The sequence below is a fragment of the Sceloporus occidentalis genome, unplaced genomic scaffold (genome assembly GCF_023333645.1).
Source record: "Sceloporus occidentalis isolate IW3139 unplaced genomic scaffold, rSceOcc1.0.p SCAF_13, whole genome shotgun sequence".
Classification (NCBI taxonomy): Eukaryota; Metazoa; Chordata; class Lepidosauria; order Squamata; family Phrynosomatidae; genus Sceloporus; species Sceloporus occidentalis.
The window spans coordinates 8,553,915-8,615,015 of NW_028316993.1; the positions used below are offsets into that span (position 1 = coordinate 8,553,915).

At 42.0% G+C, this 61,101-nt stretch overlaps 4 protein-coding genes across 5 annotated transcripts; all 4 read left to right on the forward strand.

Moving 5' to 3' along the window:
• Nucleotides 1–8,375: 8,375 nt before the first annotated feature.
• On the forward strand, nt 8,376–12,431 carry LOC149304839 (trafficking regulator of GLUT4 1-like). Its single transcript, XM_089479127.1, has 2 exons — nt 8,376–8,985; nt 10,544–12,431. Exons 1-2 carry the CDS (start codon nt 8,680–8,682, stop codon nt 10,715–10,717), a joined length of 480 nt encoding a protein of 159 aa, XP_089335253.1. The 5' UTR covers nt 8,376–8,679; the 3' UTR covers nt 10,718–12,431.
• A 1,147-nt stretch (nt 12,432–13,578) lies between these two features.
• On the forward strand, nt 13,579–16,625 carry LOC149304840 (uncharacterized). Its single transcript, XM_089479432.1, has 2 exons — nt 13,579–14,220; nt 16,491–16,625. Exons 1-2 carry the CDS (start codon nt 13,882–13,884, stop codon nt 16,623–16,625), a joined length of 474 nt encoding a protein of 157 aa, XP_089335558.1. The 5' UTR covers nt 13,579–13,881.
• A 5,616-nt stretch (nt 16,626–22,241) lies between these two features.
• LOC149304841 (proline-rich transmembrane protein 1-like) lies at nt 22,242–26,632 on the forward strand. Its single transcript, XM_089478572.1, has 2 exons — nt 22,242–22,930; nt 25,868–26,632. The coding sequence occupies exons 1-2, from the start codon at nt 22,580–22,582 to the stop codon at nt 26,015–26,017; spliced, it is 501 nt and encodes a 166-aa protein (XP_089334698.1). The 5' UTR covers nt 22,242–22,579; the 3' UTR covers nt 26,018–26,632.
• Nucleotides 26,633–31,985: 5,353 nt separating this feature from the next.
• LOC149304842 (interferon-induced transmembrane protein 1-like) lies at nt 31,986–42,572 on the forward strand. 2 transcript variants are annotated; one of them, XM_089479101.1, is made up of 2 exons: nt 31,986–32,484; nt 41,529–42,572. In XM_089479101.1, exons 1-2 carry the CDS (start codon nt 32,134–32,136, stop codon nt 41,703–41,705), a joined length of 528 nt encoding a protein of 175 aa, XP_089335227.1. In that variant the 5' UTR covers nt 31,986–32,133; the 3' UTR covers nt 41,706–42,572. The 2 variants fall into 2 exon arrangements, with proteins under 2 accessions (XP_089335227.1, XP_089335228.1); XM_089479102.1 differs by lacking the exon at nt 31,986–32,484 and adding an exon at nt 38,880–39,502.
• The last annotated feature ends 18,529 nt before the right edge of the window (nt 42,573–61,101 follow it).

Sequence of the window (61,101 nt, forward strand, 5' to 3'; positions counted from 1 at the left end):
GAACCAATGTCTCTTAGTCCAAGAGCCACTCCATCACAGAAAGGATACATCCAGTATCAGTCAATTCATCTGAGGTTTCGTTCCTGAATTCCTTATTCCACCTGAGTCATTCCTCTGAGCTTTGAGGCACAGGGATGCCATCCTGTCCAAAATCAAGAGCAATAAATAATACTCCCTTAAGTCCAGAAGAAGACTGGAGTGACCTGCACTGTAAAGCAAATATCTAGATAAATGGAGATTCAGCACACAGAGGAATGCACCAGGGAAGGAAGAAGGTAGCAAAGGGTGGGGAAAGGAGAGAGAGCAGAACATCCAGCAGCTAATCGGGTTTATTGATTGCCTGCTTCCAAATTCTACCCAGTCATTTTCCCTCTGATGTAATGCACAGTAGTTTTGTCCATGAGCCAAAGGAATACTTAACCGCCTCCGTTCTGCAGAGAAGCAGAACAGAATAGCCTGGTTTGCAAGGGAAGCTCTGAACCAAAAGAAGATTCTGAGTGAACCTCTGGGGAGCCCAGTAAGAGGAAAGCAAAGGCGGGGGAAAGGACTGAGAGTATGAAATAGAAGAAAGGCAGCCCACAAGGAGGACATGAAGAAGTGAGAAAGGAGAAGAGCACTGCACTTGCAAAGAGGGAGAGAAAAAGACTGGAGGACAACAGATCTACATGATGAGTCACCCAAACAACAATAAGATTGAAGATGATCCACCTCCCTACTCGGAATATCAGCTCCATGAAGAACCTGATCCATTGAAACCTCCTATGGGGCCACCATCCCCTATGGGCTATGGGGCAGTCCCCCCTCTGCCAGGCCAGTACCAACCTTATTACAGTTCACCAGGGGTAATAGGACCCAATCCGGGTGCAGTCTTTCATCCACCGCAGGCTGTCTTCATCACTCCAGTCCAGCCCACTGATGTACCTGATTACCTGTTCTACTCCATCTTTACTATGTTTTGCTGCTGCATTCCCCTGGGCATTGTTGCCTTTGTTTACTCTATGCTGGTAAGTGTGTGTGTGTGTGTGTGTGTGTGTGTGTGTGAGAGAGAGAGAGAGAGAGAGTGATGCAGTGCTAGTGTAAACAGAATGAAAAGAGAATGTCCCTCTTTTTCCTTTTGTGATAACTTAGGTAAATAGAGAGTAGATTAATTTATTTGCATCAGCCACAAGCCATTGCAGTAGAAACTATTGGTGGTGACCTACTTTTTCCCAACTTTGGTTTGGAAAATGATTTAGTTAAAATTGTAGTGGATGTTGGCAGGATTTTTGGATTTCATTTTAAAGGCCTCCTCCCTTCTCAGCCCAGAACTAGAGAGATGCGCAGAGGATTGCTGCAGGAAGTGCTCCAGTAGCATGGAAAGAACAAGAGCGCACAAAGTGAGTGGGTGGCACAGAAAATGTAGGGCAGGGCTCTGGCTAAGTGTGTGAGTCTGCAGGGCGAACTGTGTGAGTCTGTCGCAACAAATACAAGCAAGAGCCTCACGGCATCTTAGAAGTGCTTATTGTAGATATCAGGGACACCCAATGGGTTTCTGGAGCCCAGGGCAAATGTAAAGTTGGAGGCTGTAGGAGGAAATCCCCTGTTGGTTTTGTATGCTTTGGTAACTTGTAAGTTACTCTTGCATATGCACAGTTTGTATTTTTGTAAAATGACTTGGCTGTTAGGAGAAAGCTATAAACATACACAGTGGTCCCTTGGTATCCACAGAGTTTGGTTCCAGGATCCCCTGTGGATATCAATGGATTCTCAAGTCTTATTATATATAGTAAGGTAGTAAAATGATGTCCCTTATATAAAATGGCAAAATCAACTTTTGCTTTCTGGAATGTGTATGTGTGTGAATATTGTCAAGCCATGGATGACTGAATCTGTGGGTGTAGAATCTGTGGATATGGAAGGCCAACTGTATGGGCCTTTAGCTCAGGGTTCCCATTTTCTGTTGGCTAGCAAGCTTTCTGACAAGGTGTAAGTGTGAAAAGCATTTCATAATATACCAGTAACTGATTCTTTGACTCACCAGCTGGGCAGCAGGGAACGTTCCCCTACAAGGCCTTGTTACTACATCCTACTAGGACCCTTGCAACAGAGTGGAAGATGTTCTGATGAGCAGGATGGCTGGGTCAGGGCAGGGGTCAGTGATAACATGCATAAACTGAGGACACCATCACAAAAATGCATCCTATCCTTCCAAGCATGTATCACCGACCCCTGCCCTGTCTCAGCCCTGGTGATAGCCATTAACATGGACCAAAACTGCTTTCAGTGTTTTAGCAGAGCTACAACAGGCAACTCAGAAACCTTCATTAGACTGAGTCAACACATTGATCCATGTAACTCAGAACTGTCAAGTTTAACTGGCAATGACTCCTTGTGGTTTCAAGCAGGATTTCTTCCCTAGAGCTACATGGAAATCCCTAGTTTTTTCAGGTGGTTCACCATTCAAGTACTTATCAGGCCATTTTTGGACAATGCACAAATCTGGGGTAAATAACAGAATTGCATGCCAGTTTGGTATGGAGAGATCTCAGCGAGCATCAGAGCTGTGTCTGTAAGAGAACATCCCAGACAGTTCAAAAGCCCCTGAGACCAAATGGTTCTCTGCCTGGAACCTTGTCAGTTAGCATTGTAAGTCAACATATAGGTAAATCCATTAGACTCAGTCACCCTACTCTTAGAACAAAAAATAAGATTTAGGCTTTGATTAGCGCACACAAGGGATCGCCATCTTCTGTATGGCAGAAATGTTCTCCAGTTGCTGTTTTTCATTCATTCATCAATCTCCTCTTCCTTTCCAGACCCGTGCTGCCAACTACGCTGGGGATAGCACATCTGCACAAAGAAACTCCAGGCGGGCACTCCTGTTTGCCAACTCAGCCCTTGTGTTGGGGATCGCAGCTTTGATTGTGGTTAGCCTCTTGAGAGTGAATGCTTCTAGACAGACAGTCTACCAGCTCCCCCACGACCCCTGAGGATGTGATATTTAACATTCATATCCAAATGATCTCTCCACCAATGCAAAGTCAGAGTGATGATGGTTTGACACCATGTTCTTGGAATTGTACAATGAAGGGGCATGTAGTGGGCTGCTCCACATAAGTTATACCCATCAGGAGACTTAAGGACTGAAAACAGGACATGTATCTTATAAAACACTGCACTTGACTACACAGGATGATCTGAAAGTTCTTGTGACAAAATTGTAATGCCCTATCCATGTCAAATAATGAACACTGGATGTCTTATATCTCAAGCCAAAAGAATATAACAAGCATAGGCAAATCAACTAGCACCAAATACTGGCACATTTGATGAGTGAGCAGCATGTCTATTAATTTCCGTACCATTGCCAATGAAATGGTCCCTCTGCTTAAACCTGCAAAGCCTGAGAATGTTCTTTTTCACCATAATTCCCAAAGTCCCCCACTTTTCAGTCCTTTTGGAAGTCCTAATGAGTAACTATTCAGAATTATGTGAAATTATAAAATATGTTTAGATACAACCCCTTCTGGGTACACCTCTTTTCTCTGTCCAGAGAAGCTTCCTATTCTAGGTTCCTTCTACCAGCCATCTCCTCCTCTTGTTCCTTGGAACTGCTCCTTTCTCTGTCATTTCTACCTAAGCCTCCAGAGTTCCTTTAGTCTCTCTTACACAGAGAGAGAGAGAAGCATGTCACAGATGAAAATAGGAATCATATTCTAATGAATCAGTGCCAAGGTCCACCATCCACCTCTATTACATCTTTCCATATGCTCTGGCTAGAAGCCTGTTGTTTACATACATACACGTAACTTGAGGTTGTGCATAAATGTGTCCTTATTTTTTAAGTTGCAGAGGAGATTCAATACCTCCTGGTGAAAAGTCCACCAACACTAACCTAGCAGTTTTCAAACTTTGGAGCACACTGGCACAGCCATTTTATTGGCTGTGAGTTGGAGGTGCCTAGACAGCACCTAGCCACAGTTCTGGAGCCAAAAGGGAAAGGCGGCATAGCAGTCCTAAATCTCCGGACAAAATCTGGGAGGGTGACATCAATTTTGTTTTCACCAAAGCCAAATTCCAATCAATTGGTGCCTGGGCAGCTCCCACCCTTTCTTCCCTGTGACAGTACACTCCAGTACTCAGAAACTGACTTCTGGATGAGGAAGGGGCAGAGAACTGCATAGGTAAAGTGTTACACTCCAGCCACACAATGTAGGATTCTGGCTTTTAGCTGTAACAGAATCATAGAACTGGAAGAAACCAAAAGGATCATTCAATCCAACCCCCTGCCATGCAGGAATGCACAATCAAAACACTGGACAGATGGGAGTGTCCATTCTTATATGCTGAATATCAAGAAGATGATTGTATTAGGAAGGGAGGGAAGGGAGGGAGGGAAGGAAGGAAGGAAGGAAGGAAGGAAGGAAGGAAGGAAGGAAGGAATACTACACTGGGAGATTATATATTAATATTTTTTTTCATGGAGAAAACCTCAAAAGAATATGATAACCACGTATATCACAAAGACAGTTTCTTAGGTTTGATGTTATACTGTATGACACCTGCATGCCCTTGCCCCAGGCAATTAACCATTCCAAGAAGGCAATTGAGAACAAGAAAATGATTCTGGGAGTGGAAGATTAACTTTCTTCTCCAACTCCAAATCTGAATCAGGACCCCCCCCCCCCCAGTTGCTATTAAAGTTTTATCCGGTTTCACTTTGGTTAAGCAAAAGACTTAGATCATAGATCTCTCACAGTCATGTCTGTGAATTTGGCCTCAAAAGTTGGTATGAAAAGGTAGTGTAGAAAGATCAGGTATTTAAAATGAGAGTTGCACAGTTGTTAGCAGAGAGCTGTAGGAATGCCTTTCTTCTTTAACTCCGTTTAGGCTCTTGATTTCTTTCTCTTTTAATGATTTTGGCATTTCTTATCTCTTTGATGCATCTTCTTTCACCTTCACTCCCACCCAGTCACCCATATAACCTGCTTACATTTCTCTTATTCCTTAATTATTCTCCTTCCCCCTTTCTCCCACTCTCCTGGCTAGATATCTTTTCCTTTCTTTCCTTTTCCCTCTCTCCACTCCATCCCATAACTCCAAGCAAAATGCCTTCTTTTTATACTTCATCTTTCTTTCTATTTATCTCCTATCAATACATTTGGATGAATTCATCTTTTCTCCCCTCCACCACCTTTGTGCCTTTCTCTTTCATCCTTTTTTCCTTGTCTTCCTCTACGTCTCCTAGCTACATCCATCATATTCTGTTTCCTACCCTTCTTGCCTATCTCACCACTTGTTTCTCCTCTCCCACTTACATCCCAGGAGAAAACCTTGGAAACATTATTGGAATATGTTAGGTTCCCAGCCTTTTATAGTTGTAAACTCCATTAATTTTAATGGTGCTTGCTTCTAAATATGTATGCATTGCCCTTTTAATCTCCATTTAGGCTTATCATCTAGGCCCACAGTTATTGTCACCTCTGGAGCAAATCATTAAAAGCAGAGCTTGAAAACTTTTGCTTGGAAACGTTGCCTATTATTATTATTATTATTATTGTCATGTGTTATCACTATGTGTTGTCATCAGTGTTTAGAAATGTGTTAAGAATAAAGCTTGAATAAGTTTGGGTCCTTTTCTGTGCTTGGCAAAGTGTTAAGAAAAGAACTGGGAAATTTGGAGTTTATCTGTTCCAAGCAGAGCTTAGAAAACTTCCTTTGGCGCCACATTTCCAATGTTTTCTACAAAGAAGTGCTTTCAAATGTGTTAAAAACGGAGTTGGGAAACGTTGACTCTTTATTTAATGCAATGCTTAGAAACCTGAATTATTTTACCAGAGAAATATTTAATCATTTGTTAGACTTTGTTTTTATTTCCATGGCGTACGCTGAGCAGGTGTTGTTGGTGTTTAATGTATCGTGTTCAATGACATCAACAGGGCCTGCCCTTTGTGACATTAACAGGGGCCATCCCAAAGTCTCAGGTTTTGACTTGGGAAGCTCCTGACTTGGCAGATCTGGGGGTGAGGAAAGAGAGTACCTTTTGGACAAATCCTTATCATCTGGTAGCATCACTCCTCTATTCCAGGAAATTGTGACTGGTGGAAAAAAACATTTTAAAAATGCAAGTTGCATCAGTCTTTGACCCTGAGTTTGGGGGGGGGAGCATATTTTGTAACAGCAATGATAAGAGCAGACCTTTCGAATCAGAGCAGAGGCTTCCCAGACCAGCATTTCCTTTCCAAATATTTCCAGTCAGAAACTTCCAGAGTTTTACAAGCAGATTCCAAACTCTTGGCCAGAACCCTGCTCCAAAAAGCAGCCAGTCAGATTGCTCCAGGAAACTCATGAGCAAGGAGATGGTTTGGTGTTGCTGTTGTTGTTGTTGTGTGCCTTCAAGTCAAGTCATTTGACTTATGGTGACTCTAAGGCAAACCTATGATGGGGTTTTCTTGGCATGGATGGCAATGGCAAACCCCCTCTGAAGATGAGAGTGGGTTTCCATGGCCAAGCCAGGGTTCGAATTGTGGTCTCCCAGTGTCCCAGTCCAATGCTCAAACCACCACATTATGTTGGCTCCTCAAGAGATGGTATGCTGCCTCTAAAACAGGAAGGATGCATTTAGTCATTGCAGTTCATTGCATTTGATGGGCTGCAGGAGACTAGAAACAACATCTCCCTCAGCTCCTGCTGAAACACAGGATACCAATACTGTTCCTTTGGGATGCCAACGCTATTTGAGAGCCCAGAGAGTGTAGCTTATCTTTGGCTTTCAAATAAAGTTTCCAATGCTCTGATAACTTCCTGCCTGGATTGTTGCAATGTGCTCTATGTGGTAATCCCCTTCAACATGAGACCATGTGAGCGCAGAATGCATGAGTTGTAGAAGGTTGAAATCTCTGCACTACCTGCTATTCAACTGCCAAACCCAATTCAAGGTGTTAGCGCTACCATACAAAGCCCCATACGGTTGAAAGCAGAAGTCCCTGAACTGTCACCATCATGGGCACCTGTACCTGAAGATAGCGCTGAGGCTGCCAGAACTGTTTTCATCTCTGAACATTTGTTACTATCAACTGGTGATGCAAGTACACTGGTGCAATGGAGCCCAGTCTTGCATAGCGGGGACTTACCAGAGGAAATGATATGTCATCACCTGTCACCTCTCTCAGGATTTTCTGATTCCTTTAAGTTTAGCGGCAATCCTCACAAGATTACTGGAAGTAACAGAATTGAAAAGGATCTGAAGCCAAAGCCAATTAAATAGCCTAGACTAGAGTCTAATCTATCAAGTTCAAAGCAAGAAATGAGCAGGGAGATTCCAGACAACAAAGCTGAACATGTCACAAGGTCATACAAGGTCAGCTTAATCACAACTAGGTTTGAAGGTAGAAATACTGGCATACTGGACAGCATTGTACCCACCCTTGAATTGATCTCATTCCCCAGCACTGACCAATTCAGGAATCTTGTTGTTGTTGTTGTTGTTGTTGTTGTGTGCCATCAAGTTGTGTTTCTGACTTAAAGTGACCCTATCCCAGGGTTTTCTGCCTGCCTTCCCTGGAAGAGAAGAGAGAAAGAAGATTTAGGAAAATATACAGTTGTCCCTCCATATCCATAGATTCAACTAGCCACAATTTGAAAATATCTAAAAAAAGTCCAATAAGCAAACCTTGATCTTGCTGTTTTATATAAAGGATGTCATTTCACTATGCCAATGTATTTAATGGGATTTGACCATCCACAGTTAAAGGCACAACCGCCCAGGCTAATGAACAAGATGTCACCTCTCAATAGCGGTAGCAGATAACCTTGCAAAGGTTTTCAATAATGAAAACAGAGGTCAAAAATAGAGACACTGAAAGTACACATTGCCTCCATATTTTTCTGTTTTTCACTTTTGAAGCAAGTATGATGCAGTATAGTCTGACAGCCACTATGTCTCTAAATGCTGCCCATCCATGTGCATGAGCACCAATGCATCATGGAGTATGGAGAAAGTCTACCATTTCACACTTCTCATATTGCTAAGTGACCATTTTCAAGAGGTGATGTAGCAGAAAAATGGTGTACATGTATGGGGGTTATTTGTTTTGTTTTGTTTTTAGTATATCCTTAAACAAACTGAAACCCTCTTGGTCTGCTACAATCAGAAATGTCTCTTCAAAGGCCAATGACTGCAGCAAACAGTGGGAAAATCTTCAACCACAAAAACGGCAAGACATCCAAAATGATCCTTGGTAAAATTACAGTATCAACAGTATTGCCGTTTTCAGCTGTGAAGTGGTGGTAGATGAGTGTCTCTCCCTGCATGAAACTATTACAGGAGTTCCCGCACCCTGTGCAAATTTGTTAATCGGAGTTACTCATTGCCTAATCCCTCATACTTTCCCCTCACTCCTCTGGGCTGCAAGGCACAGTGAAGTCATTCTGTCCACAAGCCACAGCAGTCCTTCACAATCCTTTAACCTCTGAGACAGAGCAGCCAGTATTGCAGACAAGCATCCAGAGGAAGAAGAGCTGGCTCTTGGGTTCCCCCAAACAAGGAAGCCAAAGAAGGCACTGAAGAGACCAAGGACAGAAATCAGGACACATCACAGTGAACTAGAGAGGTCAAAGAAGGCTGCGGAGAGCACGGAAAGAAGGAAAGACTGCATTTGGTGAAGGGAGAATAAACAAGAAGAAGAGCAGATCTGTGCAATGAGCCACCCAAAGTACACAAAGCTTGAAGACAATGCTTCTGATGCTTTGAAGCCACCCCCATACTCTAGCTCTCCTGACGAACCAGCAGTACCTATGGGCTTTGGGCCTGTGCCACCCCAGTATCAACCTTATAATCTGCCTAGCGCAGGATCCTACGATAGACCAGTTGTTCAGTCTTCACAGACCATTGTCATCTCACATGTCCAGACCACCAAGGAACCCGATTACCTGGCTTACTCCATCTTCACCATGCTTTGCTGTTGCCTGCCCTTGGGTCTCGCTGCCTTGGCCCACTCTATACAGGTAATTGTGTGTGTCTCTGTCTTTACCATTTCTTATAAAGGGACTGATTTCATTAGACTACTGGAAAGAGTCATAGAATCATAAAGTTGGATGAGAGCACAAGGGCCATCCAGTCCAACCCCCTGCCATGCAGGAACACAGAATCAAAGCACCCTCAACAGATGGTCACCACGCCTCTGTTTAAAAACTCCACTACACTCCATCAGAGTCCACTCTGATGGAGTGTGTTCCGACGTTGAAATGGAACCTCTTTTCCTGTAGTTTGAATCCATTACTCCGGCTCCGTTTCTCTATTCATTGGAGGCTGAGAGAGTGTGACTTGCCCAAGGTCAATGGCTGGGGCCCCACACAAAGAGGAAGAGAGGCTTATATTTTCCTGTTTGAAAATTAAGACAGAAATCATAGCTAAAGGAGCTATTCCCAGATCAAGGCGAAATGAGAGATTATTTCTTCTCACCTACATAGGTCAATGGGAAATTTAATATAAACCCCCTGCTTCTAACTAGAAGGTGAATGCAGAGGAGAACCTTGGCATCACAGAAATTGGGAGGAAAGGGGGGAGCTAACTAACTATATCCACTGTGCCTTCAACACGCAAAGAGACATTAGGGTATACCAGGCAGCCTCTAAAATCCATGCACCACCACACGGAGATGTAAAATTTCAATCCATCCTAAATGCAGAAAATCCTGTGAGACTAGGGCAACAGCTTAGATCATTCTAAAACGTTCCATCTCTCTGAGAAGGTGCAATGTTTTTGAAAGTGTGGTATAAATCATAGAATGTCTCATTTTGATAACATGGAAACTGCAAATAGAGATCTCTCATAGTCACATCTGTATCTGCAAAAATCCATGGGACAAGCCCCTTTCCTCAGTCCCATCCAAGGAATGAATTCCATTCGAAGGGAAACTAGACTGGCTTTCTTTGTTGTCCTTTTGCCTTTTCATTTCAACAGCTTTTGGCTACCGACTGAAAAGAAGGGGCATTTTAATTATGATGCTTATTGAAATTCATTTGATGTGATGCATGTACTCTTCCTGGGACTAATAATTGAATTCAGGGCTATAACTGAGTCCCTATATTGGGAGAAAGGGGGAATATAGGTAAATAATAATAATAATGTAATATTTGTGGGTTTAGTAATATTTGCATTTTTTAGAAAATTGAGTAGCCTTTGGTCCCAGTACTGGGGAAAGCAGCATAAAAATCAAACAAACAGTTAATAGTCCATATGCCTATGTCAAAGGTTGGACTGTACACTGTGCTAAATATGCAGCCAGGTATCTTTAAAAGAAAAAAAGCAATCTAGACAATCTAGATTGTGAGCCCTGCTGTCTCATTCCTTGCAAGTCAGTTTCACAGCCTGAGAATAGCTACCAGCCTAAGACAATAGTTCCAGTCTAAGCCAAGGAGATTGCTGGCAATAAACGTCTTACAGCCCAAGCCAAAAGGATTATTTGTTGACCAACAAAAAAGGCCACCTCTATATGCTAGAGATATTTTTCGGTTGCCTGCCCACCCCTCTAACCCACTGTCTATCTTTCTTTATCCCCAGACTCGAGAAGCCAACCATGCTGGAAAAATTATGGCTGCTCGGAGGAATTCAAGGCTGGCACGCATCCTGGCTCACACAGCACTAGGGACTGGCCTTGGGATACTGGCTGTGTATATAACCATTTATGCGCTCAAATTTGCCACACTTAACAGTCAGTTACCAAACAGCCCCTGAGGTGGGCCACACCAACAGAGTGTTTGTGTGCTAAAATCCTCCCCACCCCAAAACACCCTCCTCTCCACCCCATGAACATCAGTGCAATACAAGTCAGAGAGGTTGTGGCTTTGGATTATGCTCTCTGAACCATTCTCCCCAGAAAGAGACTTGTTATGAGCTGGTACACCTGCATGGTCATCATGTGACTTCCATGCACCTCACTTGATGACCAAGTAGGCAATGTATGCAAAGGGATCTTGTAGCACCTTTGAGACTAACTGAAAGACAGCTGGTAGCAGGAGCTTTTGTATATTTGAGCCTATGTATAGTATAGGCAACATATGAATGGCAGAGGAATACATTTAAAGCTGCTCTGGTGCAGTTTCCAAGACCCGATTCCCACTACCTTTTAAATGGGATCGCAAATCAGTTTGAACCAGTTCAAATAACCCTGCTTCTCACTTGAATCAATTCACTAAGCAACTTGGAAGGGGGGACATGCACTAAACCCATTTAATCCACGTCTTTTTGACAGCTATGTTTTCTGCATCTTTTTGGATGAATCAATTCTGCACAAGTGTGAACCAGATGCGGATCAGAATTTATTTAAATTTGCTCTTCAGATGGCTGGAGCAGGTCTGTTTTGAACCGATTCATTTGTGAATGTGAACCACATTTACAGGGAACAAATGCAATCAGGGCAAATGTAGTGGGAACCACGCTCTGCTGTCAAATCGGTAGGTTTTTGTTTTTTTAAAGTGGGAATGAGGCCAAATTCTGCTTTCAGATGGTATGAATCACTGAACTGCTGACAGGGAGTCACCTCTGTCTGATGATGAACATAATAATAATAATAATAATAATAATAATAATAATAATAATAATTGCACTGCAGTCTGCAACCAAAAGAGTAAAAAATGAGAAAGCCTACCTTTTTGGCACTTGGCAAGGTACCTTAATGGTCATTGATATGAACTCATCTGGACACAGGATGGAAAAACATTATGTTATCAGCTAGAGAGCCACTGTGATGCAGTGGTTTGAGCACTGAACTATGACCCTGGAGGCCAGGGTTCAAATCCTCACTCGGCCATAAAAACCTTCTGGCTGGCCTTGGATAAATTACAGTCTCTCAGCCTCAGAGGAAGGCAAAGACAACTTCCCTCTGAACAAATCTTGCCAAGGGAGGTTTGCCCTAGGGTTACCATAAGTCAGAAACGATATCAACGTATTGGAACGTTGTTGGCCAATGCTCAAACCACTATACCATACTGGCTCTTCTGTTTCTCTACTGTTGTTAAAAGAATGCAGATGGGCAGATAATAGACCTTAGAGAGCATCCATTTATGATTTTTTAGCAACTTAAAAAGAGAGATGTTCCTTGGATTTTCCCCAGATCTGTTCTCCATAAATATGTTGTAAGATAATTTAGTTTTAGTATGAATTTGATGCATTTGATTGTTGTTCACTGCAAAATAAGAAAGCAAATGTTAGGTTTGCAGTACATCATACAATTAATGTGAAATATATACAGAGCAAGGGATGGAAAAGCTAATAAATGAACCACCAGATTAGAGCCTAGCCTGATGCAAGATGGTCCCTGCATCACCAAATCAGATAAATTGCAAATTTAATGATTTGTGTCTATTTCAGCTGATGCAGAGAATGATTTTACAATGTTATTTAGCCAAGAAAAGCTATCGGGTTTATTAAAGCTTTTAAAAACAGCTCATTTTATTGTCTCATTTATCTTCACGTAGCAAAGTGCCTGCCATTGTGATATGTGAGGTATGTCCACCTTTTCTAGAACCTTCAGGCGGTGGAGCAAGGTTTCATGTGGAAACAGTTCAAGAAAGAATTTCTACTGGTTCTTAAACTGGGGAGGAGGGGGTACATTTTTAGCTTGCATTTTGAATGGAACCTAACAAATTCACACTTTGAAAATCAAAATGCAAAATCAATGCCCTATTGTATTCTGTCTATGATTTTCTTTGTGTCCCACTTCTGCAAATTAAAAAATAAAGCTGTGCACAAAATAATGTACATTGGTAGTAATATGCACAAAAACATGTATATGAGTGACAACCAACAACCAAAAAAGCATTATATAAATGTGTTTGAATTCCTCTTTGGTGATTTCCCCTTTTTTCCATTTTTTATATATGTCCCTTTTAAAACTTAATTCAGTTGAAAGTTCTTTTATCATCCATCCTGTTTTCTTGAGACACTTCCCATTTTTCCTTCTCAGTGGAACGTTTTGAAGTCATGCATTCAGTATCTCCCTTTTAAGAAACTCTTGTCCACCCTGAATCCTCTTCTCTTTTACTATTCCTGATAATGGGATCACACCCAATTTTTCCCTAAGCTTACTGAAATCAGCTTGCCTAAAGTCTAGAATGTGTGTCTGGCTATGCCTGGGCTCCTTTTCCCACTGTATAACTGTATAACGATGTATACATTTCTAGCACTGCATTGCAAAGAATGAGACTTTGAAACTCATGCACAGCTAGGAAATCTTCTATTGGCTACACTCAGTTGACTTGGTCACTTTGCCTGCCCCTTTTCTTTGGATGACTGAACTGTATTTCTAAATGCAGTGATGAGTGTGAACATCAATGCTAGAAATGTGGAGACTGAAAGAAAATGTCTTTAGATGGGCAGAATTCCTATCTGGGGAGCTAATTCTGCCATTTTGCCACCACCATCCCAACCAATGTTCAGGGGTGAAATATTGGGAAATCTGCTATGTCTAACCCATTTCCACAGTAATATGGAAAGCTAAACCCTCATTGGAGTTCCCAATCCATATGAATCCATTTGCCTCAGTTATTGATTTCCTTCTTCCATGTTCTGCCCTCTCCTTCTTCTCAGCAGTAATGCACAGCGGTTTTGTCCAAGAGCCAGCATCATACTTAAGAGTTCCTTATTGAAAGAAGCAGAACTGAGTGCCTTGTTTTATAAGGTAAGCATTAAGCCAAAAAAAGATTCGGCAGGATCCATTAAGTACCATAGGAAGAGGAAAGCAAAAGGTGCGGAAAAGACTGACACTGCAGCAAACGAGAAAGAGCAGGATACCCCCAGCTAATCACAGAATCAAAAAAGGAGAAGGAAAAGAAACCAGGAAAACTAAAAGAGAACCTAGAGTTACAGAACAGCAAAAGAAAGGCGAGCAGACCTACATTATGAGCAATCCTTACTATGGGAAAATTGAAGGCAATGCCTTTGCCTCTCTGAATCCACCTCCCTACTCTGAAGAAGAGCCTTATCCACTAGAACCTTCTGCTAGGGCACTGCCAACTCTGGGCTATGAAGCCATTCCCCCTATGCCACCTGAATGCCAACCTTATTATGGTTTACCCAACGAAGGATATAACCCCGGAGCAGTCCTTTGTCCTTCGCGGACCATCTTCATCGCAACTGTCCTGCCTCCCTCTGTACCTGACTACTTGGGCTACTCCATCTTTACCATGGTTTGTTGTTTTCTACCCCTGGGATTTGCTGCCGTCATTTACTCTAAAATGGTAAGTTGGGAGGAAAGAAATAGACAAATGTATAGAGAGTTTATTCAGAATAATGCAGGGGGTGGTGGAAATCTGTCCTGTCATCCCAATTGTGATGGTCTTAGTGAATGTTCTTAGAAGAATGTGGGGCAATGATTTGTCTAAAATTGGGAGAATTAGGACTTCTGGGTTCCATTAAAGGTTTGTTCCCTCCATCATTTGAGAACTAATGGCATGAGGTTTGTACGGTATTGCTAAAGGGAAGAGTTCCACCAAAATGGAAAGAACGATAAAGCATAAAATGAGGAATGGCAGCAGAAGGAGTCTTGCTCAGGCTCATGTTCAGTCCAAGAAAATCAGCTCTGGAAAGGTTCTGCAAAAACAAGAATTTTCCCCCACACAGATTTATTGTGACATATTTACAGCATGCCATTGCTAAACCCATGAACCCAAGGCTTGCGTTGGAAGTTATTTTAATCTGGGGTTTACCATTACCATGTGATTTCCTAAAACTGGAAAGGTCAGATGATCCTTCTCTGAAAGGCAACTTATCATAACTGCTGTGCGTGTTGTCACTCAGCAAGATAACTATCTAAAATATCCTGCCTAGCTCTTTCAACCAAGAACTAGTTTTCAGGCTGTGTTGTTTAGTGATCCAACGCAAGTTGACAAGTACAATTTTAACTGTGGTCATCGAGGGACAAAGAGATGAGGAAATATGCTGCCTATGGCCATAGTTGTTGCCATCACCACACCCACAAGTTTTGCATTTCTATGGCTATTCATACAATCTAGTTGTAAAGGTCCTTCATGGGACCAGTTCACTCCACACACCTGAGGAAGTAGACCAAAAACCTTATCCCACGGGGAAAATCAGGGGAAAATTGGGGGTTTAAACAGCTATTCTTCCATGCAAAACGTGATATTGCAATTAAGATTTTTCACACACACTGCTATTAAACAGGCAATGAACAGCAACAAATCATTTTCGGGATTTTCCCCATGAATGATTTGTTGCTGTTTATTGCCTGTTTAATAGCGACGTCCTGTGAAAATCTTAATTGTGAGATTGTGTATTGCATGGGATAATCACTGTTTAATCCCCCGATTTTGCCCGATTTCTCCCATGTGATAAGTTCTTAAGTCTATGAAAGCTTATGGTACAACTTCTTTTGCTCAGTTAGTCTCAAAGGTGCTACAAAATCCCTTTGTATACTGATATGCCAGACTAACACAGCTATGTCTCTGAAATCTACGCTGATAGGTAGTCGGGCAGGCATGGGGAAACATGCGATGCCACATTTGTGTGTTCAGTTCTCCAAGTATCTTGTAGTTTTTGACCACTGCTGAAAGTTTGAGGACCTGGGCTGGACATACCTTGTTTTCAACTCTATAGTGATTGAGGGGAGAGAGTGGATTTCTGTTCCCTCTGAAAGAGTCAGGCACAGCGAGTGATATTTTCATTATTGAAGAGTTTAATAAAAGTGATCTTTAGTTTACCCCTTATTTCTTTCATATTTCTATCTGCAGCATCTCTTCTCCTGTTCCATTTCCTTTTGTTCTCTTTCACATTTTCTTTTCTTTCCCTCTTCTCCTCATTTTTCTCTATATTTCTTCCTTACTGCTAAGGTAGATAATTAATACAGTGCGCTCTTGCCTTATGCGGGGATCTGTTCTGGATCCCTCCGCGTACGGAAATAGCATGTATGCTCGAGCCCCATTGAAAATAATGGGGCTTGTGAATGATGCATGCATGCCATTGCAACTTCTGTTGCGCGGTGTTCATTTACTGTATAACAGTAAATGAGGAGAGACCATAGTCCCAACACTGGATATTAAAATGGTTGCTTTTGGGGACTACAGCTCCTAAACAAAACCAGCCAGTAAGGCTAATGATCATGCTATATATGGCAGATTCTAGAAGTTGTCATCAACAATTATTTTTCCATGTTCTGCTGTTCCTCTTTCTACCTGGCTGCAAGAATAGTGTGCAAGCAGCTTAAAAATGGGGGGGGGGGGGGATTTGGTGGGTTTCACCAGTGGTCAGATCTCTGTGTGCAAAAACCCAGGGAATCCTCCAATGTGATATAAGTTACTTAGAGCATACCACCCGCTGCCCAAGTCTGGCTGTTAATGATATTTCCTATGTACCAGTAGCAAACCACTAGGGTTTCTAGTTTCAGGACCTGCCAATATACAACAAAGGTGCCTTTGTTGCCAACACAACTTTGTTCTCAGTGCCAAGTAGTGCTTTATTTTCTAAGCCATGACTCATCTCCCTTTCTCCCCAGACCCAAGAAGCCAACCACAAAGGCGATGGCACAGCTGCTCAGCGAAACTCCAGGCTGGCATTAATTCTGGGCAACACAGCATTTGGCATAGGGCTTGTACTCTGGACTGTATCTATCACAATAGTTCTGTGGTGATCCTTGATGACCAGTCAATCAACCTTCAAGAACAAAACAAACTCATTTTGTTTTGCATTCCTGAGGTTCAGATGCTAAGAAATCTTCCCATGTCAGAGACAACCTACCTGCTTTCTGGATCAGACCATGAAGGGATATGCTATGCTGTGGGGACGCACCGCATCTGTATCAAGACTTTGTGATCCATTCTGACATGACGCTCAGCTGTGGAATGTAGGAACCTCAAAGCATTTTGATTTGTGGCATCATCAACTGATTGGATGAAAGTCCCATCCAGTGACAGATTTGCAATAATCTATCCAAATCCAGGGGTGAACATCAGTTGTAATCTACCTCTACGATACACAAACAGGAGGAGGCATGTAAATTGATCAGTGTTAGTGTGGTTGAGTGGTTAGAACTAGGGCTGGACCTTGTTTAATCCAAATTCTAGTCCCCATTGAGCCATGAAGCTCACTGAGTGACCTTAGGCCAGTCATTCCCTTTTAACTGAACCTACCTCACAAGGTTGTGGTAAAGATAAAAGTGGAGAGCAGAGTCATGGACAGAATTCTGTTGAGGTCTTACATCTTTGTAAGTGACCTAATGTATGCAGTAATTAGAATCACGCATTTGCATAAGGGCTGCTGTTATATTACTATGAAACAGAGCCAGTAAAGGGTTTGATGTGCATTGGTACTCAATGCACAATAGGACTCATGCTATTTGTCTTGATGTGTATTGCATCAGTCTTGATGAGCCTTGGGCACCAAGGCAGATCAAGTCCTCTTGCTGATGTCCTGTCACACATCTTCACAACTCAGTAAAGGGGTTTCCTAGCACCTCTGCTATGTAGCTAAGTATACGTAAAAGTAACATAATGGGTTGTAATATAATGTGTTATATAGAATTCTGGTGAAAATGTATTCCTTGGAGGAAGTGTGAGGAATAAAGACAACAATAATCATAATCAGAAACATTTGATAGTTGGACAATGTCTGTGGCTGCATCTGCACTGCAGAATTAATGCTGTTTGACACTGCTTTAACTGTCATGGCTCCATCCTATGGAATCCTGGGGCTTGTAGTTTGTCGTGGCACCAGACCTCTCTGACAGAGAAGGCTAACTATTTCACAAAACTACAAATCTCAGAACTACATAGGATGGAGACATCCCCGTTAAAGCAGTGTCAAACTGCATTAATTCTATTGTATGGATAAATTCCAAATTTCATGATGCCCTTAAAACCATGCCATGACTTTGCATCACCTCCTTCCAAGTGCACCAAGCAACTGTCTCAACCAGATGTCCTTTCAATTCTAGAGTCTTCCTCAGCCATTTTACTTTATTCTCTGCACCTGCCCTTTGTCTGATCTCCTAAGAAGACTTCCATACCTCCTTTGGTGGGCTATCCATGTAGGAAAACTTTTCGCCAATAAAAACAGGGAAAGGAAACACCCCAGTTTTTATATATCAAATTACTTCCCATGCTCTGCCGCATCTCACTAGAGAATGCTGTACTTCTGGAGTGGCAAATATGTAGCCCTCCAGATACCTTTGGATTGAAATTCCCAGCAGCCCTAGCCAGCAGAACCCATGTCAAGCAACTTATGGCCGTATGTTACCTGTCCCTGGTGTACTTTCTGTGCTGTATTCATTTCACCTGCTCTGTGTGACTTAATCTCCTCTTTGAGCAAAACACATAAAGATTCTCCTCTTTATCACTGTATGCATTGTACATGTGTTTATTGTGAACTACTTTGGATTTCCATTTTGAGAAGAGAATTTGGGGGTATTTTAGAAAGAAGTATAGCTATCAGCCTGTTGTTGTTGTTGTTTAATTTACTTACGATACTGAAAATTGAAAATGCAGTAACAGCCAGAGGAGTGCCATAACGTACTCAGGATCCATAGAGGGTTTGAGAAGGTTACTTTTTTGAAGCAGAAGTCCCAGAATTTGCCAGCTATCATACAATACAAACAAAAAGTACAGTGTTCTTCCCTCCCCTTATCTGCGTGAGAGATGTTCCTAGACCTGCAGTGGATGCCTGAAACTGTAGATAGTACCAAACGCTAAACCAAAAATATTTTTGGACTACAATTGACTGCGGGTGACGGAAACCATGGAGAGTGAAATCATGGATAAGGGGGGACAATGTAATATTTTGGACCATGGCTTACCACAAGTAAGTGAAACATGGAAAGCAAAACCAAAGATAAAGTTGGCCTACTGTAAAAAAAAAACCAACCCAAAACCTTTCCTCATTCTAGATGGACAAAATTTGGTGTACTCCAGTTACAAACAGTGCTAACTCTGGAATCCTATACAAATCTAACTGAGGTCCAAAACACACTGCAGACATAATTCAGTTTGAGACTGCTTTAACTGCCCTGGCTCAATGCTAGGGAATTCTAGGAACTGTAGTTTTGTGAGACATTTAGCATTCTTTGATAGAAAACTCTGGGGCCACAATAAATTACAATTCCCAGGATTCCCTAGCACTGAGCCAGGGCAGCTAAAGCAGTCTCAAACTGGATTATTTCTGCAGTGCGTTTTGGTCCTGAGAGTGAGCTCTGCTGAATTCACTGATGCTTCTGAAAGGCTATGCATGTATCCAACTTACAAAATGCATTGTAAACATGTAGTGTTTATTTAACAGTACAGGTCAGTACAGATATACATGATGAGGTGCAATCTCTTTTCTAAGCTCTCCACGTCTGCTTCATTAGAAATGCAAACAGTCTTGCAAAGAAATTTGACAACTGCAATTGCTAGTCTGAAGTAGGAATTTAAAGAATGCACCCAGTTTTTTCTCATTCTCTGTGAGAAGTGTTGTCTTGACACATTGGCACAAATCACCATCCACTGTGAGTATTTTTCATACAATTTTTTTAAAAATGGCACCAAAAATTGTGCACAAAATGTTGGGTTTTGCACAATTACATTTCACACACAAAAATGTGTGCTGAAGTACAAAAACGTACCAATCTCATTTAACAGGAAGGGGGAAAACCCCTGATATCATCCATTCCTTCATGCTTCAGGAACAGTGTATGTGAAGGTTTATTTACTTAGGTGGCATCCGCACTGGAGAAATAATCCAGTTTGACACTACTTTAACTGCCATGGCTCAATGCTATGGAATCCAGGGATCTGTAGTTTGGTGGAACAGAGTCTGAGAGCTCTGGTGCCACAACAGACTGCAGTTCCCTGAATTCCATAGCACTGAACCATGGCAGTTAAAGCAGTGCCAACTGCTCAACCTCATGGCAAACAATAGTAAAACATCAAAATCTTTTCCTGTTACCTGTGCCAGCCTCCAACACACAAATAGATCCTGCTGAGGATATCATTCCTTCTCCTCTAACAATTGTGTGCATTCATGCATGCTCAGAGTTTGCTGACTTCACAGGGATGGGCAGACTTCAAGCATATAAAATATATTTTGTTCCTCCTTGGAAAAAAAAGAGCCCCAAGATCCACCAGGTTGCATATGGTATAAAAGAGATGCTATTCATAGTCACGAATTTGCTACTACAGAATTATAGCACTATTATTCCACTTCAATTGTCATGGTTCCAACCTAGGTGACATCAGTGTCTTTTTCTTAAAATAAGGCTATCAGACTATAAAGGGCGAAGAGTCAAAATATCTGTTGAGTTCAACCATATGGCTAAGCCAGTGTCACCTGCTCTAACTAGCAGCAGCTATCCAAACGTGAGCAGAGATGAATTCCAATCTGGTTCTCACTATTCAAAGAACTGGGGCATATATAAGCATGTTAAAAGGTAGGGTTGCCAACTTATCAACAGGCACTCAAACTATGGCTTTCATGCAGGGACGTAGCTAAAGGGGGGGGGATCCTTGGGGTCCGGACCCCCCCTTCCATTAAATAAAATGAATGGTGCATGCTGCTGTGCCACCGCATCCAAGCCCCATTATAACGGTGGCACTTAGACTGGACCCCCCCGCCCTTTCCCAAAATCCTGGCTACATCCCTGTTTCATGGAAGCCTGATCTACAGCAATTCAAGGTGATAGTGCTTCTCTTCTTGTTGTGATCACCGCCACAGATAAAAGCACAAAAGTCAATGTGGATTAAGAATTTAGTGCTTCTACACTGAGTAGATAGAAGGATTTCAGGCAGTTCATGGAAGCAGTTAAAATGTGTAGAAAAGGAGGGAACCAAAAAAAATGGGGGTAATGTGAAAACATTGTTTTTCTTTTATCCCTCTTATTTTCCTTTCCCTAATTTTTGGAAGAGAAATGTTGGAAATTTATGGTATCTTTAGTGGAGGGAACAGTCTACAAACTATGCGAATGTCTGAATGAGGAAATGCGTGTAAGACAAGATACTTCTCATTCCAGCAGGACTGAAGGAAGTCTGCCCTGCATCAAAATCAACAGCTTTAGACAATGGTGATAAGAGTGCCATAGATAACAAGATGCAACTGCTCAGAGCTTGGAAATGTTATTTTCTTGGACTACAACTCCTGCAATCCACCAGCCAATATGGGTAGAGGACTCTGGGAAATATAGCACCTCACAAGTAACATTTCTAGGTTCTAGGTTCTGTAAGTGGTATGTCAGATTTCATAGCCTCCAACAGTTCAAAGATGAAAACTAGAATATGTGTGGCCAAACAACATATCGGGTTGAGAAAAAGGCATTGATGAAAACGAACACACAAGCTAGGAGAGACTACAACAGTTTGCTTTTGCCCAAGCCAACTGGAAAAGGCAAAGCTCTACCCACTCCTTTTCCCTGATGAATAGAGTGTAACCTATTTTTGCACGTTGAACTCAGTTTGCAGCAATTGAAATTAAACTGAGGACAAAGGGGGAAAGTGAGAGGACAAGAGAGAAAGTGGGACATTTTAAATGCAGATGAAAAGACGGGACAATTGAGGATTAATCCGGACTCTCCCTACCAAGTCAGAACAGTTGGAGGCTATGAGATTTAATGGAGGTAGCATCACTTAACAGAAGGGTAGTTGAGCCTATGTCTTACTTGTAGGCTTCCCAGTGCAATAAACTGGGCCACTGTGGGAATGAAACGCTGGATTAGATAGACTTTCTGATCTAACAGGGTTCTTGTGGAATGAGATACCCTGACCACTCCTGAGGCTGTTAGAGCTCAAAGACTCATTTAACCCAGATAATCATAAGTCTGCAGTAATGTTGTTGTTATTATTATTATTATTATTATTATTATTATTATTATTATATTGTAGTAATATTGTGTAGTGTGTTGAGTGTTGGATTAGGAGTCTGGAGACCAGGGTTTTAAACCCTGCCATGAAACCCACTGGGTGGCCTTGAGCAAGTCGACCTCTCTCAGCCTCAGAGGAAGGCAACGGCAAACCTCTTCTGAACAAATCTTGCCAGGAAAGTGCCATGATAGCTTCCATTAGGGTTGCCCTAAGTCAGAAATGACTTGAAAGCACACAACTACTACTACTACGACTACTACTATTACAACAAAGTTTTCCAATGACTTGCACACCACCTTCTCCTTTCCTAACTGCAAGGGGGAGGAGGTAGAGCAAAGGATGTGAGCCCTCTGCTGTAAGGAAAGATTTTCATCCTTCCTAGAAGTTGACACACCCAGTCCATGCTTTCTTCCTCTTTCCTCCTTCCACCTACTGGTTAAATTGTGTTGCAAAAGGCACCCTCAAGTCATTCTTCCCAAGAACCAGAGCGAGACACAAAGTCCCCAGAGCAAACAAAGAGAGCAGAGTGACCTTGCTTGGCAGAGCCAGGCATCCAGTCTCATTCAGCCCACGGGCAGAAAACACTACAAGGAGTGGAAGTCAAACGCTGGAGGGAAATTCTTGGAGGAAAGGCTGAGGAGGGAACACCAGAAGTCCAGCAACTCCCTTGGGTGGCAAAGCAGGAGGAACTCAGAAAGGAGAAGAGACTGCTTTTCCAGAGCTGCTGAAGAAGGAGGGAAAGAGAAGAGAACAAACTCGCACCATGAGCAATCCCAACTATGAGAAGGTCCAAGGCACTGCCGCTGATATGTCGAATCCACCCCCCTACACTGAAAAACAAGACTTCAGAGAACCCGATCCACTGCAACCTCCTCAGGGGCCAACAAACCCCAAGGACTATGGCGGCGTTCCCCCTATGCCACCCCAGTACCAGCCCTATCCTGACCCAGCTGGTGCAGGGCTCAACCAAGGTCCAATCCTCCAACCTCCGCAGGCCGTCTACATCACTCCCGTCCAGCCCACCAATGAACCTGACTATCTGGGCTACTCCATCTTCACCATGCTTTGCTGTTGCCTACCTCTGGGTATCGCTGCCTTGGTTTACTCTATACAGGTAAGTCTGGTGCAGTTATGAATACCTACCTGGGGAGTACGAGGCAGGGTCAAGATAATATTGTTGGAAAGCATGTTCATTGTTATTCCATCCCAAGACGAAAACTCCAGTTCTTTGAAGTGTCGGGAAGAACAATAGACTCGCAACAATCTTTGTGTCACTTTCTCCCTAAAATGGAGACATGAGGAAGTGGTGCATAAAACTTATTTCTCTGGCAGCAGAAAGAAAGCTACTGTGATTGTTTGCCCCCATGTGCAAGAACAAAAGAGTCAAGGATTTTTGTCTCTGTATATTTATTTGTGAGCCACCTTGTGTCCTTTTCTTGGAGAAAGGCAGTATAAAAATGAAATAAATAAATGAAATAATTCAAGTATGGTTGGGGGGGAATTAGTTACAGAAGACCTTGGAAGGCTACTACCTCTCCATCACGCTCTCACAAAAAGAAAATTAAAAATCAAAGCACTGTATGGGGGGATTTTCATTCCCTATTCACTTTTGTTACTGGTGTGTGCCTTCAAGTCATTTCCAATGTATTGCAACTCTAAGGCGAACCGATCACAGGATTTTCTTGGCAACGTTTGCCGAGAGGGGTTTGCCTTTGCCTCCCACTGAGGCTGAGAAAGTTCTTTTGATCAGTAAAAAGGATAGCCATTGTGGTCTGTTGCAGCGAGAACAAGAGAAAGCTTTGTTTAAGCAGAAATGCAAAGCAGTTTATTGGCGTGGCAGGTGCCTCCCCGATTCTGTTTTATCTGAGCAACAAGGGCATAAGAGTTTTGCTCATGGGATATTTTTAAGCATTTTAATGTCTTACACTGTTAGTGCGTGTAAATTAAATAATTTCCAGACTTTAGGAAATGACAGCCTTTTATTCAGGTACAGCTCCTAAAATCCCCCAACCAATAACAGTTAGTGAATGTTGGGAGCTGTAGTCCAGTTAGGATATCTGGTCACCCTGCTGCCACTCCACATTTTTCTTCTGATTTTAAAAATGCCTCAATTTCCCTGTCATCATCCTATTTTCGCTCTTCGTCCTCAGCCTACTTCCCATTGCTGAGAACTGAGTTCAAAGTGCAAATGTAGTTTGCATCTAATTAACTCAGCAGTGGGGAAAGGACAGCATAGAAGGCAGAAGCATGCCCTTCCCAGTAGACTCCGGCAAAAGCAAACTGCAGCAGCCTCTCCTAACCTGTATGTTCTTCCTCATTATTATAGGCTGGAGGCCTCAATCAAGATTAGTTCCAAAAGGGAAGAAGGAATAAGATTTAAAGCCTTCCAGTTCTGCTCACAAGGGGTGTCACTTGGGGGTGAGGGAGTGCGCGCCGCACTAGATGGCATCCTAAAGGGGAGTGACACAACTGCTTTCCAAACTTCTAACTGTGGGCAATAATGGGCTGTGGCATTTGCTTGCATCCCTTTAAAACTGGGAAGAGATGGTGTGCATCAGTGGAAGGAGAGGTTGCAGATTTTTTTATATATATATATTACTTTTTAAAATATATACATTTAAAAAAATTAAATGTTTAATTCATATTTAAACATGAGTTACCCCACAGGGTGACACCAAACCCTAGTGACACCACTGTCCTTCGCTAAGGTCTTCTGCACTGGTTTCTGTGTTAGACAGAGGAAAAGTATTGCCTAAGGCAGGGGTAGGCAACCTTTTTGAGCCAGGGGCCGGGTTGCTGTCCCTCCCACAACTGGGGGGACAAAGCCAAAAAATAAATAATTAAATAATTTTTTTAAAAAAATTAAATATATAAATAAACCAGGACAAATGTAGGACAAAATTTTCAAATGGAAGACACTTTTTTTAAAAAAAATGGAGGACACGTGAAAAAATTTGCTGGTTTTTTTAAAAATGTTAATATAAATGCATGTTTCTGAGGCTTCTATAGACAATTGCCCCCCAAAGGCCCCGGTGGCAATTGGCAGCAGGACCGGGCTGGGGCCGGTCCCAAGGCCTCACCGGGCCGCATCCGGCCCGCGGGCCGCAGGTTGCCTACCCCTGGCCTAAGGTGACTCAGACCACATGGTTGTTGGTAAATTGTGAAAAGCAGGAAACCAAAGATGGTGCTAGCCAACAGCCTGTCCACTATTTCACAACCATGTAGGATAGGGATGGGCAACTGTAGCCTGCCTGCCTGCCTGCCTGCCTGCCTATCTATCTATCTATCTATCTATCTATCTATCTAATCTAATCTATAATTTATTAATAATCTATTTATTTAAAGTATTTCCATATCAGTTCCTTTCCCACAAGGCTCCCAAGGTGATGAACAAATAAAAACAATTGCAACAATACAGATTTTAAAAAATAACCATTTTTGTACTTCATTTTTATTAAAAACAGTTACTTCCTTGAAACACATTTGTAACAAAGTCATTATGAAAAATTAAACTTCTACTAATTCAAACAAATCTGCATCTTCTTTCTCGAATTTATTTTTTTTAAAAAAACATTTTTTAAAAACCTCTTAAAAAACCATCCCAAAATTGTCTGCCTCTGGCACTTTCTGGAAGCCACATGTACTGCCCCAAAAAATGCCAAGAAACCAGAACCGTAAGACGAGTGGAAAGTTTAAATGTTCGTATTAAATGTTTAATCTGTTGTTGTTTTCCACCTCAATCCATCAGGAGAGGAAGGTAAGAAATAAATATAATTATAATTCATTTAAACAGTACAAAGTGCAGAAGGTCTGCAACATATTTTTAAATGGAATTGCCTGTCCCAGAGGCTTTCAGGAGGAAAAGCCATCCCTTTGGAGAGAGCCAGGAAAAAGGAGAAATCAGGGTATCTTGGAGAGTCAAGGACCACCAAATGAGCCTTTGGGGGCCATGAGTGGCCCAAAAGCCACACTTTGCTCACCCCGGATTTAGGGCTACCCACTCTGGTTGTACTTTTTCACTAACCCATTGGTTTTGTCCTTTCCTTTTCAGACCCGAGAATCCAATCACATGGGAAACCTTGCATCTGCTCAACGAAACTCCCGTATGGCACGCATCTTGGCCCATACAGCACTGGGAGTGGGGCTGTGCATCACAGTTCTGTATGCCATCTACCTTGGAATACTTCTCTCAGCACACTAAGTGGCAGCCTCTCCGCCAGCAAAGAGTTCCTGAGAATGTGATGTTTGCATTTGTGATGGCTCAGCTACTTTGACTAATATACACCTTCCCTGGGATACACTGTAGGAAGCACAAATCTCTTAAATCCAAACGTCCAAAAAGATACAAACAGATTGGCATGTGATGGCTGGACAATGCTGATACAGGCAGCCAGGCTGATCAAATTATACTCCTCTTGCCAAACATAACACAACTTGATCCATTCCTTTCCATTCAAACAGGGTTAGATTACCTCCTCCAGTTGCATCACTTTGCAGTGTCTGTTCTATTGCCCAAATGCTCTTACTATTCCAGAGTCCTCCTCTGGATGGCTTCCTTTTTTGACATTCCTACCTACACTTCCCAATTTTACTTGATCAACTGCCTGTCCTCTCCAACCCTTCACAGAATAAAACCAGACATACACAGGTGAAACTACCTTATTTTCCAGCGGTCTTGAAATTATCCATCAATGCTTGAACCCCAACAGCAGTCTGGGCACTTGCAGTCTTTTCCCTACAATGAGATGTATATTTATTTAAATGAATTGTTTTGTAACACATATTTCCATGAATAAACTGGTATGCAAAAACATTATGCAAGTCTCTGTCCTCTTGTGTGTTCTTTCTCAGTGTTGCATGTCTGGGGCTGGGGGTGGTAATGAATATGTAGCACCCCCTCAAAATGAGCCAGCAAGTGAAAGCAGCTTTGGTTACTCATTCTGGCACACATTTCTCTCACTCCACAGTTCACAAACAATCTCTCTGCTCTGTGCTGGGGCACGTCCACACTATCCAATTATAGTATTATCATTCCACTTTAACCACCATAGTTGCGTCCTGGGATTTTGCAGTTTGGGAGATGCATATAGTGTTCTCAGACCGAGCTTTAGCTCTGTACTATATACTAAGCCCAGGATTCTGTAACATGCAGCCAATTGAGTTAAAGTGGAATTATAGCACTACAACTGGCTAGTATGACAAGGGTCCCAGCCTTTTCGCCCCCTCTTTGTTTATTTTCTTCCCATGATACAAGGGAAAATTGGGGTATCAGACAATACAGCACACATATCATGCCTTGTCCTTTCCCACAGGTTTGGTAATGTCTCTTCCTCACCCTCATAGAATCATAGAATCATAGAGTTGGAAGAGACAGGATCTAGGGGAAATGTGTGCTTGAATTCTAAAACTACATTGTCTGCAATCCTGCATTCCATGGCTAACACTTAAGCATGTGTGCAACAAGCAACAAGCAGCATTTCTGGCAAGTTCTAGATCCCAAGAGAATGCAATCACTAATAATGCACATTTCTTGGCATAATTAACAAACATAATTCTTTAATGAACTACTAAAATGTTTCAGCTTCTGCCCCAGTTTCTCGCTCCCCCAAAGTTTGTTGCTACTTCCACTCCCGCTCACCCCCCTATGTGATATTCAGCCTAATGCTTACTATTAAACTGTTGTTCTTTTTTTAATGGACGGAAGTAGCCACAAACAAAATAGATCCATTTGTTTTAAATGGGTTTTTTCCTGGGGGTTTTTTCCACCAAGAAATCATCATTTTGTTCTGTAAAGTCAGTTCAGTCAAAACTATTACATAAATAGTTAAGTGACTCTGTTTGAACAAGTGTGTAAACACACTATTTATTCTAGGAACATGTAGACTTGTAAATCCTACCTCCAGTACACAGTTCCTCCACCTCTGGGATCAAAGTCCCAATGTTTATAGTGCAACGTCCCTCCAACCACCTGCCTTACTTCCGGCCCAGAGCTTGAACAAGTCACTTGTTTCACACAGCAGCTACTCAGCCCCCTGCAAAACAAGCCCATCCAAGATTGTCACTGGGAGCTGTAATCCAAAAAATATTTTGAGGGTTATTGTTTCAAAATATAACTTGTACAACCACAGGCCCATGGAAATCTAGGACTTGTCGTTCCAACAGCATGTCATTTAGGGAAGAATCTCTCTCTCTCTTTCTCTCTCTTTCTCTTTCTTCCAAACTACAAAACATCTATAAATAACAAAAGTTTTATTTATACCCCACTTCTCTGTCCAAAGACAATCTAGCATATTCTCTCTCTTCTAGAGAAGGCCGAAGGTTAGCAAATCCCATACCCTCCACCTATCTCAGGGGCTGTGCAGATGGGCGGCTCCATGCCACCCATTTTTGTCCTGGAAAGAGGCCAAATCAACCAGACGCCACAGCCTCTGAAGGGAACAAAAAGAACCTGCTTCTGGGTGGGTTCTTTTTGTGTCCCCAAAGGGGTGCCATAGGCGCACTTGCACACCATGATGCCCCTTGTGCTTAGTGCCATTTGGGCACTGCACCCGAGGGATGTCATCATGGCATGACCCGTGTGTATGGGCGCACGCCAAGATGGTGCCCAGGCACCACAATGGGGGTTAAGAGCTTGCAGACGCTGCACACTCACCATGCCTACAGGCTGGCACAAGGTGCCGGTCTGTAGAGCCCCTCAGTTTAACAAAGTTAGTCCTAGGTAATGCTCTGCTGTCCCACTCTCTCAGATGCTTTTAAAATGAACCAGTTTCATTTTCCTCCTTTATCCTCAGCTTACTTCAATTGCTGCAAAATGAATTCAAAGTGAAAAAAATAGTTTCAGTTCAGTTAACTTGGCAGTGGGGCTCCACTGGAGAGATGATTTTGGTTGCTGCATGGTCAGTAGAGAATTCCAATTTCTGCCAAAGAGTAAGTTGTGATGGTGTAAGTCTGATTCATGCCATTGCCAACAGGATGCCAATCTTTTTTCCCCTCCTCATGGTAATAGGGTTGCAGAGAGCCAGTGTGGTGTTGTAGTTTGAATGTTCGGCTAGGAATCCAGGATACCATATAAGGCATCATTACATGTCACCATCAAGATGTTATACTTTTATAAGGACTTTCATAAGTCCTTGATCTTTTTGCAACTCTTTAACTGGCTTGGTAATAATTAACACACATAAGAATATCATCCTTCTAAACAACATCCTTTTGTTGTTAACTGCCATCAAGTGAACTTGGATTTATGGTGACCTTTTGAATGAAAAGGCCGGTATGATGTAGTGGTTTGAGTTAGGATCAGGGTTCGAATCCCCACCTGGCCCTGTGTGGAGTTGGGCAAGTCCTACTCTCTCAGCCTTAGAACAAGACAATGGCAAACTTCTTTGAATAAACCTTGCCAAGAAAACCCAAGATAAAGGATTGCCATGTGGTTGCCATTAAGTCAGAAATGACTTGAAGGGATGTAAGAAGAGGAGTGCAATGGCAAAACCCCTCTGAAGAAACTTGCTAGGAAATCCCCGTGATAGGTTTATGTTAGGGTCATCATAAGTCAGAAACATTTTGAAGGCTAGGAAATCCCCGTGATAGGTTTATGTTAGGGTCATCATAAGTCAGAAACATTTTGAAGGCACACAACAACAACAACAACAACAACAACAACAACAACAACAACAGGGTTACAGCCTGGGGAAGCCTGGCCAGATCTTTAAGCCTTAGTAAACCTATCCCTGCCTCTTCCCCTGCTTGGACCCTGCCTCCAGCACTGGAAGATTTGGAGAAAGGGAAGGGGGGGCAAAAGGGAAATGGTGTCTTATTTCTACTTGAAGTGCTTTGGCTGTGTTCTGAAAAAAATCCATTCTGTCCAGTTTTATGATTCACATTAAAAAACAAACAAACTCTGAACCACAGATTCTTGAAAAAGACTGACTGCAAAGGAGTGCTTGTGCGTGAGAAGGAGAAAGGCTTCCAACTATCCTCATCTATGTGGAACAACCTTCACGTCATGTGATTCTCCTTTCCAGTAAATTACTGTCTATTTATGCTTTCTGTTTTTGTCTTTGGTGGATGTCCTTTCCGAACCACTTACATACAGTAACTTCCCATCCCCGTTTGGTTAGCAAACTGGTCATAAATGGGACCACACAGGCAGCCTCCAAGGATATCTAACCCATCATTCTTGGTGGCTCTCTGGAAGGGTCCCCTCAGGTCAATACTGGTCCATTCCCTGGAGATCCCATCCTGTATTTGACTTAGAGCACAGCTGTCCTAGAAAGTCCACTTGTCCTAGAGGTATATAATTCCAGAAATTTTGAAGCCATGGGGGTGGGGGAATCCAACCAAGATCCTGAATCATCCTCGTAACTATAATGACAGAATTCCATCCATTGGAGTTACACTAGGCAATTCCTTACCCACCATCCTCATACTATGTTCACAGCATGACATTATCCTGATAGAAGCATTCCTGAAGTGCAGAGGACTGGAGTGCAAATGATATCTGAGACACACTTGGTTTGGGGAGGGGGGGTGCCTTGAAAAGAAGCAGCTGGAGACACCCCCCTCGGCATCCTGCCAGAACAGCTTTACTAAGGCATCCTACAACTGTGAGCATGATGCAGATGTCATTTCCCAGCATCCTAATCTCCAGTGCCTTGGAAACACTTTGGTCAGACTTCAAAGGTAGGTTTTTGGGGTTATGTTCAGTTATTTAGTCATCTAGTCTAACTCCACACCCATGGAGGAATTCACAACTAAAGCATTCTTAAAAGATGGCCACCTGATCTCTATTTAAAGATCTCCAAAAAAGGAGAATTCAAGATATACAATAGCCATGTTAATCTGTGGAATCAGTATGTAAAGAGATCTTGTAGCACCTTTGAGACTAACTGAAAGAAAGAAATTGGCAGCATGAGCTTCAGTAAACATCAGTCTACTTCCTCCTCATGCTGCCAATTTCTTTCTTTCAGTTAGTCTCAAAGGTGCTGCAAGATCTCTCTACATCCAAAAAGGAGAGTCCACCATCCTCAATCTGTTCCACTCCAGAACAGTTCTGTTACAGACTGCCAAAATAAAGCTGCTTTGGGTCTCTCTGGAGGTATGCTATTTAAATGATGCATAGGTCCTAAGAGTCCGGAGGTCGCGCCAAAGCCACACTCCATTCCTAAGCACTGGAGTGCAGCTTTGGTGCAGCTTCTGGATTCTTAGGGTGCATGTGTCATTTAAACAGCATACCTCCAAAGAGACCCAAAGCAGCTTTATTTTGGCAGTCTGTAACAGGCTTTATTTTCTTTTTTTAAAGGTTCTCCCCAATGTTTAGGTGCAATCTCTCTTCTTGTAATTTGAATCTATTGGTCCATGTTCTAGTCTCTGGAACTGCAGAAAACAAGCTTGCTCCATCTTCCATATGACATCCCTTCAGATATTTAGAGATACCTATCGTGTCACTTCTCCAATTTCTGTATTCTGTGTAACCCATTTCCTTACTTACACTGGCATAACTAATGCGCTTCTGATCCTTTGAGTGCTGCTTCATCAAGCTTTTTTGCTAAATGTACCAACATTGCTTTTTCAGGCTATGTGGCCATGTTCAAGAAGAGTTTATTCCTGATGTTTCTATGGCATCTTCAGCTCTGAAGATGCCAACCACAGCTGCCAGTGAAACATCAGGAATAAACTCTTCTACAACACAGCCACATAGCCCAAGAAAACCACAAAAAAATATGGATGCCAACCATGAAAGCCTTCGACGTCACATTGTACCAACATTGTTAAGGCAATAGTATTCCAGGAGTACTGGCCACTCTCCTCTCCAAACACTCCAAACACTCCAAACACTGTACAACAAAATGGTTGTCCGAAGTGTGTTTCTGTTATCAGGTGTGATATGGGATGATGGAGATTAGGATTTACATGTTTTTCTCTCCATCCCATAGTGAGAATGGGGGAAATAAAAAACATTGTCACTGTACCACAGTCAATGTGACTACCTGGTTATTCATTGCCTAACACTCCATTCTTTGGGGTTGAGAAGTAGAAAGGTACTGCTGCCTTCAACAGCCAAAGGAATACAAGTATTCTGTAAACAGAGAAGCAGAGTGGCGGGTATTACAATGAAAACATCTAGGCAAACAAAGATAAAAATTCAAACTGGGAGAAAGTGAAGGGAGAGAGGGAAACAGGAGCTACAGCCAAGAAGAGGGAAAACATCTAGAGGTGAATCAAAGAGGCAATAGAGGAAGGGTGTGGAGAACTGGGAAAGGAGGAGAGTCAGCACCTGCAACACAGTAAAAGAGGAGGAAAGGATTGCTGACCAGCGCCATGAGCGACTCTAAATATGAGAAGCTTGAAGAAGATGAGCCTGACACTCAGGTCCCACTCGCCTCCTCAGGGCAAAAGCCCTACAAAGAGACTGAGCCACTGAAACGTCATGCTGGGCCACAAGACCCTACAGGCTATGGGGCAACTCTTCCAAAGGGATCAGAATACCCACGTAGTTATGGCACATCCTTAGCAGGACCCTACCAAACTCCAGGCCTTCTGCCTCCGCCTGGTATCAGCGTCAGACCCATCCAGACCTCTGAAGAACCCGACTATCTGTGTTACTCCATCTTCACCATGCTTTGCTGTTGCCTTCCCCTGGGAATTGCTGCCTTGGTTTTCTCTATACAAGTAAGTATTTATGTGAAGTGGGAGAAGGGATGGCATGGCAGTAGTATCATGCAATGCAAAGGGGTCTTGGCCCATTTATCTTTTCTGAAAGCCTACTTATAGCACCTGCTTACAGAGCTAGCAAAAATAAGCAGAGGCTGGATGGCCAACTGTCAGGGATGTTTTGATTGAGAGTTCCTGCATGGCAGGGCATTGGACTGGATGGCCCTTGTGGTCTCTTCCAACTCTACGATTCTATGATTCTATTATTTGATTTTGCCTCCAGAAATATTCAAAGACAATACAGAATGGTGCCTACTTATCCTATCCAAATTATTTGCAGATGTAGACGACCCAGGGAATATATATTTTAGGCTGGTTCTCTATCATAGTCGTGGCCATTTATAAAAAGGAAAAAGGGAATAGAGATGACACATGAGGTAATAGACCAATATTACTACATGGATCCAGCATCATAGCTATATATACATTATAGTAGTTTTCAAAGTAGCCCTGTTAGTCCCTTGCAGAAAAAGAGGAAGAAGCAGAGGAATGGGGGAGAAAAGGGGAAGGAAAGGTGGCAGCACCTTTAAGACTAACTATTATTATTATTATTATTATTATTATTATTATTATTATTTTCTCATGTGCTTTCATGGATATAAATCCACTTTTTGGACACAGTGCAGAGTAAAAATAAATGCTCAGGTACAAAGTATATTTCCACAGTTAATGGAGTGGGAGAGAATGTAATAGAAAGATTCAAATCATGACATATGCCCTGAGTTTTCTGCATAATCAGGCCTATCAGATTTTTATACTGGTCAATTAGTTGTTATTATTATTATTATTATTATTATCCATCCGACCTCTTAGAGGAGATCTTTAAGATAAAATGCTTCACTTCGGGTTATGATGTATTTTTTTTAATATTTTAGATGTTCTAGATGTTTTAGCTATTTTATTGAATTAATAATAATGTCAGTATTCTATTGATTATATTTTATATCTGCACTGTGTTAATTTGTTGATGTAATCCCACCTTGATCCACAGGGAGAGGCAGAAAAATACAAATAATAATAAGAATTATTATTATTATTATTATTATTATTATTATTATTAGTATTTATATCCCACCCCATCTGCAGTCAGGCAATCGGGGCAGCTTACAGCATTAAAAATTATACAAATCATATCCCCCGATCCTCCCTCCCTTAAAATAGAATTAAACACTTAATGTATGAAATCAATAAATCTGCATACCAAAAGTAATTTTTCCTGAGTTCAAAACACTCTCTGAGAAGATTCCTTTTGTTATATTTGCAGTAATGAGGACTGTTGTATTAATATTGTATTTGTTCATGCTTCTGCTAACTGATTGGAATTTGTAAATACAATTCAACTGATCAGGTGTTCAATAGATTAGGTATTCAATTATAAACCATCCACTAGTAACAATCCAGTCTATTTATTTTTTCCAGTTGGCATGGCCTGTTAATGAAAAATAACTATAGACCAAGTTATCTGGGAACGATAATAAGTTCCAGAAATAACAAAAGCATTGACTGAATTGTGAATTCAGAATGCCATCAGACATTTTGACAAGGCAGATATCTGAAAACCCAGAGAGAATGAGCGTATACAGTTGGGATGCAATTCTTTGCTAATTTTATTCCCAAAGGAAGCTGGAAATAATTTTAGCAATTTTCTTCCTGTGACAAGAAAGTCACAGTTTGGGAATTATTCTGCACAACATATTCATGTGATATCTTTTTATAAACAGAAAACAGCTTTTTCCTTCACAGAAAAAGCAATTTTCTGTGCATTAGTACCTACCTTGCTATCTCTTTCATTGCTCACTGTATAATTCCCCCCAAAATTATCCTCATTACACTAAGTTATGTAAATCATCTATGGTTATTATCTTACCGTCTTCATATCCAACTTTTAACTCTACTTTTGTACCATCTTCCTTAACATTCAGCAGTAGGTAGTTATTGCAACCAGTAGTCATTACATATATTGTACATGTATTTTACATGTAATGTTTATCTGCTTGCATTTTTGTATCTGTATATAGACCATGGAAGAACTGGACATTTGACAACAGAATTCTCTTTTGCCTGCGAGGAAGAGAAAGAAAATGAATGGCGGGAGCTGTTATAAATCAGTGTCATTTAAAGAGCTGGAAGGGAACTGCGGGAACATCTTTGTACTCTCCCATTTTTGCTCAGAGGAAAGTCATAGGTTTTGCAATGCTCTTTCATCACAAGCAATAAACTAGCCTCTCTGTATCATTATTTGGATTAAACTGGAAAGGGTCAGAGCTTTGAAATTTCCCTTTTTCCCTCCCTCCCATTATTGCTTATGTGATATGTCACATATCAGGTTAAAAACACTGCTAGAAGGAAGGCGGGAAAGCAATAAACGAGAAAGTATGATAAGATATAAAGCTTACAGTGTTTACAGAAGGCTAGAGAGGAACACAACACGAGCCCTGCTAAGTTACTTATTTGCTAAGTTGCAGTTGACCTAAATGCACTTTACAAAACAACAATGCATAGATGTCTGTGCATCATCCTATGTCAAACTCATCCAGAAAAAGGGAATGGGCCAGCCAATTATACTTATACTATGTGTCATTTAAACAGCATTCCTCCAAAGTGCTTTATTTTGGCCTGTCTGTTCGGGCCCTAAGTTTCCTCTTGTCAGCAATTGTAGCTTAGCAGTCATTTCATAATGGAAGTATTCAGCTCATGATTATGCAAGCAGTGTACTACATACATAACCACTTCCACTTTGTAAACCATTGTGGATTGAGGAGTAACATCCTCATCCATAACTTCCTTAATTATCACTAGTCCACGGTTTCCGTTGCACAACAGGAATGTGCTTCAGCATAATGTCAGATGTCTGATCAGTTGTGCATCATTGCCATCCGCTATAAGGGTGGATAGTGCAACCACTATGTAACTCTGCTGGTGGTGACATACAGTGCACAAACCTAGTCTAGGATCTTAACCAGAATCTATGACTTTCCTCCGAGCAAAAATGGAAGAGTACAAAGATGTTCCCGCAGTTCCCTTCCAGCTCTTTAAACGACACTGATTTATAACAGCTGCCGCCATTCATTTTCTTTCTTTTCCTCGCAGGCAAAAGATGTCCAGTTCTTCCATGGTCTATATGTAGAAATATAGTCCCATTCCAAATTCCTGGAAAGTGTTCCCATCCTTCTATTGATCTAAATCCAACTGGAAGTCCCAATTGTGTGTGTATGTGTTTTCAAGATGCCTGTTGATTTATGGTAACCCCCGTGGATTTCATAGGGTTTTTGTAGGCAAGGAATACTCAGAGGTTGTTAATCTACAGAACCTGGTATTTGTTGGTGGCCTCTCATCCAAATCCTAATCAAAGGCAACCCAGATTAGCTTTCAAGGCCTATGGGATCTGGTGCGCTGAGTTCCAATTACAGTATATTCATTCAAACAATAGAATTTATGTAAATAATGACTTACCAAGTACGCATTAAATCAAAGGACTAGTTGTACATTACAACTGGATTAACACCACAGTTAGTTCCATTCTCCATAAATTTGTCCTATTCCATTTAATTGCATCCAGATTGTTGGGCCACCAGTACATTTTGTGATAGTCTCAGCTGAAAATATATACTATGAAGATTTCCATACCAGCGCATACCTGGTAAAACACCAGAAAAATGTCAGGGAGCGCATGTATGTGGAAACCTGACTTGCTTCCTAAACATCAGGGAATCATCCCTTCACCTCCAGTGGCCCTGAATCATTTGCAGAGCAGCAATTTCCTATAAATGTGAACTTTGAGTTAATGGGAAATTGCTGCTTCCCAAACGATGAAGAAATACTTTCGTGAATACTTCCCTGAAGAAATGCTTCCTCTTCTGAATCACCCACCACTGGCAGAATTTCATAAATGGCAAAGAATAAATGGATAGCATAAACAACTAGCTAACAGAACACAATTGCTTCAGAACAGGGATGTATTAAAGAAGCAGACTTGTAAGACTAAGAGGGTTCTAAGATCCAGGTTTGTATTTCAAGGCCTGAGGGTACTCTTTAGGGCAGCCAGGTTAGGATTTATGAGAGACCCTAGGATTTCAGGACTAAAAGCTGATACTTAGAGACTTGTGATATCATAGGAGGTGAGCCCTGGTGATGTTACAAGGTTGTTTGTGTGGTTCCATGTGGTTTGAGATTTAAGGCACCTGAAAACTAATGTAATTTTCAGGTGCTTTTCACCCCAAAATTGTGTGAAGCCCTGTGTGGAACATGCAAAACAATCCCAGTCCTACAAAAAATGGTGTGTGTATGGAGCCCTAGTGGCGCAGTGATTAAATGCCTGTACTGCAGCCATTCACTCAAAACCACAAGGTTGCGAGTTCAAGACCAGCAAAAGGGCCCAAGCTCGACTCAGGCTTGCATCCTTCCAAGGTCACTAAAATGAGTACCCAGACTGCTGGGGGCAAATTAGCTTACTTGCTGTTCACCGCTATGATCTTTGGAATAGCGGTATATAAATAAAACAAATTATTATTATTATTATTATTATTATTATTATTGGGAGATTGGCATTCAAGGAACTTAAAAGTAGGTTCAGGGGGTTGCATGTGGCTTGCAGTTTGCAGTTTGCCTAGCTTTCCTTTAAGTGGTAGTTTCTGAGTTGGAATTGGGAAAGAGAGTGTGTGTGTGTGTGTGTGTGTGTGTGTGTGTTGTGCCTTCAAGTTATTTCTGACTTATGGTAACCTTAAGTTAACCTTTAATAGGCTTTTCCTGGCATGATTTGTTCAGAGGAAGTTTGCCTTTGCCTTCCTCTGACGCTGAAAGAGTGTGACTTTCCCAAGATCACAAAGTGGGTTTCCATGGCTGGATGAGGATTCAAACCCTGGTTTACCAAAACACTAGTGCAACACTCGAACCATTACGCCATGCTGACTTCTTTTATTGGTAAAGTTCTACAATAATAAAGGAAAGGCATGCTTTATAAGTACCAAGCAAGTTTGCAGCTACATTTCTACAGGTACATAGATTATGCTTTTTGTACTCTCACAGTTGCATACATACCCATGATACTTATCTCCTGATGGGGCAGCAGTATGGCACACAAAATTAAATGCAGTAGTGGGAGGAAATCAAAGCTGACTAATAAAAGATACACAAAAGGAGTTTTTCTTGTTAATTTGCTTGTTAGAGGGAGGAATAGATAGGCGCTCATTCCTACAGAATGAAATTAGGGCTTTAATCTGGAGTTTCCTGTGGTCTGAGAGTGAAGAACCTTCAATATTTGTTCATCCTCCTTAAGGTTGTATGTTTCACAATCTTACACTGTCTGAAGTTTTTGCATCATTTGGATTTGGGAAAATTTGTGGTGGTTGTTAATTGTCGGCAAGTTGACTTCAACTTATGGGGACAATGTGAATGAGAGACCTCTAGGTCATCTTCTTATCAACAGCCCTGCTCAGTTCTTGCAAACTCAGAGCCATGGCTTCATTGGTTGCATTTATCTATCTGTAAAATGGTCTTCCTCTTTTCCAACTACCTTGCCAAGCATTATTGCCTTTTCTAGTGAGCCTTATCTTCTCATAATATGTCTGAAGCACAACAACCTCAGTTCAATCATCTTGGCTTCTAGGGAGAATTCATGCTTGATTTGCTCTCAGGCCCATTTATTTGCCTTTATGGCACTCCAAAGTATCCATAGAACTCTCCTCCATAACCGCATTATGGATTCAGTCTTTTCTTCTCAGCTTTCTTTACTGCCCAGCTTTCACAGTGATAATTACAGAACGACGAAAGGAAAACTGGGGCCAATCTTGCTAAGATGAAAGAAGAGGGAAAGTGTTGACGTGATCCCTCTTTCTCCAAAGATACACTTCCTTGTCAGTATGATCCCTCTGTCCATAAGGTATTGTTGGTCAATTATAAGATGTGACTTTGGTGAAGAAAAGATTTTGGTTGAGGGTATTAAGATATATCCCAAAATGTCATCAGGATACTATATCCCCCACCAAGAGGTAGTAGGCAATGTAAGTCCTTTCCTTCCAATATGACTGCTGGCTCAGGGATTTGATAGGAGATGTCATCTTTTTCCATCACTGGCTAACCCCCTCTTCTGATTTGTGGTAGCCATACCAGTTTAAGCAGCAGTTTGCACATGTGCCCATGTCTAAGTGAACAAATATAGGTAATGAGACAACAAGTGGATATAAAAGAAAGAAAGAAAGAAAGAAAGAAAGAAAGAAAGAAAGAGGAAAGAAATGGTGTATCTGCCCACCTCTCACAATGTGGAGGATGAAAATGAAAGCATTAATAAACTTTCCAGCCCCACTGTCAAGCTAATGCTGCTCACTTCCTCATTCTGCCCTTAGGTTTTTTTCTGGGCTGTGAAACATAAATAAGTGAGTCAAAGCAAGAGGTCAGAGTCCCTTAGCCACAGAGGTCTGCTTTCCAAAAGCTAAGGATCGGCAAAAGAATATCCAAAGGGGTCAGCCGAGTACCACAGGAGAAAAAGAGGCAAGGAAGAGGCATAAAAGTGCTACCAAGTGTTTGAAAAACAGGACATCTAGCAGCTGGTCAGGGCTGTCTAAGAGGAAAGCAGAGACGTGGGAGAAAGGAGAGGAAAGTATACTTGCAGAATTACAGAGCTGAGAAGAAAGAAGAAACCTACACAATGAGCAACGTGAAATACGGAAAGCTTGAAGACAATGTGCCTGCTGGTGGGGATCCACCCAACTATGAAGAGTCGGCACCTTTGAAACGTCCTGTCGAGCCGGCAGCCCCCATGGGCTATGGGGCTACTCCCCCCATGCCACCACAGGGCCAATATCCTTATGGCCCCTCTGGATCCGGATACTACCAGGGTCCAGTCCTTCAGCTTCCACAGGCTGGCATCATCAGATACGTCCAGCCCACCAATGAACCAGATTACCTGGGCTACTCCATCTTCACCATGCTTTGTTGTTGCCTCCCTCTGGGTATCGCTGCCCTGATTTACTCTATACAGGTATGTCTGTGGATGAGAAGGAAGGAGGGCTGAGTTCAATGCCATGGTCAGATAACCTAGGGCAGACAGGTGGTCTGTCTACCTTTTCCAAATTTAGCCAATTTAGCACTATTTTTAAATATATATTTTATTAATTTTTCCATAGTAAAATACATATTATTGCAATACTTAACATTCATTTTACATATTTACATTATTGTTCCTTCCTTTTATCTTTACCAATTCCATAAACTTCTCATCAATGCATTGTTATTTTCTATTCTCACTACATTTTTTTAATTATTCTTCACATGCATATTTCATTTTAATCTTCTTTTCAGCCTTAATAAACCCTTTTCTGGTTTATTTTACTCCACATGTTATTAACTGTTTCTAAGTGATTTTTTTTTCAATTTGAAAATTAATTAAAAATAATACTTGTATATGTTCCTTTCTCTTCGTTCAGATAATTTATCCACGGTTTTCATTCTTGCTCAAGATTTTTTACCGAACTCTTATGTATATAACATGTCATTCTGTCTATTTCCATATGATCATAAACTCTTAAAACCCACATGCCTATATCAGGTGTAGAAGCCAACAATATTCTATGTGGCTTTCGATTTAGCACTGTTTTTCAGTGGCCTGGGGAATGGCAATAATTTGGCTGGAGCTGGGATTCCTTGAGATTAAGCGGAATACAAATAATAATAATAATAATAATAAACACACACAAAATAATTCAAGCTATGATACACTGTACATGGGGATCCGATCACACAGGTATTGGGGAAATAAAACAGAAACAATGATAAATCACCAAGTGGCCAGTAGTGGTTGAAGAGACAACAGCATACCCTCCAATTGTCCCAATTTGGCGGGGACAGTCCCAATTAATCTTCTGTCCTCCCACATTTGCAACTGTTTTTAAAATGCTCCATCCTTTCTTTCATGCTCCCATTTCCCCCATTGTCCTAAGCTTACTTCAGTTGCTGCAAACAGAGTCCAAAATCCAAAAGTAGCTTGCTTTGTATTAATTTAGCAGGAGGGAGAGGAGGGGATAGAAGAGTTGGGGGCAGAATCTTCCCCTTCCAGTAAGCTCAAACAAAAGCAAGTTGCTACAGCCTCTCCTAGCTTGTTTGGTTTCCCTCGCTGATAACCTTTGCCATCTTGACCACACTCTGATGTTGCTTGGCCACACATGTCCTGGTTGTCCTCTGTGAAATGCTGGAGGCTATGAAAGAGGATATCTGGTTTCTTGGACTTTTAGCTAGATAAATCTTGTGGGTTCTTTTGTCATAGTGTCACAGAGCATTGTGTCAGGTATTGTGTGGCAGAGCATTTTAGTTGTGCAATCTATTCTTTTCTATTTGTACTTGATTTCTTTTTCCTTCCTTTTTGGTCTGTGTGACCAACGCCTCCATGGTATATTTGTGAATAGGTCCTTTTAAAAAGAGACAGAGACAGATTCTAGAGACAGAAAGTGACATGTTGTTTAAACAGGTAATTTGCAGTCTGACTACCATGTTAGTCTGTTACGGCAAAGGCAAGAGAAAATCTCATGATGCTGAAAGTTGAACAGATTTATTATTGCATCCATCTAAATGGACTAGAGCCCTCTGCAGGGCTTCAGTTTAACTACAGTGTGCCTCTTCTGGATTCATTGCTGTTTGTCTTGTTCTTTTTGTCTGGCTTTTCTGATGAAGTCCTTTGCTGTAACAGAGAATGTGGATGAATCCTGTTCCTTAGAGGGGGTGACTTCCCAAAGCAGCTGCACATGATAACCCGTGGTAAGATGGCCATCTGGATCATTGTGTCAAGCATCAAAGAGAGCTGTATTCTTTCCTTGCACCTCTTCATCAGGGCATGGACTCTCTATTTGCTGCAATGTTACAGATGACCCATTTACCAGTGGATTTATTCTTCCACTGATTCCACCAGCAATTAGGGGCAGCTACTCTGACCGTCCAACTTCTGCAAACACATTTTCTCCAGATGCATCCACCACCATCACTAATCCATCACCTATTTCCCTCTTTTTCTCCAGACCCGAGACGCCAACAACCGCGGAGATGCTGCATCTGCTCAACGAAACTCCAGGAATGCACGCATCTTGGCCAACACAGCCCTCGGAGTGGGGCTTGTGTTGTTAATTGTGTACATCGTCTTAATGGTGATCATGACTAAGAAGATCCATGAACAGAACCCACCTACCGGCCAATGAAGGATGGTCACAACCTGGAACACCCCCAACTCTCCCAGCCCCCCGACCCACAGAGAAGTCCCACTTTGTTGTCACAATGTTTGAATCATCCCATAATGGAGTATGCAGCAGGGCAGGTTCATGGGTGGATGGATGCTCACCATGTCAATATTTGACTTGATGACCAGGAAGGGAATGTGGGAATATTATAAAGGGCTTCATTTGAGGCAATATCTGAATGCTCCATTTGGGGGTGGGGGGGAGGAAGATATGCAATGGCACATCAATGTCAAATGAGTATGTGTATGAGTACCTAGCCCTACAACAGAGAAATATCCCAAACTAAAATGAATGAGAAATGCCATAATAATGGATGCTAAAAGTCATACAGTGGAAACACTGGTCAGTGCACTAGCGGAGCAATATCCGTGTTACATTCCTTAATGCTGTGAGCAATCAAATGTCAGGATTTATCTCCTCATAATCTTGAGATAGGCTTAGAGTACTTAAACTGTACTTTTCTCATATTTCAACCTAAATGTCTCTCCTATTCTAGACTCCTCCTAGTCTTTTCCTTTTGTTCTTCTGGAGAGGGGCTTGGAGCACCTTCTTGAGCACCTCTTATTTAGGCTCCTTAGTTCCTTGTTTCCTAGTACTTTGGTGGAATGTGCATACTCTAGAACGTTTTGCAGACAAAAGAGAAATACATTTCCAACCCCTAATGGCCTTCCCATCACATGTGGCTCAATTGTGTCTTTTGTACTCATTTTACTTAACAACATCATGCCCTTCACCTTTCCAAAATCAAGGGATCAGTCAGCCACCATGACAGTCTGTTGTGCCAATATAAGTGAATAAATAAACACAGATCATAGTGATTTTAACGTATATTAGTATGTGTTTTCTGTGAACTGCTTGGGCGTCTGCTTTGGGACAGAAAATCTGATACATGTTATTAGTAACAAAATAAAGAAATGAATCCATCAAGCCCCTTTTCTTACTATGGTAGAGGTTACTTGCTGGCTAATAAGAACCATTGGCTGAACTCATTGGCAACCTGCTTGTTCAGACAGTTACAGGCTGGAATCCAGATATTGGGAACTTCAAACTAATGATGTAAAAGAGAGAAAGCCTGGAGAAAGAGATGGTTAAGAGGTGATATCATAGCCCTGTCTAAGTATTTGAAGGGATGTCATATTGAGGATAGAGCAAGCTTGTTTTCTGGCTCCAGAGAACAGGATCCGGAACAATGGATGCAAGCTACAGGAAAAGAGATTCCAGCTCAACATTAGGAAGAACTTCCTGACAGTAAGGGCTGTTCGACAGTAGAACAAACTCCCTTAGTTTGTGGCTGGATGGCCACCTGTTGTTGGTGCTGTGATTGTGAGTTCCTGCATGGCAGAAGGAGGTTGGACTGGATGGCCCTTGTGGTCACTTCCAACTGTATGATTCTATGATTCTATCAAAAACAGTTTTTGAAAAGAATAAAAAATGTAGGGGCTCTCAGGGGTCCAGGAGACCACAAAAATGGTCCTGAGGCTTCATGACATCCATGAGCCACACTGGACACACACCACCTTCCTAACACTTTCCATGAAAAACCAGCGTGGAACAACCAGGACTATAAAATGCGGACTTCAAACGAATGATGTAAAAGGGAGAACGTAAAAGGGAAAGAAACTTTATTACCATTTCTATTGGAGGAAAAAAGCACCTTTCTCTCACTTGCTGTGCCCTTTCCTTCCTCTCTGACCGATAAATGTGACCTAGATTCCCCAATTCAGAGGAGGAAATTGGTGACCTTTCAAGCACCTCTCAGACATCCGAGATACGTTGAGGTTGCGGTCAATCTTAAAAGTGGAAGAACAGGTAGTGTCAACGTGAAAGCCACATCCTCATCCATTCAACCAAACTTCCTGGCCTAAACATCTTTATTTCAGATCTGCTTCCATGTTACAATCATGCAAACTGAACTTGAAACCATAGATCTGACCAAATTCACTGCTAATAATATGGTTTTTATTCAATGTCTATTTAATCTATTATTATTTTTGCAGCTTGTTGTTGCCATTCTCTTTAATACTGTTGTTACTCGGCAGGAGGTTTTTAGGAAGGACAAGATATAAAGAGAAACAAATAACAGTATAATTACTCCTTGTTTTTTCTTTTCTCTGCAGCATATGTGGGTTGAGTCGACTCCCATATCTGAGTTTTCTATAAGTATTTTTGTTCCACCGCCTCTTTTTCTGTGGTTTGTAAAGGATTCTGGTTGCTCACTCAATAACAGATCTATTTATTCACAAGAAGGAGCCCTTTAGCCAGTTTATTAAAGCATATGCTTTCATTGGCCTCCTGAACCTCTACCATCAAGTTGACCCATTTATAGACACAGTTTTTGGTACGCGCACTCCCCCAAGTGATCAAAGATACATGTTTGCCACAATAGGTTTATTACCTGTTTGTTTTGCACTTAGCATGCATTGTTCTGTGACTGGTCATTGGAAAGTAAAGAGGATCTAAGTTTACAAGTCCAATAGTCGAGGCATGTATCTCTGAGAAAACCCCATTGCAGGAGGGTTGACTAGTCAGAGAAAATGGAAAATGTTCTTGTTTTCTAGAGCTTGTTTTCTAAGGCCACAACAAGCTACAATTCCCCAAATCCCATAGCATTGACGCATGGCAGTTAAAGTGGTGTCAAAGTATTTCTGCACTGCAGATGCAGCCAAAGTCAACACAAAACGTCTCCCCGCTCCACAGACTCATTTTCTTTCCACCAACTGACTGTCCTCTGGTCAAACTACACCAGATATGGGAAAGTGAATAATAATAAAAAAGAGCCATTAAATTATATTAAACAAAAAAGCTAAGAGAAACCTATGATTAATATATTACCTGTCTTAAATGTGATAAAACAATCTGGAAGAGGTGAGATGCTATCAGTAGACTTTCTCTGCAAATCAGTTGTCTGGGGAAGGCTCAATGGTCAGAGTTTTTCATCTGCAGAATCCCATTGCTGAGGCCCCATTCATACTACACAATTCTAGTGCTGTGATTCCACTTTTAAGTGCCATGGCTGCATCCTATGGGTTTTGGGGATTTGTAGTTTGGGGAGATACTTGAGCTCTCTGGCTCAGAGTTCTAAATGCCTCTCCTTCATCAGCAAATTCCACGATTCCATAAGACGATGCTATGGGAGTTAAAGTGGAATCATAGTGCTATAACTGTGTAGTGTGAAAGGGCCCCTGTGTCAATGAATACAGCAACTGATGAAAAGTCTTCAACAGAGCCCTGTGCAGTCTTTTCACTTCTGAAATGGCAGAGTGCATGGAGGGGATGAGTTTGCGTGTGTGTGAGTGTTTGCATGAAACCACAAGCAAAGTGGAGGAAAGAAATTACAGCATTCTGCTAGTGGGAAATTATTTCTCTCTTGCCTCATATTCTGCATTTCATGCCCATCTGTTTGGTTGTATGTTTTCTCATTTCTGCTTCCACATTCTCATTTCCTCAGCTCTGTGATGAACTTCCTCCATTCAAACACCAGAGCCACCCTTCAGAGACCCTTAAGAAGACAAGCAGCATAGAACAGTATACCTCTAGCCTAAAAAGCCAAGATTTTCCCCAAAGCAGGACAAAGAAGGGGAAGGGTGAGGAAAGGACGCAAAGTATAAAGAAGGGGTGTGATAGGGAGAACAACCCCAAGACATCCAGCTTATAGTCAGGGAAGCCATGGGGGAGAAATCTACAGAGGAGAGAGACTGTATCTGAAGAACCATTAAGAAGGAAACAAGGAGAAGATGTAGGCCCCATACAAACAGGCCAAAATAAAGCTGCTTTGGGTCACTTTGGAGGTATGCTGTTTAAATGATGTATGTGTCCTAAGAGTCCAAAAGCTGTGCCAAAGCTGCGCTCCACTCCTTAGGACTGGATCATGGCTTTGGTGTGGCTTCTGGCCTCCTAGGATGCATGCATCATTTAAACAGCATACCTCCAAAGTGACCCGAAGCAGCTTTATTCTGGCCTGTCTGTATGGGGTACAGGAAATTCAATGGCAAGACTCCTGCCCTACTCTGAAAGGACTCTTGAAGCATCCAGACTACTGAAACTGGCTGCTGGGTCAGCACCCACTATAAGCCATGACTTACCTGTCCCTGTTCCATACACGTTCCAATCTTATTTTGGCCCACCTGGGGCAAGATCAACCAAGGTCCAATCCTTCATCGACCACAGACCACCTTCACCACCCCTGTCCAGAATTAAAGAGGAGCGCACACCTTGATAGAATGGGCAGTGCAATATGATGTGCAGAAGTGATCTGACTGAAGTATCAGAACATAAGCATGTTTGACTCTCATAAGGGAGCTTCTTATAGTTTCCTCCCAAAACTGCAGAGGGAAGGACGTTCAAATGGGGTGCGTCAAGGCTGCCATAAGTTTGGGTACTGTAAACTTGGCCAAATATGCTGGCCTAGCAAAAGTCACCCCCAAACTTCCTAAAATTGGGGTATTCCTAATTTTACTCCTGCGGTTCTGTAATTCTATATCCCAGATATGCTGTCTAAAAGCTGATTTTGCCTTTACTTATTCATCTTCCCTCATGATGTAGCCAAAATACATCAGCTTCAATTTTGTTATCCTGGCTTCCAGGGATAGTTCAGGCTTGATCTGTTTTAGAATCAATTTGTCGATTTTCTTGAAATATCTATTACTTTAATTGCATGACTAACAATCTTGCCAGCTTCAGTTTTGTTTTGTTAACAAATATAATAGAGCAATTGCCAATAGGAATGCAGTGTGGACCTTTTAACCCGTCTCACCCCAAACATCTTCCTAACGAAAATACCCTCCTCCTCCCTATCCACAATTATTTTTAGAGGGGGAAAATATTCTATCCATATTAATGAGAGGTTTTTTCCTAATATTAACTGCAGCCAGTGTGGAAAGGGAGCAATTTTGTCCGAATGTTAATCAGGGTTAAACCTCTCTCCCCCGCATGATGTCACTCGTCCCCACATTGTGGCCTCGTATTTAAATAAAAAGCAGACATGGTTCCAAGCCAATCTATTAGAGTAATGTCTACTTTGGCCAGAAAGGACATGTCGATACAAGAAGTCATTTTAATTCAATAAATTACAGATTCTGCACCAGCTCACATTTCTGTCTGAGGGAAGAACTGCATGGTAGGATCATCTCTCTCTAATGCCTTGGGCCAGACATCATCACCTGCTCCTCCAGTCTGATCTCAGGGGCAAGTTGTTCAGCTTTTACTCAAGGTTAGGTAGAACCAGCCCATGACATTGCACAGTCTGATGCAAAGGACAAGATAGCAACCCTTCCTAGCCCGCCTACAAAAGCTGACTGAGATTTTTGTTTCATTCCTGGCACTGGGATGGTGTGTTCCAAAACACTGGATACACCAGGCTAGTTTAGGGAAATATACAGATCCAACAAAGAGAAGCAGCTAGAGCATTCACTAAATACAGGCAGAAGACTACCACCATTCCCTCCAACATCTCCTGGCTAGTGCAGAACCTCACTCTGTCTAATGTTAGGCCTGGTCCTGAAACCAGGACAGACACAACTGCCATGATCATTAAGGGTGAAAGGGAAGAGCAGCCACTGTCCCCATTACTTTGCTGCAGTGAACCCATACTGGGTTTGGGATGAGTGTATTGTGTGTCTTCAAGTCGTTTCTAACTTATGGCAACCCTAAAGCGAACCTAGCATCAGATTTTCTTGCAAAGAGTTTTCAGGGGACGTTTGCCATTGCCTTCCCCTGAGGCTGAGAGAATGTAACTTGCCCAATGTCACCCAATGAGTTTTGTGGTCAAACAAACAGGAGCTATTTTGGGTTTTAGATGAGCTATCCAAGGTGCTGAACCTGTTTAAGATAACTTCCATAAAACAAGGAGTTGTTTGGTGTAATTACTGCTTGCACATGATGGAGGGAAAATCCATCCAGCTCACTCTCACACGGATTGGAATTGTCATCACATCAGCAGCTTGAGGGAGCAGCCTTTACATCAGAGCTTGGTTACAATCTGATCCATCCATGGATTTCTTCCAGGGAGGAACTCTACAATGGGTCTACCCTATCACATCCAGGGAGAGGGTGCTCTCTCAAACAACCATAATCTATATGGACAATCAGGCATAAGATGACAGGCAAGCCAGGTCCGTGACATTTTGCTGGCTAATTCACATGGCTCAACTTCCCCTCCATTTCATGTACAGAAGTTGAGTAAACCAAGAGTCAATCCTTACTTCAACATTTCCAATAGGATAGTGTCCTCACCCTTCAAACCACAGGCCAGTTTGGGGTGAGCAGTAGAATAAACTGTGTGGCATATACAGTACTGATCTCCAAGAGAGGGGGAAAGAATCATAGAGTTGGAAGAGGCCACGAGGGCCATCCAGTCCAACCCCTTTCTGCCATGCAGGAACTCTCAATCAAAGCATCCCCGACAGATGGCCATCCAGCCTCTGTTTAAAGACCTCCAAGGAAGGAGACTCCACTACACTCCGCGGGAGTGTGTTCCTTGAAGGGTCAAGAGCAACAGCTAGGAAGTTGCCACCTTTGCCCTCCACCATCTGCCACCCGAGACATTTGACTCATTCAGTTTAATGGGAGAGCCAAATATGTGAATAGAATTGGAAAAAATGGCTGCCAAAGCAACTTATGAGGCCTGAATTCAGCACTGGAGGCAACGGGAAGCCGTTTTGAGAGAAAAGTCCATGTGATAAAATCAGCCTAACTTCCAAATCTGAGCCCAATTCGGAAAAGGTAAGTCAGGGACTGGAGGAGATGCAATAAATTCCTAAGGCTGCTACCACATTGCAGAATTCATGCAGTTTAACAACCACTTTAACTGTCATGGCTCCAACCTATGGAACTCTGAGGTTTGTAATTTGTTGCGGCACCAGAGCTCTCTGACAGAGAAGGCTAAATGTTTCACAAAACTACAAATCCCAGAATTCCATTCATAAATGCCAGGTGTTGCCAGCAATATTTCAGATGAAGGAACGAGCCTAAGACATACCTGTGAAATTAATGGGATCACCATAAATTGACTGGCAACTTGTAGGCATACACATACACACACAAAAGAAGTCAAGAATGTCCACATGCTCTTCTCCCAGATATTGAGTGGCCTACATTCTAACTATTCCAGTTTAAGAAAAGCAGTTCCTATGATCCCATTCCTGCTTCTGGTAACTGTTCCTATTTTGATTATTTATGGCTTTCCGGCCACTTCATGTCAAAATTATTAGCTGGTTTTTCAGACAGTGGAACAAACTCCCTTGTAGCATGGTAGAGTCTCCTTCTTTGGAGGTCTTTAAACAGAGGCTGGATGGCCATCTGTCGGGAATGCTTTGATTGAGAGTTCCTGCATGGCAGAATAGGGTTGGACTGGATGGTCCTTGTCTTTTCCAACCCTACAACTCTTTTATTTTATTATTCTAATGGGGACTCAACATTCAGTTCCTTCCTCTTTCTGAAAGTTCTCTTCTAGAAAGGAGGTAGATATTTTATCTTTTCTCTAGGGCACATGCTTCTCATTGCTTGCATGTGAACACTAAAGCATCATGGAGGAGGTGAAGCTTGCAAAATAACCTTTGCTATTGCAAGTTAGGATGTGCCTATTTTCATCTGGGAAAAGATGAGAACTGTGAGTGGTATCTGCCCCTCTACGGCATCCACAGCAAGGGATACCTTCCACCTTACCACAGCATCAACATTCAGTACCAGTCCATCTCAGTGTCTTGGTGTCTGGGCTCTTCATTGGCATATTTCTCTTTCCACCCACTCCATCCTTTTCACTCCGAGAGACAGTTAGGTCATTCTGTCCAAGATCCAGAACAATCTGCAACAGTCACTTCATCGAAAAGAAACAGAACAACCTGCATTATAAGGCAAACATCTCTAGCCAAAATAATATTCAGGAGAGTTGGCTGAATACGACTGAAGGAAGAAGGGGGAAAGTGAAGATAGAGGGAGCCGAACTCTCAGCAGATAACCGTAGTCAAACAGGAGGAAGGGTGAAAACTGAGAAAGAAGGGGAACAGCCCTTGAAGATTTGCAGGGGGAAAAGGAGGACCACAGACCTGCACAATGAGCTTCCAAAACTACGAGGAGATTAAAGGCAATGCTTCTGCTACAGACAATGCAACATCTTACTCGGAAACACAGTCTTACCAAGAGTCTGACCCAGTGAAGCTACCTGTTAGACCACCACCGCCCATGGGCTATGGAGTAGTTCCACCCCCAGTACCCCCACCATACCAAGCTTCTTCTGGGACATCTGATGCACAAATGGGTCAAGGGCCAGACTTCCAGTTTCAGCAGGCCATCTTCATCACTCCAGTTGAGCCCACCAAGGAACCAGACAGCTTGATCTACTCCATCTTTACCTTGATCTGCTGTTTCTTCCCCCTGGGTGTGGCTGCCTTAATTTTCTCAATAAAGGTAAGCCTATACATTTGTGGAAATAAAAGTAATAGGCAATGTAGTAATAATAATAATAATCTAATTTCATCTTATCAAGGTGGGTTATTTCATAGATGATAGGAAGGTTTAACATTGGAGATTGTTAAGGCTTCAAAATTTCATTAAGGTACCTTAATGAAGGAGAGCATCTCATGGCACTTTAAAGAAGAACTTGTTTATAGTGGTATCCTTATGAGGTGACAGAACATGCCACCACCCAAGCGTCACTGTTATAGTTATCATTTATGTCTTCACTTTGCTGGTCCCAAGAGATTTGTTGCAACCTGGAGGAAGGATACCTTAACATTTTACAGAGGAGTAACATGTCAGAGTAGTTGTGTATCTTACTATTTGGGAAGATGATTGTGTGCAACTCTCTGCCCTTTGCACTTTGGATAAGGGCATAGTTTTCCACTTTACATAATGTTACAGATAACCAGTTAACTACCCAGAGGCTGTAGTTAGTTACTTCTTTATGTGCAAATCTTTGCATTCAAACTAGATGTGTTCAGATGACCATGTTCCTGCACACTGGAAAACAAAATGTAAAGAGGGTTGTGGAGCTGCAGTGCCTAAACTTTGTAAATGTTGCAATGCAAGCAATCATATTGACTCTCCATATCATCGTGTCCTCAAGGATGGTCCGAAAAGTAGGTAGCTCTGTTGATACATATCAACAGAACAGTTCTAGCAGTTTTCTTCTCCACCTGAAACAAATCCACTGTAAAGATAATGTCTCTTAATTGCTTGCTCAAGGCCAAGCCACTTTGCTTAATAATAATGTTTTCCTTAATAGGAAAGAGAGCTCAAAACTATTGTTACTGGAAAAGTCCATTCTTACTGCCCAGCCCTCATCTACTGCAGCAACGTAGCTAGGATTTTAGGAAGGGGGGGGGGGGGGGTCCAGACTAAGTGCCACCATTATAATGGGGCTTGGGCGCGGCGGCACAGCAGCACACACCATTCATTTTTCTAATGGAAGGGGGGGTCCGGACCCCAAGAAGCCCCCCTTGGCTACGTCCCTGTCTACTGTGCAAGAGGAGACAGAGAAGTGCAAGGAAGGTTACAGATGAGAGCATTATCCCAACTAATCAATAGGGCCAACAATTTGACCCTGCAGCCCATGATTCCATTATAAATTCCAAGCCCCACTTAGTAGCCATGCTGTTTGCATTTTCAACCAACGCATAAAAGGGGTCAGTACTTAATAGTCATGATCGAGGCACTATTGCCACAACCATAAATGATCTCTGCCAACCTACGTCACCAGATAGAAGCCCCACCAAGAGACAGAAGCCTGTACTGCTGGTGATCAGGGTACAGGAGGATGACATTTCCAACCCCGTCCCATCTCATTCGCTAGTGGGAAGTATGGAAAGTCATCCTCCTGCACCCCATTATTTACATTACAAGTAACTAGATAGACAGTGTAGAATAGGCTGTTTGCAATTTGCAAATATGCAATTTGCTGTTATTACAAATTGCACTTGTTCCAGGAGGCAACGCCATTAGACATCAGAAGACTATTTCATCAGCTAATGGCTAGGAAAGGCAGAGTAAAGAAGTAAGTCAAACTCCCATGATCTTCAGTGCCTGGCTGGTATATCTGGGTGGGGAGGTCATTTCAGGGGTTTCTAGTTACAGTTGTTCAGTGATCCACCATTTCTCTCCTCCTTCCTCTGCAGACCCAAGAAGCCAACCGTAATGGAAATGTCACATCTGCTCAGAAAAACTCCAGGCTGGCACGCCTCATGGCCCATACATCACTTGGGATCGGGGTCTTGTTCTGGGTTTTGTTTATCATCATACTGGCCGTGTGATGCAACGCTCATAAGCCAAATGCCATACCTCCCGTTCTGAAGGAAGCAATCAGAGAAACCCTAGTTTGATGCCATCCTCTTTTGATCATACCATAAAGTCTAGTTCACATGTGCATGTGTGTCACATGAATTCCTTACACCTGCCTTCATACCTGGTCATGGAATATGTGCAGCACAAAGCTACCTGAAAGCTCTGCTTTGTAATGGCCAATCTGCATCAAGCGACAAACATCAGGTGTGCCCTAGCATTGTGGTACAAAAATATTCTAAGCTAAGTTATTCGAACAGAGAAGATCAAGGATTACATATGAAATAAAATCCATTTGGTGATGATTTTAACTATTTTAAGCAACTATTTTAACTGGGTTGACTGCGCCATACTAATATTGCCAATAATAAAATCCCAGCATACATTCCATTGAATGTTCAGGCTTCAAATTATGAGATGAGTATAGATTAGTGCTTGTCAGGGGTTGCTGTTCTGTCTCAATCTCCTGTCCAGTTATGCTTTCTATTGCTGACTCTTTCTCCTGCCTTCTTCTCTTTTGAAGCATTGCTCTCTCTTGTGACTGAACTGACCTGCCTTTCCTTGCTTCCATTCTTGCCAATGTTTCACAGATGTCAACATAGATTAGAGTCCTGTTGTTTTATTAAGCATGCTTAAGTTCCCCAATGGAAGTTGTTGGCAATGCAGAACACCAGTCTTCAGTTCAAATTGTGAAAGCAGCATTGTACACTGCACACCAATGCTCACTCTGCATAGAAGTGCTTTGTGCATTGCACATGGATCCATATGTATGTTTTACTGTGCAATTGGTTGCAGTTTGATGACTTGGTTCAGTTACTATTAAACACAAGGGTTGTGTAGCCCAATCGATGCATAACTCTGCATGTGGAGAGGTCCACTGAACAATCCCCATGTGTGATCTCACCCAAATACATGTGTATAACATCCTTATCCTCAACACATAAATGGCTGAACAACCTTTGTCCCACCTGACCCAGTGAAACGTTGCTCAGATTTTTCTTGGGCTCACTTACCCTGTTTTGAATGCTGTGATGGTGCTTGCTCTTTTGATGGACAGATCTGTGCAAGAAACATCATTGGACTTTAGCCTGTGGTCAGCAATTCAATATGAGCCTCACTTGCAGCACATGTGTTGGCAGGCTGCACATTACAGGGCTGGGTCGCTTAAAGTTGACACCTGTGCATTTTGTTCCTGAGCTTCTCCTTGAATGTGAGTGCAGTTTGGCCATCTTTTGTAACCTTTGTAATGTGAATGAGAGCCTCTCGGAACTGAACAAATAAATATTCTATGGCTATAGCATTGTAACGCATATTTTATGGGCAATAATATGGATTCAATTTTCTGCATGGTTTCTGATAACTGCATTGGGAATCTGCATCTGGTAAGACCCATTCCCTAATACAATGCGTGGAAACCTAAAAGTGTATTGTAACCTATGATAGCTGGCATCCTATTAATTCCTGACCAAAGCAAGACGTCCAGCTTACATTAGTACACCACCAACTTTTCACAGGAAAAAAAAACAACCAGGACATGTGTGGACAAGCAACATCTGAGTGTAGTCAAGATGCCAAAGTTATTCATGGGGAAGAAGATGACTATCATATCATCTCTCAGTCTTCTTTTCTCCAAGCTAAACATAACCACCTCCCTAAGCCATTCCACATAGGGCCTCCTGGTTTAGAGATGTTTTACCATCTTGGCCACTCTCCTCTGGCCAATGCAACAAGTGTGCATAAAACCCTAAACCCTAGAGCTAACTTTCAATACTTTGGACTTCATTGTTGTTGTGTGCCTTCAAGTAGTTTCCAACTCATGGTGATCCTAAGGCCTAACCTCCTATCACTGGGTTTTCTGGGACTGAGTGTGTGACTTACCCAAAGTTACCCAGTAGGTTTCCATCGCTGAGCAGGGAACTGAACCCTGATCTCCAGAGCTGCAGTCCAACACTCAAACCACTACACCACATTGGTTCTTGTTATTGGCAGTCAAAAAATAGCCCACAACCAACATATTTTTTTAAATCCTGTTACATGAGAGGTAATGGAATAAACTTTTTTTAAAACACACAAATGTACCTTTCTACACTTTTTCACAGTGATGGGATGCAGCTTGCAGTAAATTCCAGAAGAAGGAGGAAATAGTCCCTAGATGCACCCAAATGTCCACTGCTGAGGCAAGTGTTTCAGTCCCAGTTAAAACTGTGGTCAGATGTTATTTTTCAAAAATCAAAAAAAAAAACCAGATGTGGCTGCTAGCCAGACAATTAGAGTAATGCCTTCTTTGGCCTAATTCCTAATTCTGCACCACGTCAAATTTCTGCCTGAAGGATCATGGGCCAGACATTGTTGTCTGCTCCATTTCTTAATCTGATGGATGGGGAAGAGGTTGCTTCTTGTGGATGTCAAAGAAAGCCTCATTTTCCTGACATGATGGCACCCTCTCCACAGTCCTCCTACCAGAGCTGGCAACTTGATATTGGGAAAGAAGAGGGGTGCAGAGGGCCAGACCCTGGGATAACATTCTGGACGCACTCCTTGAACACAAGTACTGTCTCATTTGAATATATAACGAAGGTTATGGCTTGGGCAAATAAGCTGTCTTACCTCTTCCATTTTCAATTCTGGATCTGGGATACCCCCGGATGTTATCATAGCTAAATCGCCACTCGTCTAGCCATGATGTTGCCACCCAGATGCATCCCGGGTTGAAGCCTCTCTCAGCAAATTTTTAAAATTGGAAGCTCCTCAACTTCAAAAAAGTGAGGGCTGAGTGATACTTTGACCTGGCATCATGGCTAGATCAGTGGCGCTTAAAGTATGATAACATCCGAGGGCATCCTGGATCCAGAATTGAAGCCAGAAGAGGTAAGCTGGCTTATTTGCCCAAGCAATAAGCTCCTACTACTGTCTCATTCAGCTGGCCTCTGTGAGCCTTCAGGTCATTGCTGAGGTATGGCAACCCTAATGCAAGGCTATCGTGGGGTTTTCTTTGAAGAATGTGTTCAAAGGGGATTTGCCTTTGCCCTCCTCTGAGGCTGAGACACTGACCTGGCCAAGTTCACTCAGTTTTATTTTTAAATGAGGCCCAAAAGTCCTGTGTGTTAATGGTGGGCCTTGATCCATTGTTAAGTCCAAAACTTGAGGTATCAATGGATACCGTATTGCCACAAAGTTTTATTTTACTATTTCTTCCCCTGTCACTTGAGCTTGTGTTACCATTTCATTTTTCAGCTAGAGCAGTCCACCAGTTTTTCAACTTGCATTTTTCAATAATTGGCCTTTGCCAACGTATAGCACTCTGTTAAATGAAAATGGCTCTCTTCTTGCTGCAGCAGCCATATCCAGTGCCAGCCATATCTGCACTGGCTTGATCCCTTCCTTGGCTGATTCTGCATACCACCTATTCATTCCTCTGGGCTGCATGACATTCTTCCAGCACAATCTATGAGAATCCCTTAATCAAATAGAAGAGCAAGAGCTGCCCACATCATTATAAGGCAAGAAACTGAATACAAAAGAAGATTTAGAGTGGATTCAGAACAATTGGTTGGGTACAACTAAAAAAGGGAACGTGAAAGGCAGGGAACAGAGAGGGAGCAGGATAGTCAGCAGCTTGCTGTCTAATCCGGAAAGCTGAGAAAGAAAAGGAGATAGCCTGAGAAAGAGGAGAACAACAGCTCTGCACAATGAGCACCCAAAACTATGAGGAGATTGAAAGCAATGTTTCTGCTACAAACAATACAACCTCTTATGCGGAAATGCATTCTTACCAAGAATCTGTCCCACTGAAGCTTCCGGTTAGACCACCGCCACCCATGGCTTATGGGGCAGGCCCACCTTCTGTGTCTCCACAGTACCAAACTTCTTATGGGCCACCTGATGCACAATTCAGCCAAGGGTCAGACTTTCAGTCTCAGCAGGCCATCTTCATCACACCTTTGCAGCCTACCAAGGAGCCGGATAACCTGATCTATTCCATCTTCACCCTGATGTGCTGCTTCCTTCCCCTGGGTATTGCTGCCTTTGTTTTCTCTATAAAGGTAAGACTATGCATTCATAGGAATGGAAGTAATGAGGCAATGTTTTAGGAGCAGCGACAAAGAGGAGGTGTGCACTTTACTTTTCCCAAGGCTGATCCCAAGATGGGAATTGGCACCTTGGACAGCTCCTTTGAAGTCTATGTCAATGGTTCCCAAACGTTGCTCCTCCAGATGTTACAGACTTCAACTTTTAATGCACCATTTTTGTATGCTTTTAATTGAACAGCTTTTTAATATTGTAAGCCACCCTGAGTCCCAGTTTGGGGGAAAGGGCAGGATATAAATTAATATTAACAACAATAACAACAACAACAATAATAATAATTGAACTCCCAGAATTCCTAACAATTGACTAGATGGTCTGGAGCTTCTCAGAACTGAAGTCCAAAACACCTGGAGGGCCAAAGCTTGGAAACCACTGGTCCGGACTAAAAATCAGAGGGAATTACCACTCCATACTGACATTGAAGCTACAAGCCACCCCTGCTCTTTAGGATCATGAAGATTCAATGGACTTATAAGAAGCATAGGTTCTTTCACACTAGTTAGTTATAGAGGTATTATTCCCCTTTGCCATAGTTGCATCTTACAGAATTTTGGGATTTGGACTCTGGTGAGGCACTAGAGATCTCTGGCTATGAATACTAAATGTTGTTGTTAGGTGCCTTCAAGTCCTTTCCAACTTATGGTGACCCTAAGGCAAACCCATCATAGGGTTTTCTTCAGAGGAGGTTTGCCATTGCCATCCTCTGAGGCTGAGAGACTGTGACTTGCCCACGATCACTCAATGAGTTTATATAGCTGAGCAGGAACTCAAACCCAACACTCAAGCCACTACATCACGCTGGCTCCCAGAATACTAAATGCCCCTATCTAAACTGCATAGAATATGCTCTGGACACTTTTCCTTAAATTTTGTTTCCATTGAAGGGGGTAGACTTTTTAAAGGGGGATCAATGTGCTCCCTACAACCTCCATCCACTGTAGCCAAATCCTGGAATAGTTTTCTTTGAGACTTCAGCTGTGAAGTTTATATAGTGTACATTTGTATAGTGTAAGTCCCACCTTAAATCAAATTGGAGTGTTGCTCTGCATGTGGATTTGTGCGCAGCTCTTCTTAAATTTTGGTATGTGGTGTTTTGGATTTCATTCTGCTATTTTCACTGTATTTGCCTCTTTGACAATCCAAGCTTTTCCAAGCTAGATGACGGAGAGCAGTTTGCTCACAAAGATTTGCCACAGCCTTTATTAAAGCTTCAACCTTTATCACGGGCCTCCAATGTTTGGCATATACCAGAGGTGTCTGTACTAAACTGGAATTTTAATAGCAGCAGTTGAGCTGTATTACAACATTTATTGCTTCAGTTTATTTATGTGTTCCTACTCAATAGGAAACATTCTTGTAGCATTTCAGATTTCTGAAAGGTATGGAATAATCTAAAGTACTCACACACATATAGTGCTGGCCCTACTCTTAGGTAGATGGATTAGCTAACCTAGACCACAGATTTAGGGTGTCATGAAAGGTGAACAAGTTGTTAAGTACTTAGAGCCTGTACAGACAGGCCAAAATAAAGATGCTTTCAGTCACTATGGAAATATGCTGTTTAAATGATGCATGCATCCTAAGAAGCCAGAAGCTGTGCCAAAGCCATGCTCCAGTCCTAAGGATTGGAGCACAGCTTTGATGCAGCTTCTGGCCTCTTAAGATAGAATCATAGAATCATAGAGTTGGAAGAGACCGCAAGGGCCATCCAGTCCAAACCTCTGCCATGCAGGAAATCTAAATCAAAGCATCTCCGACAAATGGCCATCCAGCCTCTGTTTAAAGACCTCTCTTTAAAGGCCTCTGTTTAAAGATGCATGTGACATTTAAACAGCATACCTCCAAAATGACCTGAAGCAGCTTTATTTTGGCCTGTCTGTACAGGCCCTTAATTTCTGATTTGACTCCTTGGTAGAAGTGGTTGGATTTCAAGTAAAGAGAACTGGGCACTATGCATTTTGACCTGAGGAATGATAGGATAGGATGCCATTTGCTATCCTGCCTCAGGCAGCAAAATGTCTTGGGCTTCCCAATCTTACAAAGTCCTGAGACCAGCAGCAGGTGGAAGAGCTTGGATTTATTTTCTTCATTTAAAATATTTACATACCTCTTCCCATCTAAAAGAAAATTCCAAAGCTGTTTATAACAAATGATAAACAGTAAAACCCTATAAAAAATAAAGGAATTTTACAAATTACACAGTTCTGGGAGACAAGGCTGGAAACAATTTAATCAGTTCATGGCTGGAAACAGCCAGAGCAAATTGAGTAAGTCTCTAATAAACATCAAAAGCACATGATTTGTGTGTGAGAGACCCACCATGGAAGGGAGGCTCATTCCAGTGTATTCCAGCTGCAGTTTTTCAAACCCTCTCTCTTCCTTTCTCCTCAGACACAAGAAGCGAACTGGAATGGAAATGCCACAGCTGCTCGGAAAAATTCCAGACTGTCACGTATAATGGCCCACATAGCATTTGGGTTTGGGCTTGTAATCTGGACTTTGTATATCACCATACTGACAATCCGTGCTAAGAAACACAGTGAGATGATAGACCTCGTTCTGGTCAACCTATCAACAAGCAGCCCTTGAGGATGCACTATGTGATGTTCACATCCCCAAAGATCTTTCTCTGTCCGGTGATGCTCAAGTGAGAGGATTACTGTTTAGATGCCATGCTCTTTCAATCAATTGTTTAAGATTCAGATCATCTTCTGCATCACTTGATTTTTATGCATGTGGGTCTGGTGGCTAGTGAATATGCTTTGGGCTTTCATTGAAATTTAAAGGCACTATCAAAGGTGCTGGGTGCTGTCTCTAGCATAAGTTCAGCACACTGGATACCTCAGGCTAAAACCCAAAGTAGATTCACCACTCCACTGAAACCAAACGCAGTTGCTTGATGACCAACAACAGAATGCATGAAGTACAAAGCACTGCATTTGCAAGAGCTCTGAGAGTTCGGCTAACAATGTCCCATCCGCATCACATGATGAACATAAGGTATGATCCTGAACAAAAATATCCCCAACCAAAAAACATAATGGAAGACAGGGATGCGTTGGCAGCAAAATTTGCAGAGAAAACATTGGCTCATTTGATGAAAAGGACAAATACATATTATCAAATTTGATGAATATATATTTTGTTCGTGATTGCTTCCTTGGATGTGATTCCTTTGTATATTTTGTAATCTAATAAATATGCTATTACTGTAGCGATTTGCTAAGTATTATATGGTGGCTTTAGCTACCACATCATTGCGGTTGGTAAAATGTTTCCTGTTTGTGTTCTTTATAGAGTGGTGAGTGTTGTGGTTCTCCTTCACTTTTGGGCCATCCTTTTAGTCACTGCTATTATCCATTGATGCTGCAGTTCTATGTCTCAGTTCTGCCACCTTCTGAAAGCTTGAAACTTCTGCTTCTGCCTTTAACCAAAGAGTCCAATGCAAAATCATATGATGAAAACTGTACTTTCTATGACTTTCCATCTTGGACAGGAGCGCCATTTGGTGGAACCGTTCTGTTCCTAGCATGCATTAGAGACTGTAGAAAGGGACCTTGGAGCAGCCGGTGGAGTCACTTTTATGAGAAACATGTAACAGGCTTTCCTAAGTGGGAACATTTAAAATGTTTTAAAACATTTAAAACCATTAAAAACGTCTCTAAAATAATATATGTTATAGTTCTGCTGCAACCTGTATCAGAAGATCTCAGGGCAGCAGACAAAGTTAAATCAACATAAAAAGGTTAAAACCATTTAAAACAAAGAAAATGGACTAAAAACATATTAAACACATTAATAACTTTTAAACTATTTTAAAAGGTCAAAACAGTTTAAAGCTGTGTGTATAAGCATTTTGAAGTAAATCAGTTAGGGTCAAAGGCTTTAGTACACAGCCATGTTTTTCACTTGGCGCCTCCAAAGGGAGGGCATTCCAAAATGGGGGTGCCAATTTTGCACAGTTTTAATGAGCCTTGTTTTTCGAGAAGAGGTTCAGATGACAATGGAAGAGGCGATATGATAGCCCTGTTTATGTATTTGAAGGGGTGTCATATTGAGGATGGAAAAAGTTTGTTTTCTGCACCTCCAGAGAACAGGACCCAGAGCAATGGATTCAAACTAGAGGAAAAGAGAGTCCACCTCAACATTAGGAAGAACTGTAATAGCTGTTGGAGAGTGAAACATACTCCCTCGGAGGGTGGTGGAGTCTCCTTCTTTGGAGGTTTTTAAACAGAGGCTAGATTGCCATCTGTCACAGGTGCTTTGATGGTGCATTCCTGCATGGCAGTGGTTTGGATGGCCATTGACGTCTCTTCCGATTCTTAGGAAATGTGAGGAAAAGTACTGAATCACTCAAAAAGAACAGTCAAATTAGCAAGGCAGAAACTGAAATACAACCAGTGTCAGTCCCCACTCCTCTCATACACAATCTAAAGCTTAATCTTCTTTGTAATACCTGTAAAAGAGGTTTCCCTTATAATACCTGTCCTTAATCAAATGCATAGTCCAATAGAGGAAATAGAGGGAAGAAGAAAATTGCCACAGTTTAGAGTGATTCAGAAAGAGTTTGTGGGGTAAAGCCTAACAAACAGGAAGTCTGTGAGCATTTAAACGAACAATCAGTGGCAATAAGCAATAAAAAGTTGCTAACTCTTAACACAAATGTGCTAGATGTAAAATGGAGAAATATGTTTATTAAGTCCCATTCCTTACATCATGAAGGCTGCAGATTCAAAAAGGGGTGTCCTGACGTATATACGGTTCCACAAGTCAAGGTTGTGTACACTGTGCAGGGTGTGTCACACAGACCAAACCTTTGGTCTTGTTTCATTTCACTCCAATTAATCTCTCACCGCTTTATAACAGACTTGTACATGTTTGCTGTGCACACACATTTCCTCTTGCCGGTGGTGTTAGTTTAGGTTTTCAATTGTGCAGATCTGAACTAGAGTGCCAGCATCTAATCGGCTAATCGGTGTAACCAGCCAGTTAAACA

What these genes read in the sequence shown, in the direction of transcription:
- LOC149304839 (XM_089479127.1), top strand. Translation starts at nt 8,680, where the DNA reads ATGAGCCACCCAAAGTACACAAAGCTTGAAGACAATGCTTCTGATGCT. An exon ending in CCTTGGCCCACTCTATACAG is followed by an intron (nt 8,986 to 10,543) that starts GTAATTGTGTGT and finishes CTTTATCCCCAG; the next exon opens with ACTCGAGAAGCCAACCATGC.
- LOC149304840 (XM_089479432.1), top strand. Translation starts at nt 13,882, where the DNA reads ATGAGCAATCCTTACTATGGGAAAATTGAAGGCAATGCCTTTGCCTCT. An exon ending in CCGTCATTTACTCTAAAATG is followed by an intron (nt 14,221 to 16,490) that starts GTAAGTTGGGAG and finishes CTTTCTCCCCAG; the next exon opens with ACCCAAGAAGCCAACCACAA.
- LOC149304841 (XM_089478572.1), top strand. Translation starts at nt 22,580, where the DNA reads ATGAGCAATCCCAACTATGAGAAGGTCCAAGGCACTGCCGCTGATATG. An exon ending in CCTTGGTTTACTCTATACAG is followed by an intron (nt 22,931 to 25,867) that starts GTAAGTCTGGTG and finishes TTTCCTTTTCAG; the next exon opens with ACCCGAGAATCCAATCACAT.
- LOC149304842 (XM_089479101.1), top strand. Translation starts at nt 32,134, where the DNA reads ATGAGCGACTCTAAATATGAGAAGCTTGAAGAAGATGAGCCTGACACT. An exon ending in CCTTGGTTTTCTCTATACAA is followed by an intron (nt 32,485 to 41,528) that starts GTAAGTATTTAT and finishes CTTTTTCTCCAG; the next exon opens with ACCCGAGACGCCAACAACCG.